Source organism: Dreissena polymorpha, chromosome 3, assembly GCF_020536995.1.
Source record: "Dreissena polymorpha isolate Duluth1 chromosome 3, UMN_Dpol_1.0, whole genome shotgun sequence".
NCBI lineage: Eukaryota > Metazoa > Mollusca > Bivalvia > Myida > Dreissenidae > Dreissena > Dreissena polymorpha.
In genome coordinates this window covers 36,066,134-36,130,035 of record NC_068357.1, presented here as the reverse complement: position 1 = coordinate 36,130,035, position 63,902 = coordinate 36,066,134, and the positions used below count along the sequence as shown (strand labels likewise).

Genomic DNA, 63,902 nt, shown 5'->3' with positions numbered 1-63,902 from the left:
CGCCAGTAACTGGGAACAAACAGACGCTAGATGGATTAACCACTCAACTACACAAATATACGCAAATGTATAATATTGTGTTTGTCATTATACACTTATTTCATGGATGCGCGGTGAACAGTCAAAACTCCCAAGGTATCAGGGATGACTTTGGTACTGTTGCCCGAGGCCGATAGGCCGAGGGCAACAGTTCCGAATGTCAGCCCTGATACCGAGGGACAACAGTTTTGACTGTTCACCAAACATCCATGAAATAAGTGTTTTATTACCTGATCAAATTTCCAACATAAAAATAACAGCAAACTAAATTTTTATTAACACACAACAGTAATCGATAAAATAAATAATTTTGACTGTTTAACTGTAAAATGACGTCATTTTTTCGACGAAATGACGTCATTATTCCAGCGGGCAACAGTTCAACCTGTTGACCGGTCAACAGTTCGATATTCACCAGTAACAGTTTAAAACATTGCAAGTTTCTTTTTCTACGAGGAAATAGCAAAAAATAATTAATGATCATTTATATAAGACATCAGGTAATAAAAATGACTGTTGTTATCACTAAAAAAATAATTTGTACCATTTTAACTTTGTGGTATTTTTAAAGTATCATTACTATTCAAAATCAACGAAAACTTCGTACAATTGTTCGTAAAATAAACAAATTAAAAATCAGTGTTCCTTATGACAATTGCCGAAATTTCAACGTCAGATATGGTCTCTACATCTACATCTACATTATACGTCGGCGCAATCACACTTCATTTTTACGCGACGGGTGGTGCTAGGTCAAGAGAAAGATATGAAATGATAGAATAGATAGAAGAGATTTGATAGTTAAAAGTATAGAGATAGTAAAAAGTTTTGCCGGCTTCGTTTTCTTCTCTTCAACCCAGACCTCTCCGGTTACGGTGGCCGCGGCCGGCACAGCAATGGGAATCACTAGGGGTTACTTGAAGCTGGGCACCTAACAGTGATAAGAAGGTGAGTGAGGAAAGCCCCTGCTTGAAGGATACCAAGTCAGGGGCCTCTGCGACTGACGCAGGGAGGTGGTTCCAAACGGATATGGTTCGTGGAAAGAATGAATTCTTGTGGTAAGATGTTGATGTAGACGGCTGGTGGTACTTCTTGTTATGGTCCTTAGGGCGACTTAGGGCTTGTACAATGTATTGGTTGGCTGGGATATCCACCAGGGCATTGATGATTTTGTACAGCATGGTGAGTTGCGCTTTGGTCCGTCGTGACTCGAGCGTCTCCCACCCCAAATACTCGATCATGGAGGATACGCTGCTGGTGTTGTGGTTCGGTTGGTCACATATCTAGCAGCCCTCCTCTGTACCATCTCAAGCTTGTAAACCAGGTCCTTTGTAAATGGGTTCCACACTGTGGAGCAATACTCAAGGCCTGGCCGGACAAGAGAGGTGTAAGCCGTGGTCTTGACCTTCTCATTGCTGACGCGTAGGTTGCGCTGGAGGAAGCCGAGTGTACTGTTTCCCTTTTTCGCCTTGATATCCATATGGTGGTTCCATGAAAGGTTTTGGGACAAGGTTACTCCCAGGTACTTGGTAGTCGAGTCAGTCTCGAGGATGTGGTCTTTCAGGGAGTAACGGAACATGATTGGGTTCCTCTTTCTGTGGACACGGAGAATGCTACACTTCTCTGGGTGAAAGCCCATACCCCATTGTTTCTCCCATTCGGCTAGCTTTATCAGGTCGTTTTGTAGGATCAGGCAGTCTTCTTCCGAGTTGATTTCCCGGTAAACCACACAGTCATCTGCGAATAGCCTTACTCTGGATGTGACATGTAGTGGCAAGTCGTTGATGAAGACAAGAAATAAGATGGGTCCGAGGACGCTTCCCTGAGGGACTCCGCTAACGACGGGTGCTGGCTCGGATGTTGCTCCATCAACGACTACCCTCTGCGTGCGATCTGTCAGAAAGGCTTCAATCCACTTCAAGGTGTTACCCCTGAAGCCATAGTGGTTGAGTTTGGTGAGCAGGCGACTGTGCGAGACCCGATCGAAGGCCTTGCTGAAATCAAGTACAGCAAGGTCATGTTGTTTATGGCGGGCTATGGAATGGACGAGCTCATTGGTCAGCGTCAGTAGCTGGGTTTCGCAGCTCCGTCTTCTCCTGAAACCGTGTTGACAGTCCGTGAGGATGGCATGTCTATCAAGGTGGCCCATTATGTTGCTCACAATAATGTGCTCCAGTATCCTACATGCTATGCATGTCAGTGAAACCGGCCTGTAGTTGCTGGCTTTGAACCTTTCCCCTTTCTTGAAAATTGCCGACACATTGGCTGTCTTCCACACGTCTGGTATACTGCCATTTGATAGGCACTTACTATATATAATGGTCAGGAAAGGAGTACACTGGTCTGCCATCTCTTCGTAGATGCGTGCAGGAATTAAGTCCGGACCGGCCGCTTTCTGTACATTAAGTTTTCTGAGAAGGGCACGTATACCGTCTGTGGTAATGTTTATGTCTGGCATGATAGGTGATGGTTCGCCCTCAGGTGTTGGGATAGTGGAACTGTCCTCCTTGGAGAATACCGAGTGGTACTGTCGGTTTAGGATGTTAGCCTTTTCAGTCGGATCGTTGTGTAATTTTCCTTTATCCTTCAGTGGAGCTACCCACAATTATCTTTCCTTAAGGATTTGATGTAATTCCATAAAAATTTCAAAGATGCCATGATATCACTAGTGCATAAGGTAGTTTCACGATTAGATCAGTTGCAAGATTTGTTATATAAGAAGTTACATGGCTGAGATACAAATGCTTACCAAAACACGGATGACGTCAAGTAAGATGTTTAGGTTTTTGAGAAATCTTTAAAAGTACGGTGCATATTCAAATATGAGGAACAATGTTTGTTTATTTTTTTCAAAGTGTACATAAAGCATGAAAAGTGTTTATTTATGAAATAATTGTTGATTTACCATTTGACTTACCATTTGAGCACTTAATTATAAAAATGGCTTACAATTACTTATCGTCTTCCAATTAAAGAAACAAAACAGTTGCATAGGATAGGATTTCGTTTGATTGCCTTACTTCATTTCTAAATCAGTTTTTATAAATACAACCAAAACAACAACAACTACTAAATGCGTTAAAGTCTCTATAACGCTCAAAATCAACGAATATTTCGTAAAGTATTTCGTAAAATAAAGTTAACACCTAAACAATCAGTGTTCCTTACATCAATAGCCACAATTTCAACGCTAGATGTGGCATGATTGCATAGATTTTTGTAGATACAAAATGCTCGTTTTTATTTATTTGTGAGCACAATAAATTCCATGTTAATTTCCTGCGAACATATCTATTGATATGACACACGAACACTAAAATGGTAGCATGTTAAAACCATAATGAAAACGAGCATGTTGTATCCACAAACATCTATTTTACCAGACCACATCTGGCGTTGAAATTTCGACAATGGCCATAAGGAACAGTGATTTTTAATTGTTTAGCTTTATTTTACGAAATATTGTACAAAAATTTCGTTGATTTCGAGTAGTAATGTTACTTTAAAAGAACGAACAGCTGACAAACAATGAGATTGATATCTACGTACAACCGCATAGAGGAAAACAACGAAAATATATGCTGCTGAATATTTATTCCAAGTCAAACAAATGAACGAATACTTAGTTTTCGGTTCAATATAAACATGCATACGTTTATAATGCTAAAGTAACAGGGCTCCTTAAAAAGACATTTTGCTATGTTGGTCAATATAGCGAATTTTAGTTGTAGACAACATGTCAAATTATCAAAAATATCTAAACGATAGGAAGGACACGTAGAGTAGCATACTTCTAAATGCATAATAGTTCAGTTAACGAAGTTACACATTTCAATAACAACTAATCCTAATTAACTAATCTAACTAACACATGAATATTTCACATGAATATTTCACAAATAATTTAAATAAGTTACATTTGTCGTATGCCCAACAGGCAAAAAGATAAATTGTACAAGCGAGTTTATATTGCATCAAGACATAAGTACAAGTTCATAAGCTTCCATCATCTCGTCATCAGAAAATGCTGATCTTGGTTACTTGAGGAATTTCAAGTCTGAAACATAGAAAAAAACCTGTAACTTATATGCACATGTATATAATTTGTGTATGAATCTGATTGCCATATCTATCATGGTCGTTTAGTTTAACCTCTTTGTAATGATTTCGTTGATAGTGTTCTAATGGCGTAAGGTAGTAATGGTGTTATGATAATTAAGATGTAGTGGTAGTGGTGCTAGTAATGGTGTTGATGGTCGTGATGATGGAAGTAGTGGTGTTGTGGAGATGGTGAAGTTGGTGTTATAATACTAATATGGTAGTGGTGGTGGTTCTTATAGTTAAGTTGTTTGATGGTGTTTTGGAGGTGACGTTATTGTTCTGAGGACATTTTAACTGCTTTTGGAGGACGTTGTTACTTCCGATGTATGGGCGGCATTATTCCAGAGCTAGATGTGCTTGCGCTTTTTATACTTGTTATAATTATGCTTACATTGATGTGATATGAATCAAGTCCTAGAAACACTGGGCTTAATGCATGTGCGTAAAGTGTCAGCACAAATTAGCCTGTGAAATTCGCACAGGCTAATCGGCGACGCCGCTTTCCGCTTTTATTTCGGCTCAAATGAAGCCTTCTCTAAAGGAAAATCCAGAGCCATCGGAAAGTCATCCTTGATTAATCTAATCTGTGATGACGCTTAACGCACATGAATTAAGCCCACTTTTCCAACAAGGTAGTTTATATTCTAACCCGCGTATGGGCACCACTTGCACATGTTGGGACAGTCATATGGTACGTTGGAGTACACCTCGCATTTTCCTGCATAAAAAGTCGCACAGTAGCTAGGATCTACGGCGCCCTCGCAGTTCACTGCAATATAGTCAGTACAATGTATCTAATGTCTGGACCCGTATTCACCATCCCATTCATAGACTTGAGAATAAATAATAGTTTAATACTCAAAAATACCCAAAATTGGCATTTAAAAAGGCTAAACAATGGTGCCTACACATCAACATATTGTTCTTAGCGATAAATACATATTTACATGTGTTAGCTTCAACAAGAGTTTTGACTTTCAAGCAGTTTTAGTATTTCAAAATTTTACAAATATTCTTAATTTTTAGACTTCAGTCTAAGAATCATTTAGTGAAAACGGTCCCTAATTCTTTTATATGAACATTGAATTTGATTTGAAAATCACCCATGTTATTTTCAACAAAGGGTCCCGCACTATTTGGACAGCGAGATTGCAATATAAAGATTCATAGTAATCATACAGTTTGGTATCAATTACGTGTTTGAATCCTGGCAGAATAGACAAAAGAGGTACGATATAAACTTAATCTTCCTCTCAAGCAAAAGAACAACAAAACTACTGACAAATGTAACTTGAACGAACATAAATAAGAAAAAACTAGTTAGTTATAAGAATTAAACGTATGTGATCGCCAAACTCATTTAACAGTAAATATAACACTGGTGGATATCAACAAATATCTACCAATAGTTAGTACAAGTAATATTTTCCCCCTCGTCTGTGTTATCGATACTCACGTGCACAATTCGGTTGAATGTGAAATGGTTGCTTGCAGGTACATTTGCACTCCTTCAAGTCCAGGGTCCCTCCGTTTAGACACACCAACCCGCCACAATCTTGACGAAAATAACATTAGCAGTAAATGTTTGTATTACATTACTCTTTGCAATCTCAACAAAATGCACGATTCATCCATGCGTGAAATACTTGTAATGAATGAAATGAGCCACTCGCTGTTTTCCGAGCATGCATACCTAACGAACCCAACGCCTCTTTGGTATTTATTCAATAAAGAGAAACTAAAACATTTTGTTCAATTCTCAAATTAAATGTATGCAGCACAATATACAAACAGGCAAGTTTTGAAAACAATATAAAAGCGTGTGTATGAATGCGATACAAGGAATTTAATGCTAGTCGATTGTTCCAATTGTTCCAACTGTGTGTAAAAGTCTCGATAGTTGATGTTTCAGATAAAAAGACAAGTCACTCGAGTGATATTTATTCTTGGAACAATTATCCAGATTAATAAACATTTCCTGCTGTATGTACACAAAATATCGAGAACATACATTGCGAATCATTAATCATAATCTGTTGAGTTACCATGCACATAATAAACACAGTAGTCTTCGTTACTTTTATAAACTTCATTATTTGAACATGTCTTTTTTACAGTAAAGATCTTGACAGAATGATGAAATGTTGAAAACGCTCCACTGTGCTCGTAAAATCGGGATTTAATCCATGTGCTTAAGTGTCGTCCCATATTAGCCTATGCAATACGTACAGACTAATCAGGGACGACACTTTCCGCCTAAACTGGATTCTCGATAAGATGATAACTCTTTTAACTAAAACTACAATAACAGTGGAAAGTGAAGTCCCTAATTTTCCGATGCGGAGTTTACAGGCTAGTCCGGGACGACACGTTTAGCACATGCATTAAACACCGTTTTCTTGAGCGCTGCCCATATAACGAATAGTAGTAAATTTTAACTGATCAAACTGATGAATAACAAAAAAGAGAATTTCGTCAATGTTTTTTAATGCATAAACGAGCACTATTTTTAATACAATTCTTCGTTTAAACAGGCAGTTTGATGACTAGCACTACGCCTATTTCGACAGGTTAAATAGGAAACATGCCCTTGGGTGTAATTACAAAATAATGCCAGAAATTCCATACACTGTACATTTTAAAGTGTTAAACAGTGTATAACTGTAATTAAATGAATTTGCGAATATCAAATCTTCGACCCGTTATTCTTCTTCTTAATACATCATCGGTTGATTAAAGAAACTGGTGTTAAATGCATATGCGTCAAGTGTCGTCCCAGATAAGCCTGTGGAATCTGGACAGATGAATCAGGGACGACACTTTCAGCCTATACTGGGTTTTTGTCCAGAGGAGTCTTTCTGTAAAGTTAACTGATACAACAAAGACGGAAAGAGTCGTCCGCACTGGGACGACACGTTACTGGAAAGAGTCGATCGCACTGGGACGACACGTTACTTCCATGCATTATAAACCGTTTCCACAAATCGAAAAGAAAATTGGATGAGCTCGTATATTCTGTCTCTATTAAATTCTCTGTGTATAGACAACACCGTATACGATTGTGATTATATTGATTTTAAGACATATCCGTTTTAATGTGCTTTTTTGCATGGCCATGAACTTACATGCCAAATGATGCCCAAATCTGAAGTTGAATTGTATTTCAAAGCAACTTCAGTTACGTTGTTTTAAATAGTATTAAACACATTTTTACCACAAAGTCCATTAGTACGGCGATCGGGACACTCAGCACACGTTTCCCCCTTTGCATACGGCAGTTGGTTGCCAACATTACCCCTGTAAGATACAAGAAGCGTTTTTGGAATCTGGTCATGATGCATGTGCGTAAAGTGTCGTCCCGGATTAGCCCGTGTAGTCAGCACATGATAATCAGGGACGACACTTTCCGTTTTTTATTGATTTTTTTGTTTAAATGAGGTTGTTTCTAAACGAACATCCAGTGTAACGGAAAGTGTCGTCCCTGATAAGCCTGTGCAAGGCTAATCTGGTAAGACACTTTACGCACATGCATTAAGCCCCGTTTTCCCAAAAAGCTGCTCATATTGGTGAACATGCATCATGTTACGTCTCGAACAATGTGTAATCACTGTGTGTAACGAGTGGCATTTGGTGTAACGGATAACCACTAGCTTATGGCGTAACCACTGATACAAGTTTAACGTTTTATTTATATCTTATAAAAACAACTATAACGAGTAACCACTGGGTATAACTTGCAACCAATCAGTATAACTTGCAACCACTGGTACAATGAATACAATTTTAGTGGGTTGAAATTAGTAGTCTTCGTCGTTCAATTTTAGACGACCTGGAAATTACTAATTAAAAAAAATATAAAACAGAACCAAACTTACGCTGGTCCATAGTTGCACACATAATGATTCCGATCGCCACATTTGGCATATCCACAGCCAACTTTTGATGTCTCTGCCCACACAATCTGGTAACAAGATAACGGTAATTTAAGTCGCAATAATAGGATGATCGGATTATTTACAAACAGAGGTGTATAACAAGCGTATAAATGTGCTTCATTAACCCACTTATGCCTAGCGGACTCTCACATCCTTCTAAATTGGATCAATTTATTCCCAAAATTAGGGATTTCTGGTATATTTATTTCTTTATTTAGAATATTTCTTACGGAAATTCTTATAAGCAAACAGCGCAGACCCTGATGAGACGCCGCATCATGCGGCGTCTCATCTGGGTCTACGCTGTTTGCCAAGGCCTTTTTTCTAGACGCTAGGCATAAATGGTTTAATATAATTCATAAGCCCAAAGTACCAATTGGGATATCAACCAATGATTTAGTTGGCAAATCACCGTTTTATATTTCATTTTTAAGTAAAAGTAAGTACAAATGTACTTCAACATTTTGAATCACCCAATTAATTTACGTTAATCTGTACAAAAACCGAGGGGCAGGGCAAATGACGTTTTACTATATGCTGCACTCGTTTGCCTATATCTGAGGGAAAAAAGTCAATGTGACGTGGCTTCATACTGCGAGTGTTAATGGGCGACTTATATCACAATGATAAGGTGGTTAATGTGAAATTCGGCATACGATGAACTAGTCATCAGAGAAATCTAAACAGCCGACATGTAGCCTTTTTTACCTTTACCAAACGACCCTTACCTGAGTATAGTGTCCCACAACCTTGCCCGTATTATCGCCATCGTACGTGTAGTCGTTTTTCTCTTTTGCCCAGTCTGAGATTGCCCAGTTCCAGTCCAAATCGCCACTATTTGCTGCCATGTTCTGACCCACTGAAAAGCGCCCTGAAGCAGACGAGTAATGATTTGGGTAGCAGATGAGAACTAATCGAGGTAGCAGACGATAAATGATAAAGGTAGCAGACGATATATGATCGGGGTAGCAGACGAAAAGTAATCGTGGAAGCAGACGATAAACGATCGAGTTAGCAGAAGATAAACGATCAAGGTAGCAGACAAGAAATGATAGAGGTAGCAGCCGAGAAATGATCGAAGTAGCAGACGAGAAATGATCGATGTAGATGACAATAAATAATTGGTGTAGCAGACGAAAAATACTGGGATAACAGACCAGACATGATCGGAGTAGCAGATGAGAAATGCTCGGTATAAAATGTCAGAGTGATCGAGGTGAGCAGACGAGAAATTATCGGGGTAGCAGACGAGAAATGAGCCTCGTTCTTAGAAAACTGGACATAATGCATGTGCTTAAAATGTCATGCCCGCACAGGTTAATAAGGGACGAAACTGTCCACCTAAGGTGGATTTTTGTTTAGAAGTGACTCCTTTAAAAAAAAATCCATACAAGTATAAAGTATCGTCCCTTACTTCAGAGGAAAATCTGACATGACACTTTACGAACATGCATTATGCCCAGATTTCAGAGAACGAGGCTCAAATGATCGGGATGTTGCTCTATGAAGTCTTTATGCCGGTCTTATGCATATGTACCTTCGTATCTAAGAATATGCACACGTAAACAAATCGAGACTTCTGCTGCATGACCTTGAAAGAAACCCTATCTTGCAGATGGTCATTTTTTTAAGCCAAGTAACCAATGGCCAATCAATGTGATACATCACAAAAGCACTAGTCGCACAGCACAAACGCACGGAATACATTACAAAATAAGAAAACTGCATTAGCTTGGTCAATATTTAGATTTTGGGGTGTTGCAGCCACCTTAAACTGACCTATAAGCCACGTGATACCCGAACAAATGCGATGCACAGAAAATGAAAACGGGTTTTAGGCGGATGAGTTTATATGTGGAAAACGCAGATTATTTTAATGCAAGGAGAAATTTACCAGCGGCATCCATAGAATTGGAAAACGCAACAGAAAACGAATTGTATCAGGGTGTTTCTCCCAAAACCAATTGTGAATCAGTTGATGGACGGATAGCCATACCAGCGAAACAAGTAAGTACTCGATGCAATGCGAATAATGACTACCGACTTACCGTTATCGGTTCTCTTAAAATTCGCATCATGGCCCCAGACACAATTTTCCGCCCATCTTTGTGCCAAACTTGCTATAGACTGGTCCCAACTCTGCAATTACAGAAGAAAATAATGTGTGGAAGAAAAAAAGGTGATAATAATTTAATAAGATAAGTGGGTGATGTGTATTGATATCTTGCTGAATATGAAAAGTTAGTATTGTCCTTCCAGCTTTATTCTTAACGCGGATTAAAAAGAAACAAGAGCACCGCCTTGCGGGTGCAGACCGCTCATCTATTTTCTTTTTAAAGGTGAAGTGACTCTCATTTTCAATCACAAAGGAGGAAGGGGTGGAGTGAAGAGGGGTGTATAGTGTGGGGGCGTGGACATTTATTACATTTTCTTCCAAATATGCAGAAAAAAAATGCAAAAAAAAATCGTGGGGGGGGGGTGGGGGGGTGGGTGGGTGGGGGGATTCTTGGGTGCAATGGTTGGACGGTATTTAAAAAAACATAAAATAAATATTTGTGTTTTTTAACCGTTTCAAAAAAAAATAATTTGGGGGGGATGGGTGGGGGGGGGGGGGTATAGTGTGAGGGTCTGGTGGTCATTTGTGGGATGATCTTAAAAATATTTTAAAAAAATAAAAAAAAAATAGGGGGGGGGGGAATTCGGGGGGAAGGGGGGGGTATTCTTGGGTGCGATGGTTGGACGGTATTTCAAACATAAAATAATAAAAATAAATATTTGTGTTTTTTAACCGTTTCAAAAAGAAATTGGGGGGGGGGGGGGGGGGGTGGTGGGGGTGGGTATAGTATAGTGTGAGGGTGTGGTGGTCATTTCTGAGATGATCTTAAAAAAAAAATAGGGGGGGGAATTCGGAGGGGGGGGGGAGGGAGGTGGGGGGGGTATTCTTGGGTGCGATTGTTGGACGGTATTTCAAACATAAAATAATAAAAATAAATATTTGTGTTTTTTAACCGTTTCAAACAAAAAAGAAATTGGGCGGGGGGTAGGGTGGGGGGGGGGGGGGGGGTTATAGTATAGTGTGAGGGTGTGGTGGTCATTTGTGAGATGATCTTTAAAAAAATAAAAATTAGGGGGGGGGGATTCGGGGGGGGATACGGGGAGGGGTATAGTATAGTGTGAGGGTGTGGTGGTCATTTGTGAGATGATCTTAAAAAAAATAGGGGGGCATTCGGGGTGGTGGGGTGGGGTGGGGGGGGGTATAGTATAGTGTGAGGGTGTGGTGGTCATTTGTGAGATGATCTACAACAACAAAAACTTAGGGGGGGGGGGTGATTCGGGGGGGGGGGGGGGGGAGGGCACGGGGGATGGTTTGGGTGGAGTCTATTGTGGTATGTCAGGTAAGAGTAGTTTTGTCAAAGTATCAATCAAATCTAATCATAAATATAGAAGTTATGTCATTTTTTAGCAATATTTAATAATTTGACCTTGAGAGACAAGGTTATTCAAAGGTCAAGGTAAAATTCAACTTGCCAGGTACAGTAACCTCATGATAGCATGAAAGTATTTGAAGTTTGAAAGCAATAGCCTTGATACTTTAGAAGTTAAGTGGATCGAAACATATATTCAAAGTTACTTAGTCAAAAAAGGGCCATAATTCCGTAAAAATTACAACCAGAGTTATGCAAATTGTCCTTTTACTGTACCCTTATGATAGTTTGCGAGTGTTCCAAGTATGAAAGCAATATCTATTAAATTTTAGGGGTAAAGTGGACCAAAACACAAAACTTAACAAAATTTTCAATTTTCTAAGTATAAAGGGCCCATAAGTCCGTCCAAATGCTTGTAAGAGTTACATAACTTTGCCTGCACAGTCCCCTTATGATAGTTAATAAGTGTTGCAAGTATGAAAACAATAGCTTGGATACTGTAGGAATAAAGTGGACCTAAATACAAAACATAACCAAATTTTCAATTTTCTAAGTATAAAAGGGGCACATAATTCTGTCAAAATGCCAGTCAGAGTTACATTACTTTGCCTGCATAGTCCCCTTATGATAGTTAGTAAGTGTTGCAAGTATGAAAGCAATAGCTTTGATACTTAAGGAATAAAATGGACCTAAACACAATACTTAACCAAAATTTTCAATTTTCTAAGTATAAAAAGGGCACATAATTATGTCAAAATGCATGCCAGAGTTATCTAACTTTGCCTGCCCAGTCCCCTCATGATAGTTAGTAAGTGTACCAAGTTTGAATGCAATAGCATTGATACTTTCTGAGAAAAGTGGACCTAAACGCAAAACTTAACCGGACGCCGACGCCGACGCCAAGGTGATGACAATAGCTCATTTTTTTTCAATAAATAGATGAGCTAAAAATGTAGAATCACGGTTGCTAATAAGCGCTAATGACAATTCCACAGAGTTTATAACAATATCACAGTGTTAATAGCAATATGAAAGTGCTGGTTACACTATCTCATCACTTACGAAATAAACACAGCACTAATGAAATTAAAAGAAAACGCTTATGAAAATATCACAGAGATAATTACAAAATCACAGCTCTGACGAAAACACCCCACGTTTCGTATTATTCTTGGTAAAATTATGTTAAGTATATACCATCGACTGCATGTTGGAGGCTGTGGGCGTGACGTCACGCCGGACCGTGTTGTGGGCCGCCAAAATCAACTCCTGTACGTCAGGCTTTAAACCTGCACAGACACATGTAACTGAGTCTCGTTCTGTAGAAAATGGGCTTAATGCATATGCGTAAAGTTTCCTTCCAGATTAGCCAAAACTGGATGTTAACTAAGAAGAGGCTTTCTTTAAACGAAAAATATCGAAAAGCGGAAAGCGTCGCCCCTGACTAGCCGGTGTTGACTTCAACTGATTTAAGAGGACGACATTTTGCGTGCATGCATTAAACCCAATTTTCACATAGAGATGCATGTAACTATATATGGAATCACGTTATCGTATTGAATTGCAAATTACATCAATTTTCATTTCTTATCATGAACAACAACACAGCATTAATTTTAACGTATTGTATTATATAAAAAAAAACTATTTGAGACGAACTGTTCAGTGAATACAAACATTTCTTTACCGGTTTATAGGTGAATCGATAAATTGCATATGCAATAAGCTTTATGATTTTAAGGACATTTAATAATTTGTCAAAATAAAACCACCAGTAAGACGTCGCGCCTGTAATAGGTTTCTATTATGTACGCATGTTGAAGGCACTTTTAGTAGAGTCGATAAAAGACATCGTAATTTGTTCAAAATCATCAACAAAATACGAATAATGTTTATAACAGTGTACACATATGCACGAAAATAAAAATAATTATTGTGTCTTTCTGCGGTGCAAATACATCCAATACACAAGAGAGACGAATGTTGAGAACAGATCGATAGTAAGCATTCAGTTTTCACATGACTCACAAGAATGTTCAGAACAGATCGATAGCAAGCATTCAGTTTTCACATGGCTCACTCGAATGTTCAGAACAGATCGATAGTAAGCATTCAGTTTTCACATGACTCACAAGAATGTCCAGAACAGATCGATAGCAAGCATTCAGTTTTCACAGGATTCACAAGAATGTTCAGAACAGATCGATAGCAAGCATTCAGTTTTCACATGACTCACAAGAATGTCCAGAACAGATCGATAGCGAGCATTCAGTTTTCACAGGATTCACAAGAATGTTCAGAACAGATCGATAGCAAGCATTCAGTTTTCACATAGCTCACTCGAATGTTCAGAACAGATTGATAGTAAGCATTCAGTTTTCACAAGACTCACTCGAATGTTCAGAACAGATCGATAGCAAGCATTCAGTTTTCACAGGATTCACAAGAATGTTCAGAACAGATCGATAGTAAGCATTCAGTTTTCACATGACTCACTCGAATGTTCAGAACAGATCGATAGTAAGCATTCAGTTTTCACAGGATTCACAAGAATGTCCAGAACATATCGATAGCAAGCATTCAGTTTTCACAGGATTCACAAGAATGATCAGAACAGATCGATAGTAAGCATTCAGTTTTCACATGACTCACAAGAATGTCCAGAACAGATCGATAGCGAGCATTCAGTTTTCACAGGATTCACAAGAATGTTCAGAACAGATCGATAGCAAGCATTCAGTTTTCACATGACTCACAAGAATGTCCAGAACAGATCGATAGCGAGCATTCAGTTTTCACAGGATTCACAAGAATGTTCAGAACAGATCGATAGCAAGCATTCAGTTTTCACATGGCTCACTCGAATGTTCAGAACAGATCGATAGTAAGCATTCAGTTTTCACAAGACTCACTCGAATGTTCAGAACAGATCGATAGTAAGCATTCAGTTTTCACATGACTCACTCAAATGTTCAGAACAGATCGATAGTAAGCATTCAGTTTTCACAGGATTCACAAGAATGTTCAGAACAGATCGATAGTAAGCATTCAGTTTTCACATGGCTCACTCGAATGTTCAGAACAGATCGATAGTAAGCATTCAGTTTTCACAGGATTCACAAGAATGTTCAGAACAGATCGATAGTAAGCATTCAGTTTTCACATGACTCACTCGAATGTTCAGAACAGATCGATAGTAAGCATTCAGTTTTCACAGGATTCACAAGAATTTTCAGAACAGATCGATAGCAAGCATTCAGTTTTCACATGACTCACAAGAATGTTCAGAACAGATCGATAGTAAGCATTCAGTTTTCACATGACTCACAAGAATGTTCAGAACAGATCGATAGTAAGCATTCAGTTTTCACAAGACTCACTCGAATGTTCAGAACAGATCGATAGCAAGCATTCAGTTTTCACAGGATTCACAATAATGTTCAGAACAGATCGATAGCAAGCATTCAGTTTTCACATGACTCACAAGAATGTTCAGAACAGATCGATAGCAAGCATTCAGTTTTCACATGACTCACTCGAATGTTCAGAACAGATCGATAGTAAGCATTCAGTTTTCACAGGATTCACAAGAATGTTCAGAACAGATCGATAGCGAGCATTCAGTTTTCACATGACTCACAAGAATGTTCAGAACAGATCGATAGTAAGCATTCAGTTTTCACAGGATTCACAAGAATGTTCAGAACAGATCGATAGTAAGCATTCAGTTTTCACATGGCTCACTCGAATGTTCAGAACAGATCGATAGCAAGCATTCAGTTTTCACAGGATTCACAAGAATGTTCAGAACAGATCGATAGTAAGCATTCAGTTTTCACATGACTCACAAGAATGTTCAGAACAGATCGATAGCAAGCATTCAGTTTTCACAAGACTCACTCGAATGTTCAGAACAGATCGATAGTAAGCATTCAGTTTTCACAGGATTCACAAGAATGTTCAGAACAGATCGATAGCAAGCATTCAGTTTTCACAGGATTCACAAGAATGTCCAGAACATATCGATAGTAAGCATTCAGTTTTCACAGGATTCACAAGAATGTTCAGAACAGATCGATAGCAAGCATTCAGTTTTCACAAGACTCACTCGAATGTTCAGAATAGATCGATAGCGAGCATTCAGTTTTCACAGGATTCACAAGAATGTTCAGAACAGATCGATAGTAAGCATTCAGTTTTCACATGGCTCACTCGAATGTTCAGAACAGATCGATAGTAAGCATTCAGTTTTCACATGACTCACAAGAATGTTCAGAACAGATCGATAGTAAGCATTAAGTTTTCACAAGACTCACTCGAATGTTCAGAACAGTTCGATAGCAAGCATTCAGTTTTCACATGACTCACTCGAATGTTCAGAACAGATCGATAGTAAGCATTCAGTTTTCACAGGATTCACAAGAATGTTCAGAACAGATCGAAAGCGAGCATTCAGTTTTCACAAGACTCACTCGAATGTTCAGAACAGATCGATAGTAAGCATTCAGTTTTCACATGACTCACTCGAATGTTCAGAACAGATCGATAGTAAGCATTCAGTTTTCACAAGACTCACTCGAATGTTCAGAACAGATCGATAGCAAGCATTCAGTTTTCACAGGATTCACAAGAATGTTCAGAACAGATCGATAGTAAGCATTCAGTTTTCACAGGATTCACAAGAATGTTCAGAACAGATCGATAGCAAGCATTCAGTTTTCACATGACTCACAAGAATGTTCAGAACAGATCGATAGCAAGAATTCAGTTTTCACATGACTCACAAGAATGTTCAGAACAGATCGATAGCAAGCATTCAGTTTTCACATGACTCACAAGAATGTTCAGAACAGATCGATAGCAAGCATTCAGTTTTCACATGACTCACAAGAATGTTCAGAACAGATCGATAGCAAGCATTCAGTTTTCACATGACTCACAAGAATGTCCAGAACAGATCGATAGCGAGCATTCAGTTTTCACAGGATTCACAAGAATGTTCAGAACAGATCGATAGCAAGCATTCAGTTTTCACAAGACTCACTCGAATGTCCAGAACAGATCGATAGTAAGCATTCAGTTTTCACAGGATTCACAAGAATGTTCAGAACAGATCGATAGTAAGCATTCAGTTTTCACATGGCTCACTCGAATGTTCAGAACAGATCGATAGTAAGCATTCAGTTTTCACAGGATTCACAAGAATGTTCAGAACAGATCGATAGTAAGCATTCAGTTTTCACATGACTCACTCGAATGTTCAGAACAGATTGATAGTAAGCATTCAGTTTTCACAGGATTCACAAGAATGTTCAGAACAGATAGATAGCAAGCATTCTGTTTTCACATGACTCACAAGAATGTTCAGAACAGATCGATAGTAAGCATTCAGTTTTCACATGACTCACAAGAATGTTCAGAACAGATCGATAGTAAGCATTCAGTTTTCACAAGACTCACTCGAATGTTCAGAACAGATCGATAGCAAGCATTCAGTTTTCACAGGATTCACAAGAATGTTCAGAACAGATCGATAGCAAGCATTCAGTTTTCACATGACTCACAAGAATGTTCAGAACAGATCGATAGAAAGCATTCAGTTTTCACATGACTCACTCGAATGTTCAGAACAGATCGATAGTAAGCATTCAGTTTTCACAGGATTCACAAGAATGTTCAGAACAGATCGATAGTAAGCATTCAGTTTTCACATGGCTCACTCGAATGTTCAGAACAGATCGATAGCAAGCATTCAGTTTTCACAGGATTCACAAGAATGTTCAGAACAGATCGATAGTAAGCATTCAGTTTTCACAGGATTCACAAGAATGTTCAGAACAGATCGATAGTAAGCATTCAGTTTTCACATGGCTCACTCGAATGTTCAGAACAGATCGATAGTAAGCATTCAGTTTTCACAGGATTCACAAGAATGTTCAGAACAGATCGATAGTAAGCATTCAGTTTTCACATGACTCACTCGAATGTTCAGAACAGATCGATAGTAAGCATTCAGTTTTCACATGACTCACAAGAATGTTCAGAACAGATCGATAGTAAGCATTCAGTTTTCACAGGATTCACAAGAATGTTCAGAACAGATCGATAGTAAGCATTCAGTTTTCACAGGATTCACAAGAATGTTCAGAACAGATCGATAGTAAGCATTCAGTTTTCACATGACTCACTCGAATGTTCAGAACAGATCGATAGTAAGCATTCAGTTTTCACATGGCTCACTCGAATGTTCAGAACAGATCGATAGTAAGCATTCAGTTTTCACAGGATTCACAAGAATGTTCAGAACAGATCGATAGTAAGCATTCAGTTTTCACATGACTCACTCGAATGTTCAGAACAGATCGATAGTAAGCATTCAGTTTTCACAAGACTCACTCGAATGTTCAGAACAGATCGATAGTAAGCATTCAGTTTTCACATGACTCACTCGAATGTTCAGAACAGATCGATAGCGAGCATTCAGTTTTCACATGACTCACTCGAATGTTCAGAACAGATCGATAGTAAGCATTCAGTTTTCACTAGACTCACAAGAATGTTAAGAACAGATCGATAGTAAGCATTCAGTTTTCACAGGATTCACAAGAATGTTCAGAACAGATCGATAGTAAGCATTCAGTTTTCACATGGCTCACTCGAATGTTCAGAACAGATCGATAGTAAGCATTCAGTTTTCACAGGATTCACAAGAATGTTCAGAACAGATCGATAGTAAGCATTCAGTTTTCACATGACTCACTCGAATGTTCAGAACAGATCGATAGTAAGCATTCAGTTTTCACAGGATTCACAAGAATGTTCAGAACAGATCGGTAGTAAGCATTCAGTTTTCACATGACTCACAAGAATGTCCACAACAGATCGATAGTAAGCATTCAGTTTTCACAGGATTCACAAGAATTTTCAGAACAGATCGATAGCGAGCATTCAGTTTTCACAAGACTCACTCGAATGTTCAGAACAGATCGATAGCGAGCATTCAGTTTTCACCTGACTCACGTGAATAATCAGACCAAATAGATAGCAAGCATTCAGTTTACATATGACTCACTCGAATGTTCAGAATAGATATATAGCAAGCATTTAGTTTACACATGACTCACTCATGGTATTTAAAATTCATGTCTTTATGTAAGTAAAAATTGAGCCTCTTTCTGGGGAAAACTGAGTTTAATGCATGCTCGTTAAGTGTCGTCCAATATAAGACTTTGCAGTCCTTAAAGTCTGATCAGAGACGACACGTTCCGCTTTAAGTGGTTTAAGTTTAGAAGAGTCTTTCTTAAAACGAAATCGGTTATAGAAGCGGACAATGTCGTCCGTGGTTGGCCTGTGCGGACTGCACAGGTTAATCTCTGACGCAACTTTCCGCAAATACATTTAACCAACTTTTCCCAGAACGAACTTAAATTGTCAAACAATTACCGCTGGTCATCGGCAGACAACCCGTGTGTCCAGAGGTAATCTTGGCGTACCTGTCTGGGCAAAAAACCTGTCAAATAATGTATTTTATAATTGATAATTTATGTATACATTTATTATTGAATAATTTAAATATTCAAAAAAGTGCGTTTATAGAATTTACAGTTATTCGGAAATAAAAATAATATTTACAGTTATTGTGCTGAGATATGGCAAACATGAGTGTTGAATTCTATGAAGCAACCGCACGGCCGTTAATCACGCGCCCGGAAATGTTTTGAAATTTCATGGATAATTTTACAGGGTGATTAGGTTTTTTATGTTTTTTCAACATATTTCGCTTTTTTTAATCGGGCAATGTTGTACGATTCAGCGAAGATTAGTTCATCCAAAAACGTACATAAACATACATTATTAACCCATTTAAAAACGTGAGAACCTTTATAAGTTGTGGCATGGTGGAGTTTTAAAAAGCATTGCGATGAGTTGTTCCTGTGCGAAGAGCAAATTTTCACCCAAACGATTGCGTACAACATACATTAGATGATGCATGCACACAAATATTCGCTTCTTGCCGACGTAGTAGATAATTTTGCATTTTCCAAAGAAATGGAGCCAATGCTATGGTGATAGCGCTAATGATAGGAGGTGACGCCAATGCAGGATGTATCAATTAACGGTCGTATCGAAATGACATTATCACATGACGTAAATTGATAGATAATGTTATTTGTTATATTTACTTTATTTTTTAATTTACATTCAAAGGCCCAAATCTTTACAGAACCTAAACACATTATATAATTAATATGATGTAGTTTTTAAATAAATAAGTGATCAACTCAATGAAGAGGTCACCAACATGAATAAAACATATTGTACGATATATATATATATATATATATATATATATATATATATATATATATATATATGTATATATATATATATATATATATATATATATATATATATATATATATAATGTTATACTCAATAAAACCAATAACTTAATATTCAACATTTTAAAAATAGTTAATCGACAGCAATATTTGTATACAGTATGATAATTCACGAAATGAATAAAAGATTATACTTCTACTTGAAAAGATGACTTGTGTCTTTTAATCCACATGCTTAATTTACTAAAAGGCCATTGTCAACGAATCTTAATTAGGCTCATATATGTGGTTTTTCCCACTTTCAACTCCAAAAAAATGAAGATAGCTCGGTCTTTTTCCGTTAACTTTTATATTATACACGTGAACTGATCTTATCTTACAAAGACGAACGTTTAAATAAATCAAGACGTTATTAGATGAACTTATAATCGCTGAATCGCACTAGATTAGCCGATTTTTAAAAATAATGCGAAATATATTAAAAAAACATCTAAAACCTAATCACCCTGTAAAATTATCCATTAAATTTCAAAACATTTGGGCCTGAGCACCACCTTGGAAGTAACATTGGCTCGTTATTAATGTATCTCAAAAAGAGGTTGCGCGCGTGATTAACGGCCGTGAACCGGTATATCAAGAAAATAAAGATAAACTATTGATATTCAAGTGTAACCTTGACATTGAGTCTGCCTGACTTACTCATACTTGCTGCATATATTCTCAATGATCTATAAATGAATATCAAGTTTTATGAAAATCTTTTAAAGGGTATATGAGATATTGAGCGGACATGACACGGGAGGCTCAATCTTTGAATGTAAAGTATGCCATCGACATTGAATTTGGCTTTCCAGACAAATTCCATCTGCATATCGTTTCATTTTGTAAACAGTTTACTCAAATGTTTATATTTGTTCATGTGATAAGAAGATTTGGAACGGGCAGGCAAATTAAGGCTCTAACTTTGTACCTTGAAGTTTGACGTTGCATTCGGGATAGCGTGATTGACACATGCTTCCCACTCGTTTAAGCAAGCCACCAAAACCCACTTAATGGCCAGTTGATTTTATCACAATCATTTTAACTAATCTTTAATTATTGTACCTGTTTTTATTTCAATTTTAGTTAAACATTGACCATGATTTACTTTACTGCATATTGATCTTAAATGATTGTATGTTTTAAATAATATGTAATGTCTTTAAAGTAGTTGGATTAAAGTGTGACTGACAAATCTGTGATGCAACATAAAATGTGATACTCATAAACATGTTATATATATATATATATATATATATATATATATATATATATATATATATATATATATATATATATATATATATATATATATATATATATATATATATAATGTGATCTCATTAAGAATTCCTACCTGAACAAGTATGTTTGTGCTTACACGGTAATTACGATTGATACAAGTTACACTACTTTCTGTGGCAGGCTGCCAATATCAGGGACCACAATGGAAATAAGTGAAATCATTTGTTTTGTGTTATCTCTGGTAATTGTAAGCATTTCATGGTAATATTTATTTATTTGAACTTACATTTGTTATATTATGCCATGTATTGCTTAACTAGTCATTCATCAGTATTTGTTAGAATGTATCTATTTTGTCTGTATCTTACCATGCTTTGTGTATCAGTGCCAAAATAAAACTACTAAAACTACTATAGAAAAAACTAATTGAGTCGCCTTCTGAGAAAACTGGGCATAATGCATGTGCGTAAAGTGTCGTCCCAGATTAGCCTGTGACACAAATTAGATTTTTGCGAAGAAGAGACTTCATTTAAACGAAAAATGTCATACAAGCGGAACGTGTTGTCCTTGATTACCCTGTGCGGGCTACACAGGCTAATCTGGGACGACATTTTACGCACATGCAATATGCCCAGTTTCTCAGAACAGGACATACTTTGGCATCATCATCTACAGAGATTATATGACAACATGAGCGGACATAAAAATGGAGGCTAAAACCTTTGACCTTGAATAAAAACTTCACCTTTGATCAACATTGAGTGACTCACATCCTTCTGCGCGAACTAAACATTTTGTTAAGTTTTATGAAAATCATCCAACGGAATTGGAGCGAACACGATAATTAAAGCGGGACTATACGATTTTGTCAAATATTCATGAATTTATATAAAATGTGTAAAAAAAACTTATTATACATATATTTCAATATAAGTTAAAATAAAAGTTAAGAAGAAAATGTGTCGAAAAATGCGAAATAAGCCAGATATTTAATTCTGAAACCGAAAACGGCTGTTCAGCCAAATTCGCCAGCATGTATATCATGCATGTACGATGTGAATCTAAATTTAGTTTTACGGTTCATTTTAAATTTCTGCAGCGATATCGATTCATACGACACACGAACACTAACTAAAAAGACGAATGCATCGGTTATTGTAGGAAAATATGTAGGAAATATTTTGTCACAATCGGCTCGGGCGGCAATTTGTATTTGCTGCATTTTATGAAATTCTTCTTTAATGTATCGTTTTTCTTGCCTATTATGTGTTTTTATAACATATATGTATCAATATATTAAAATGTAACACATATAAAAATCGTATAATCTCGCTTTAAAACCTAACTATTTGACCTTGAAAATAGACATTACCCTTGCGCCGGCAGGACTTCTTTATGTTTTATGCACATCATCTCAATTGCTCTTAACATTTCAGACAATGCTCATGAACATCTTTCAAAGGGAAAAGGAGATACAAATAAGACACGAAAAGGTTGGCTCAAACATTTGAACTTGAGCTAGCATAACTGTCTCATACCCATTAAGCTAGCATAACTGTATCATACCCATTAAGCTAGCATAACTGTCTCATACCCGTGTTACCAGAGCGCGGCTCTGATAACAACAAAAAAAGAAACAAAGTATAATTAAATACCTCTCTTGTGAGTCTTGAGAGAATCGCATATTGATCTTCTTCAGCACTGGCCTCGCACAAATCTGGAATCGGATGTACTGCCGTTATCTATTGCACTACCGTTCATATACATGTAATTCAATTTAAAGAGCATCGTTCTTTGAAAACGTGACCACATACATGTTCGTTAAGTGTAATCCCAGATTAGCACGTGCAGTCCGAAAGGGCTAATCATTGACGACACTGTCCGCCTAAACTGGATTATTTTATAAGACACTTTCTAAAAGAAACATTGCATAAAAGCGAAAAGTGTCAACCCTGATTAGCCTGTGCAGACTAATAATCATTTTCGCAAAACTTCTTCTTCACGGAAAATGTAACTGTAACAGTAATGAAATACAATCCCCTCCCGTAAAGTGTATTACTTTGTATTTGAAATTATTGAACATACAACTGCTTGTTCGTGACCGAATAGTTAATGAATATTGCTAAAATTAATGTTAATTGATCAGATGTTTACTGAAAGTTGGAAAATCTTTGACGATCCGTTGTATACATAGTATACGAACGAAAAAATTCTTAATAATGTTGTCTCATGTATGGAAATGACGCCAATGGCTCAATCACATGTTTCTATTCATTAAATATAAAACATCTTAAAACATTATTTTTCTTTTTTTTTTAAATAAGATGATTTTTCCAATGTCATTCGAAAGACAGGGTAATGGTCTTTCTATAAATTGGAATCATAACCCCTGCACTCTACAGGAAAAAATATTTATGTATTGTCCTCGGTGGTAATGAAAAGGTCATAGACCGGATGGACTCGTATGACTTGAAGGAATAATAGAACAGATTCTTTCCAGAAAGGCATAATGGGTGGTAAAAACACACATATACACATACACAACATTAAATTGTGAATAAACAAATGTGTTTAACACACAGGTAAAAACATACATAGTACGGGAGTCAAAATCTCATGGTACTAAAAGTACTAAATCATGAAAATAAATTATGTGGTGGATTCATGCTCAAAGAAGATAGCAGAGTATATACTTCAAATACTATGTACTGTATTCGTATAAGTATGTTAAAAATGAAAAATTCGGATACCATGTACCGACGCTCGTTTGGATTGTCGCACAAGACTGTGCTCATGCTATAGGTTGTCCGTTTATACATACATTAGTGTCAGGTTTTGTTCGACATAAAGTCATACACTCTTCCGACAATTATATAAAAACAATTCTTTTAAAACTATCGTGGGCGATAAAAAAACGTACCTTTTATATGACAATTGTGCTGCTTTTCACAGTAACAAATATAAAATGAAAATATAGAGCCCCGGAATCTATTTTGGTATAAATTAAAAGATACAATGTTAGAGTTAGGAACACTGATGAAACAGCTTGCCGAAAATGGGTCAGCTCAATTCGGCATGAGAAGTAGTTCACGTTTGATTTTGAAATCTTGTAATTGTGCCACTACTAACTGAACTTTATAAAATAGACAAGACGGCAGGATGCTCGAATGCTATATCATCAAAATCAAGAATTGATAGCCATTGTTGTAGTTGATGTTAAGCCTTTATTATCACATATTCAGTACCTTTGACAAAGAGATATTGACATGAAAAGGGCTGGCTTACACAACTTGCTAACTATTGAATATCGACTTTATTTGATTCTATTCTCAGTGCTCGTTTTCTCTGGGATCATTTAGAGACGGCACATAACGTATTTTCTTAACGTGGTTATTTGTATTGCCCGTGTTAATAACTTAATAATTTGGACCAGTTGCATTATACTATGAAATTAATTTACGGTTTGCATATATGAGACGGAAGGAATAATTTATCGGCAACAAAATGTCGCACTTAAAAGACCAGTGTAAATACTGAAATTTGATTTGTAAATAAAGAGTGGAATCACTAATGATTAGTATTTTACAGTCACGACAACCAATCCATGTGTGTAAAAGATATGATTACAATGCAGACAACTGAATAAGAGGGTGTATATGAGTCTCGCTCTTGTAAAAACCGGTTTAATGTATTTTCGTTAAGTGTGGTGCCTGATAAGCCTGTGACGTTCAATTTAATTGCAGTTTAAGACGATCTGTTAAACACAATAAACCAACAAAAAAACACAATAACATAATCTATAACAAAGGAAAAGATGTAAGAAAAGTTATATTTTCCCACAAATCAGTGATTGTCATTTAATAAAAAAAATGTTTTTATTTCAGTGTAAGATCCTAGCATATTATCATTCACTGCGTGGTCATATAACACACACATTTTCACAATGGTCTCCTTATATGATTTATATGACCGATTATGAAATGATAACATCTCCATGTTCTTACATTGAAATCCAAAAGTATTCTCAGTTTTATTTCCTGAGTGGACATACGAAATGCAAACTGATATTATTACGCAATCTTAAACAAAATTCGATGATTCATAATTTGTCTTGTTATTTCATGCCTTTGATTGATAAATAAGTAAAATGTACGAATTTGATTGAGCGTCATATAGTTTCGTGTTCTGTGTGTATACACTTAAAGTTTTTTCTAACGCAACACCTCTTAAACTTGAATATCTCAGTAATAAGTTGAGATTTTCATTTAAAATTGCACATCTAATCATCTTTTTATATTCTTTGCAATATAACGATAAAATCATTCCTCCTCAACAATCAGGCCCTTTTGCACGTGGGGTAGGTGTGGTTTCATATGTTTGCACATGGAAATGGTAAAACGCGATGTGAATACAATTTTATTTCAATTTTTAATTATTAATGGTGGGTTGATACACCAGGAAAACATAAAATTGATTTTAAAATCATAATGTCTCGTATACAAATTTAGGAGCTTAACTGCGCAATAGGCATGTTGCAGGCTACCTGCTACCCCCACATGCTAAAGCATCCGATCGTCACGGATGAATGAGTGTAGCCTTTGCTTGCACAAATATATACACACATACATACAGATAATGAAGTATAGCGATCACTTGACATTTTTAAATAAAAATATTTACTTATAAATGAAATATTTAAGTTTGAAAAATGTTGCGTTAGAAAAAAAAATTAGTGTAGTACAACGCTATATAATTCCAATTTAATTTCCATTTCTTCATTCTAGGTGGGCTTTTACACTAGGAAAACATAATATCAATTAAAAAACAATGACCCGTATGCATATTCAGGAGCGTTTGAATTTGTAATATTTGATATTTAATGTTGATCAATGTCAATTAAATTTACATGAAGTATCAGATATGTGTTGAGTTAGTCTAAGTCGAAATTTCAACACAATTTGTTTCAAAATAAGGGAGCTATATTGATTTGATTACGTGTTGCGTTAGAATAATCTCCAAGTGTATAATTAAACAAAAATGTCATCGAACGATAAAGCGGAAAAATACATAGCTGTTACGTTTTTTTGCATGGCCTCGCTTAAATATATTTCATTGTTATGCATCATGTGTAAAGTATTGTTAAATAACTTCGACTTTTACACTGACTATGTTGACTTCAAACAAGTAGTCCAGTATAACCATGAGGAAAACTGTGTGTAGCACTTCTATCTGATTTCATCAAATATCAAAGCTCTGGGACTTGTTGTTATAGAGGAGAAGAGTTGTTAAGTAGTTTGCGTATTAATAAACATAAATCATTCGACTCTGGAACAAAGCGAATTCGGACACCAGGGGAAATATTTGGAAACACTTTGTACAGGACAGCAATCTTAAATTGCATACCAAATATCTCCGGAATTTAATGAGAATTTTCAGAGAAGAGATTCAAGTTATTTACAATATAAGTCTATATTAATCAAGTGATGTCCGTGGCATGGCACATTTTTAACTTTCAAAATACATGTCATAACTAATGTAAAACTCTCATTTTAATCCCAGATACCGCGTTTAATATTAGGATAGTCACGTTTATATACAAACGGCAATGCTGGAAATAATTTTAACATATAAAGTATGAAAGGGTATTTACACACTCGAACTGCCGTTTTATCTGTAAAATGAATTTATTCGCTTTTGTTCACCGAACTTCATGTCACATTGCATGTGATATTTACTTTTGACCCGGTGATCTACAATATTGGTACCATTTCATCCCAAGTTAAACTCATACCATTTTGCATGGGTTTTATAGGGTATACTGTTATCTAAATATTATTCAGTGTTAGTTTAAACCTATTTATTTAAGCTCGATTGCGTCGAAAGCCTTAGGCTTATATAAACGCTCTCGAGTCCGTTTCCTGGGCCTAGAACCAGTACTTGGTGTCTTTGGGGGAGATCTAAAGAACGCTCCCACGGTGGGGATCGAACCCGTGACCTCAGTGTTAATAGACTCTATAATATAAACGTATGCGTACATCACACAACTAACCTAAAAACTATTCGCCTTAAACGGAGAGTCTCCACATGTCAACCATTATTATATTTTCATAAAAAAATACACAAATAACTTACGGGTCTGACAACAGGCTGCCACCAGGACCACGATAAAGGATGAACTTATACCGTAGACGAACATCTTGGAACTGAAACCAAACATCCAATTAACATTGGTTTTAATTATCTGTTGGATTTTTTATGCTGTAGTTTTACTAATATTTATATAATACAAATACATATATATTATTTTCTTTGCAAAAAGTATCTGACATTAATCCGTATATGGCATATAACATTATCATATGAACTATAAAAATAATAATAATAATAATAATAACAATAATAATAATAATAATAATAATAATAATAATAATAATAATAAAAATAATAATAATTATTATTATTATGATGATGATTATTATTATTATTATTATAATCATAATCATAATAATCATAATAATAAATACAAATACATAAATAAAAAAAATTATTATTATAATAATTAATTTAAGTGTTATTAATATTCTTAACGAGGATAATAATAATAATGATGATAATAATAATAATGATGATATATATTTATAGCATGATCGAAATATATTGTCTTTATCATACCATACAGTTAAACAAATGTGCGATAACAATTTAAAATGAACAGAGTAAACGTACGAAATAATATTAAACGACAATGTATTATTAGAAATACAACACACCTTAATTCTTCTGAAGTAGTTCACAGGATTACGCTCTAGTACTGAAGAAAGACAACTTATAAGCATTGTCATTTTGGCTGATTGCAATAGGGAGTTTCCGCGCATGCGCTCTGTCTGTGTGGAAAACAGATCTGAACATTTAAAGAAATATTCACTGACACTTTTCTTCATCCGCCAATAGTTCAACAAAACAGCGCGTTATTCGAGCTCATTCGACATTTAAAGCAATCGAAAATCCAGTATCAACGGTTTCATTCGAGTAATATATTCCAACAATTGTATTCACATTGTTTATACAAATCCATAAACACACACAGTCGTACCAAATGCAGATATTAGCGTCGTTGACTAGACCCTCCGGGTCGCTGGGCGTTGCAACTGGTTATCGCAGTGCCATCAGTTATCAAAGTATGGCCATACCCAGCGTGAGTGGGTTGGGCCAGATTACATGTATGTGAACATAGGAAGTTGCAAAATTACAACAACAGCTTGGGCAAAACAATTGTTTAAAGCGTGGCGCCAGCATGACATTAAAATAGATCAAAGATAATTTGATCAGATACTGTCATATCTGTTCAAAAGTTAACTACATTTAAATCGACAATTAATTGCATTCTAATGTTCACAGATTTTTACTGAGATACTGCAACATATGCTTAACAGATACACTCATTCTCATCAAATCTAGACAAATAGCGTCGTTGATACTCAAACTACATTAACTGTATTATTAATGCTCGGATATATACACATACGCTTGCTATCAAAGTGAAACAAATACTATGTACATATGTATACATATATGATCCGATATGTTCCCGTTAATAAAACTGGTGAATTGTGTGTTTTGATAGCACATGAACATGGAAAAGGCCATATGAAACTATTTAAGAAGCATCATAATGCATTGCAAAAATATGAATGACAACTTGTATGATTATTTTGAAGTTGGCCATTTATTGTACATACATTTTTTTCAATTTCTACCATATCCCTAAAACAGGGAAAATTGCATGCTGTTTTTTATAACTGAATTGAAGTGGCATCTCATAACACATAACAAAAACCACTCTGCATAAGCAATCAGGTTGTCATACAAATAATGATTTTAGGTTCCCAAAAACCTAGAGTAATAACGATATTCAAAGAAACACGCGACAATATACCAGCAAACAATGATATCGTTAAATAACGAGTTTAAGAGAAAAACAAAAAGGTAAGACAGATACAGAGTTAAGGAGAGAATGAAAGTCCTTGTGTGGATGGATCAATCAACAAAAGAGCTTGAAGGTCATGCAAACCGGGTGAGAGATCAGTATGTGTATCAACCCTGATACAAATGGAAAACTATTCGCGCCCAATTCTAGAAGAAATCCAGCATGTTTATTGCAATATAAACGAAGAAAACCGGCTTAAACACCGTAGTTAAGTGTATGTTTCAGAGAAATTAAGCAAGATCTGAACTATGGTCATTAACACAATAACAAAAGAGCAGAATCAACAATGGGCACTGAAATAATATGCAAAATAGTAAAGCGCATTGTTCAAAACGTAAGCCATTCACAATTATAGCCGGATTCACCTTGGTCTTATTATATTAACAAAACGATATTCGATTTAGTGAGCAGATTGAACAGCCGTTAGATTCGGCCGCAATGCTTTGAATGTGGTCATGACAACGACTCAGGCTATGCCGAGTTGGGAACCCCGAAACTCAATGCAGTTATGCATTGAAACAAGGAATTATTTTGATCCGAGACACGTATTATTTCTTTGTCTGGTGTGCCATGCTTCAACCCATGACCACCACCGGAAACCCGATCTGATGTGAAAAGTTGTGACATTATGTGTTTGTTTTCTACGTAAGAATATCATTTACTTCACAATTATTTAAAACAGTAACCAACGTAACCAAATAGTAAGTATGAAAAGTCTCAGTGCAAGGAACGCGCATGCAAAGCGCATAAATCAGCTGTAATAGTGAGCTTTTAAGTTTATACATAAACTGCACTCCTGTCATATCTTGACAACTTTGGCACTGCACCGGGTCATATCATTTTTTTCATCGCAATGTTGAATGTAAAGTCAAATTTCTCCACCAATACGATTTTTTTTAAGAAACCCTGGCGGATATGTAACTCAGGGGACATTGGTTGATATCAATTACGGTGCAAAAACTGGCATACCTTTAAATAAATTTGTAAATAAAGTGCTAAATAGGGGACAAATCACTGCATCATCGACTTCAAATAGCCATATTTCAATAAATCCTGAATAAAAAAAAACAGGATTTGTCTAACATACATGATTATATCTCCTTTGCATATACCTAAAGATATTTCAATTGAAAATTGCCTTTAAACAATTATAGAATTGGATTTACCTACCCTACCGAACTTCAGCCAAATTTATCGGAAACTTTTCCAAGTAGGTCGAACATTTCACATCAGATCGGGTTTCCGGGAGTGATGACAGTGCAATTTATTTCGAATTGATGACAGAAGGAGATGGTGAGACCAATAAAGACATAGTTGACAAAAGAATCCTGCGAAAAGTCCTATAAAGCTTAATGCTTCACATGGGACAGAATCTGATTACACAGAATGGGTGCGCAATACAATTTCTGCTTGTACAGACTGTTTTTAAGGAGGATATTTTAATGTCACATCAAACTGTACTTGGGAAAAACAATTTTGAAAAAGCAAACCGATCATTCCGATTATTTCACAATTGAAGCAGGAGAATAAAGTATTAATGTTGAGATAAGCAAAGATGGGCAAAATCAACAGAGACACATGTGGAATTAGAAAAAAGTCGGCTAGATAGGTCCATTACTGTTGGTAAGATCATTGTAGCTGAGCACGAATTAACATTACATATCGGCTTGTGAAATTGATGAAAATGGCAACATCTACCATACATGTCAACCTTATAACCAACAGTGGGGAATGTACTGATATGTCCTTCTGGCCAATACAGAAGAATACGATTTGGATATATATATCATAACAATAAGTGTTGTCCCATACCGACAGGGAGAAGCAACAGAGTTTCTCTTTTCCAAATGGCATGCTTGCCACGACAAATGACGGAATATCTTTTATAACATCATGATATAATCGGTCTTTCAAAATTGTTTTTACAGTATAGTTTCCGCTCAGCAAGCGCAGGTTATACATTCTGATCAGGCCCGACACAACGCATCAAGTGGGCTCCTGTCTAAATATTCACTTAATTATCATTGAACATTGGAGTCGAGAGGCATTTTTTGCTCTAATAAACATCTCCATTAAACGCCTTTTGATATGTCGATACTTGACATGTATTCGAAAATCTGTAATGATCATAATGGTGACTCATTTATTCTCAAGCTTTAACTGAGCATATTGATACGCATAAATTTGACAAAAGACGCTCATTGTAAAACCAATAAAGTCCCCGGGACGCACTTTTTGTGCATGGCTGCGTAAAAAATAACATTGCCTTGTATGGATTTGCTTTCATTTTAAATTTAAATTAATTTTGCCATTGGTTGTTATAATTAAATCTAAACTACGCCGCCACATAACTCATCATCATGCTACACCCACATACAATATCCTCATGCTAAACCTACAAACCTCACCCTCGTGCTCCATCCACAGACACTACCCTCATGCTCCACCCACAAACAATCTCCTTATGCTGCACAAACATATACTACCCTTATGCTCCGACCACAAAGCCCACCCTCATGCTCCACCCACATACCCCACTATCATGCTCAACCCATATGCCCCACGCAAATAATCCAACCTCATATTCCACCCATATACTTAACCTGTATACACTGCCCTTAACTCCACTTACATAACCAATCCTCATGCCCACCCACATACCTAACTTACATAGACTACCATAATGCTCAACCCACATAACCCATCCTCGATGTCCATCCACATACCTCACACTCATGATTCACCCACATAACCCACCCTCATGCTCCACCCACTTGGCGATTCTGGTTGACTTTGTAAGCCAGTCCTCTACGCTGGTCAAATATATTGGCACATATAATGCCACTGTAGAATTCAAATGCAATATATGGTTATCGATTGTCGTAGTCTTTCACTTTTCTGGCAGTGTAATTAATAGTGACACAGAAATAACAATCGTTATTATGTGCGGTACGTATATGATTTATAAGTACGAGATCGCTGAAAGGCAGTCAATTTTCCACATATTATATCGATATATATTCGCCAAGCTCGTGTAAGCGCTTCTTGATATATAAATATTACATATTTTTGCAGAGAGTCACCGCCAAGCCAACGGCGGCGGCTTTTGAGGATGGCAATAAGTTGTGCACCACGAACATATGATTAGCAATAAAGTTGTATAAACCCTATTATTTCCATGATCATCTTTTGTATTGTTATAAAATAATTTCGAGTGATGTGTCTTCACATACGTATTTACATGATTCTGAAGTTAAGTATACAGTATAAAGCTGATTTTCATTGACTAAATCAATATTAAATAATCTATGATGAGGGACTTCGTCCATGGTGTGCGCCACTCCCCGTCTGCCAGATCTTGTTGCAGATTGTATGTAAAGCACTGATCATCTCTATATCTATAATGGACAGGCCATTGACATGCGTGCCTATATAATAGTTCACTGTATCTTAATTAATTGTCTTATATATGAACAACTATATGTGTACTTTATATATCAATAAAATACTAGTCAATCGATATATAAGTCAGCTATTAAAGTAACAATCACGCTCAAAAATATCGAATATTTCGTTAAATAAAGCTAACCCATAAAAAAATCAATGTTTCTTTTAGCAAAATGCAAAATTTTAACGTTAGATGTTGTCTGGTAGAATTGATTTAACGAGATACAAAATGCTCGTTTTAATTTTTTTGTTGCCACAAATAATTCCATTTATATCTCCCGTGAAATATCCGAACATTTACGGGCGAACACGAGATTGGATACGGTTAGCGTCGGAAGCATGACGTAGCTCTCATGAATAATCATTCTATGAAATCGAAATGAATTCTGGGTAACTGGAACTTAGCGAATGCGAAAATGGCTTGTATAAATTATGCAAATGAATGCAACCCGAATGAATCCGATCCTGACTCGAAAGCGAAAGTAGATTACATCGTGGAACGATATTTAGATATTTAGATGCTTAAAACTTGCCGAATGCTTGTAATATAACGTTTTTACATCAATGTTACTTGTTTTTAGGGTCTTCCTATTGTAATTAACCATCGTATGGTACTACTTGTTGTCAAATGTTTTTATATAGCATAATACAGTAGCCGTATGTATTAGTGAGCGTGATATTGACTTTAAACGACTTTAGTATTAGACTTATAACCATATGCTGTAATGCATTTTCATTAAAAGCAAATGCCAATTACGTGTACAATACGTTGTAAATCATTACAGGCAGTCTTGATCAATGCCTTTATACAAATTGAGCAAATCGAACTCTTTATGCGTATGGGTTTTGTCCGTTGGAACGCAGCCTTAATTCACACTAAGTGCAACAATTGATTACAAAATGTAAATAAACTTTAATATAATATCTTTGAGGGGAATTTGCTGCGCTTACCATTCAAGACGCTGTCGACGCAGACATAGACACGTTGATCGACACCTTCAACACAGCGGTGACACCGCTGAGTCAAAAAGCCTTGGGTGACAGCCGATGTACTCAATCTTTGCGACAAACGGAGAGACCTGAAGAAGAAAAAGAACGACACAGAAGGCGCAAATCAGTACAAAGCAGTCAACCAAGAAATCAAAAAAAGCATGAAAAAGGCCAAGGAGAACTGGATTAAAGAACAATGTCAGGACATTAATGATAGCCTGGAGACAAACAACAGCAAAAAAGCCTACCACCTGGTGAAAGATCTGACCAGCACAAAGCAAGGGCGAACCACCACAATACCAGACAAAGACAAAAAGTGTCTGACGAAGGAACAAGACATCCTAAAGAGGTGGACAGAATACTGCTAAGAACTCTACAACTACAGAACCACGGGAGACCCAGAGGTACCGAATGTCCCTTCAGTAACTAACAACGACGACCACCCCATCCTTCGTGTAAAAGTAGAAGCAGCAATTAAATTGCTGAAGAAGGGGCAGTCAACAGAAATGGACAATATTCCAGGAGAGCTGGTACAGGCAGATGGGGAAGAGATGATCAGAGCTTTACATACAATATGCAACAAGATCTGGCAGACGGGGAGTGGCGCACACCATGGACGAAGTCCCTCATCATCACCCTCCCAAAGAAAGGCAACTTACGGCTATGCAAGTACTACAGAACTATCAGCCTCATCAGTCACCCGAGCAAAGTTCTGCTGAAGATCTAACTGAACAGATTGAAGTCACAAGCAGAGAAGATAATCGCAGAAGAACAGGCAGGCTTTAGACAAGGACGCAGTACAACGGAGCAGATCTTCAACCTCAAGATACTGTGCGAGAGGTACCTGCAACACCAACAGGACCTCTACCTCGTCTTCGTGGACTTTAAGAAGGCTTTCGACAGGGTATAGCATGCAGCACTGTGGGCTACCATGAGGCTGTAAAACATCAACGCCAACCTGATCAGAAACATAGAACACCTGTATGACAATGCCACAAGTGCCGTATACTTCAACAGCAGCATTGGGGACTGGTTCAGAACCACAGTTGGAGTGAGACAAGGCTGTTGCTCTCTCCCACCCTCTTCAACATCTTCCTGGATAGAATCGTGACTGAAGCCCTGGAAGACAGCGAGGGAACAGTCAGCACTGGCGGCAGAACAATCACAAACTTACGTTTTGCCGACGACATAGATGGCCTGGCCGGAAGTGAAAAGACTGGAGAACTTAGTGAAGCGCTTAGACACAACCTTCATAAATTTTGGCATGCAGATCAGTGCAGAGAAGACCAAACTGATGACCAACAACACTAACGGCAGCAGCACGGACATCAAGGTCTGTGGCGAGAAAGTGGAAACCGTCAAAAGCTTCAAATACCTAGGAGCAATTGTCATAGATGCTGGATCCAAATCTGAAATATTCACCAGAATTGCTCAGACCACAGCAGCACACACAAAACTGAAGACCATCTTGAAGGATAGGAACATAGCCCTCAGCTCAAAGATCAGACTGATGCGCGCCCTGGTCATGTTCAGATTTTTGTATGCCTGTAAGTCATGGACACTAACAGCTGACTTGGAGAGAAAGATACAGGCCATGGAAATGAGATGCTTTCGACGTCTCCTCTGCATCTTCTACAAGAACCGTATCACAAACGAGGAAGTCCGAAACAGAATCAGGAAAGCAATCGGGTCCCATGAAGAACTACTGACCACTGTGAAAAGACGCAAACTAAAGTGGTATGGGCCAATCTCATGATCGTCAGGGCTTGCCAAGGCCGTGTTACAAGGCACAGTTAAAGGAGGGAGGAGGAGAGGCAGAAAAAGGAAAAGATGGGAGGAGAACGTCTCAGAGTGGACAGGGATGAGGCTCAGCGAAGCCTTCAGACAGTCCGAGAGGCGAGATGAATGGAGAGAACTGGTTGCCAGATCATCTGTGGTGCCTAACCGGTCGTCCAGACTACGGGACAAGTGAAGCGAAGTGAAGATAATATCTTTGCAATTCAAATGGTAAGGTCAACTACGGAGATTATCCATTTTAAACAAATCAATAACTCAATGGTTTAATACTTAAAAGAGTCACAAAAAATGCCTCTTTCTACGGAATCCGGATAGTGCCATCTATAATCTCGCCCTTCTTTCATCCAGGGCGACCCTAGACATACGAAACGATACACGATATTTTTCGCGACAGTCGCGGCGACGTACGATATTTCTCGCAACAGTCGCGGCGACGCACGATATTTTGCGCGACAGCCGCGGCGACGCACGATATATTTAACACGATATATCGCCCTTGTGTAGGTAGCCCAAAAGGCGATATATCGTGTTAAACATATCGTGCGTCGCCGCGACTGACGCGCAAACTATCGTGCGTCGCCGCGACTGTCGCGAAAAATATCGTGCGTCGCCGCGACTGTCGCGAAAAATATCGTGCGTCGCCGCGACTGTCGCGAAAAATATCGTGTATCGCTTCGTGTGTCGTGTCTCGCGTTCAAAGGGCGACACTAGACACACGAAGCGATAAAGGATAATTTGCGTGTCAGTCGCGGCGAAGAACGATATTTTATTATTCAAATATCGCCCATATTATCCGAATCTCGTGTATCGCGGTCTAATTTCAGACCGCGACACTAGACACACGAAACGATGCTCGATATTTTGCGCGACACTCGCGGCGACGCACGATCATGGCACAGTTCAAATATCGCTGTGTGCGTGTGTGTTTGTTGGGGGGTGGTCGGGGGTGGGGCGGGGATGGGGTTGAGAGGGGTGTATAGTGTGGGGCTGTGGTCATTTATTAGATGATCTTTCAAAAATAAGATCGAAAAATGGGGAAAAATGGGGGGTGATTCTGGGGTGGAGCGTTGGGGATGGTTTGGGTGGAGTCCATTGTGGTATGTCAGGTAAGTGTTTTTTGTCAAAGTATATATCAACTCTGTTCATAAATAAATAAGTTATGTCAATTTTAGCAACATTTAATAATTTGACCTTGAGAGTCAAGGTTTTTCAAAGGTCAAGGTCAACGTGCCAGTTACAATACCCTCACGATAGTAAGAAAGTATTTGAAGTTTAAAAGCAATAGTCTTGATACTTAAAAAGTGAAGTGGATCAAAACAAAAAATTTAACCATATATTCAAAGTTACTAAGTCACAAAATGGCCATAATTCCGTCGAATGCAAACCAAAGTTATACAACTTGTCCTGTACAGTCCCCTTATGATAGTTAGCGAGTGTTTTAAGTCCGAAAGCAATCGCTATGATACTTTTGGAGTAAAGTAGACCACAACACAAAACCTAACCAAATTTTCAATTTTCTAAGTATAAAAGGGGCCTTATTTCTGTCAAAATGCCAGTCAGAGTTACATTACTTCGCCTGCATAGTCCCCTTATGATAGTTAGTAAGTGTTGCAAGTATGAAGGCAATAGCTTTGATACTTTAGGAATAAAGTGGACCTAAACTCAAAACTTAACCAAATGTTCATTTTTCTAAGTATAAAAGGGGCAATAATTCTGCCAAAATGCCAGCCAGAGTTTCATTACTTTGTCTGCCCAGTCCACTCATGATAGTTAGTAAGTGTAGCAAGTTTGAATGCGATAGCTTTGATACTTTAGGAATACAGTGGACCTAAACGCAAAACTTAATCAAATGTTCAATTTTCTAAGTATAAAAAGGGCACATAATTCTGTCAAAAAGCCAGCTAGAGTTATCTAACTTTGCCTGCCCAGTCCTCTCGTGATAGTTAGTACGTGTGCCATGTTTGAATGCAATAGCTTTGATACTTTATGAGAAAAGTGGACCTAAAATCAAAACTTAACCGGACGGAGACGCAGACGCCGACGCTCAGGTGATGACAATAGCTCATTTAAAAAAAAATGAGCTAAAATATATATATATCTGTTTTGAATCAACATACTCCTGTTGAAGAAGTTCGTATTAAACAGCGAACAGAACCATGGAAAAATGATATTTTACAAAGTGTTCATGCTACAGACAAAACATTAATTATTTTAAGATTAATAAATCTTCTGAAATTATGTTAAATGTCAGCAACTCAGAAATTGCACACAGTCTCTAATTCATAATGCTAAAAAATATCTTAAAGAAAGTACTGAAAATAACAAATCTGACTCCAAGTCTCTGTGGTAATGTTTGAAACAGCTTGGTCTTCCATCCAATAAAGGTGTTGGTTCTACTGGAAACATTGGGTTTAAAATTAATGATGAAGTCAGCTTTGAGACCTTTAAGAACACCAGATGATGTTTCACACCAAATATTAACATAAGTGTTAGCAAAGGTTCACTATAGCCATATACAAATACAAAAATCGTCCCGCCCCCTGGAGGCTAGTTTTTTCAACAGACTGGCCATTTTCTAAGCTGAGATATTATTAAAACAATTTTTTTACCAAGTTTACCAAAGATTGAACAATAAATGTGACTTCAAGAATATACACTGTAAACAAGGTTTTACTATGACCGTATAAGCACAACTGCTGCGCCCCTAGACACTATGTTTTGTAATAAACTGAAAACACTTCTAATTCATCCAAGATATCATTAAAAAAACTTTTTTACTGATGTTCATGACAATTGGACTATAAATCAGACTTCTAGAGTATAAACAAGGTTTCACAGTAACATTATAAAAATTGCCCAGAACCTCTGGGGCCCATGTTTATATTTACAGACCGCAATCACTTTCAAACTCGACTAAGATTTGATAAGAGCAAATGTTTTTACTAAATTTTAGACTGTACAATAATGTTACCTATAGAGTCTTCAAGTTTGTTTTACTATAGACATACAAGGGACATGAAAACTGCTTTGCCCATGGTGGTCATGTTGTTAAATGAACCGGAACCATTTTTGAACTCGGCCGTGATGTCATAAGAACAAATGTTCCGACCATATGTCAAGATGAGTGGACTATAAATGTGTATTCTATGGTGTAAAGATAAGCTGCCCTGCCCACTGTTGTCTATCCTTTTTTAACGAACAATACAATCATTTTCAGCTGAGACATCATTAAAACGTTTGTGTTTACCCAGTTTCATGAAGATTGGTTTATACATGAAACTTCAAGCTTATTCTATAATTTCACATAGTGCCCCAATTTGTGACCTATTGTTAAACAATTTCAAACTCAGCCATGGAAACAAATCTTGTGACCAAGGTTCATGAAGATCAGACAATAAATGTGGTTTCCGGAGTGTTAATCAGGACAATATTGAAAACGCACGACGGACAACGCACAGCGGACAAAAGCGATCACATAATCTTACCATGAGAAAGTGCCCAGGTTAGGTAAACAACAAAAGCATATTAAGTAATATACTGTAAAACTTTATATAAAAAAATACACTCAATTAAACAATTATATCGATTGTACAAATCATTTACTGTTTAAGTAGTTTGTACACTGGATAAGTTTTGAAATAATTTCAGCATTTGGCCTAAAACGTTTAGTGTATTGCCATTGCACCCTATACTTGTTTACTCATTCGAGAGAATGTTGTCAATAAATATAACAAGTGTTCCGCAGTCGGAGACATATGCCCCTCCAAACAGGACTTGGAACTAGTGACCTCAATTTCAATAGGGGTTATTTACTGTACAAGGCCAAATGGAAGTATCAAGCCAATGCGGTCGATTTGTTGACGACATTATTAATCGGAAACTATTTTCACACTAAGTGTGATAGTGACCTTGCCATTTGACCAAGTGATCCCAATTTCAATAGCGGTTGTCTACTGTCCAAGGCCAATGCACACGTGAAGTATCAAGCCACTTCGTCAATTCGTTGACGAGTAATTGATCGGAAACGAACTGGTCTACCGATATTCAGACTGGTCTACCGACAGGTCTACCGACATTCAGACTGGTCTACCGGCAGGCAGCCAGCAAAACAATATACCCCTTCTTCTTCGAAGAGGGGCATTAAAAGTGAAATGACAGTATTAAACTCTTAAATGTTCTCAAAAGGTAAATGAGTAAACATTAATGTTACATTTTCAGACAATGACGAAAATGTTTTGCTAAGTTTGAATTTTTGAGAACTAAATATTGTATTTCTTTACTTTATTGTAATGCCATGGTGCAATTCATACAATTCTCTTTTTTGCTGTCTGCAAGAAATTCGCTTGACCGTATAATATGTTCAAACTGATAAAATAACGTTTAAACAAATTATATCATTTAGCAAACATAATACACATGGTATTGAACACTTCCTATCCAATTGTATCAAAGTGGAAAACCAATGGAACATTCACAACATTTCAAATATTTCTAATTTGGAATAGAGATTGCAGATGTCTCTCAGCTCATATTTAACAAAAAATAATATATCTAATGATATGGCTTTCAAATGTGTCGACATATGTTGTTTGTCAGACTTAACGATGGTAATTACATTAACGATTCCTGAAATATCACAATCAGACAAATACATCTTTGTTACATATGTTCTTATTGTACCAGATTGCACAATTGGCTCAGTGGTTATTTTGCCTTAAATAAATTTTCAGTTTTCACATGTCAAATCCATCAAAAACCATAATTTACTACTCTTTCTATTGAATATCCAACAACAATAATTTTTTAAACATGCTAAGATACAAATTGATTCTACGTGGCCATTTGGCATGCCGTTATGTTTAAGTTTAATTTGTTAAGGCAACCTGCTGTTAATATTGATGTGGGTATGGGGTGGTCTTGCTATTAATAATGGGCACAACATTTTGCATTTGTCAAAAAGTATAAATGTGGCTTTATTGAGTCGCTACAAAATTGATATTTTTGCATAAAGTTAAACAGGTAGATAAGAAAGAGCACATGAAAGGACTTGGTGGTGAGTTAAAGAGATGATTTGCAAATGATCCAACCGTCCAATATATTTGTTTACAGAACACTATAATCACATTAAAAGAAAATAATACATCCGAGGAACACTGTTCCTTTGCCAGTTACATCTTTCTGTATCAAAGCATATTAATTATTAACCCTCGACGTTTTGTCATTTGGCGCAGTTGCAAAATTTAATCTGGTGAATGTACCTGGAAAAGTGTTGCATTTTATAAATAATAACACTTAGCATAAGCAAAGATCGAGCTTATTCAATGTTTGTCTTTTAAATCGACAGTTTATGCCAGTATCTGATTCTTTTATATGCAAATGATAAAGGTTAAAAACATATTATAGACTGTTTATCTAAATAACAACAAACCTTCGTTTGCACAGGAATTAGTTCATTTGACATCATGCGTAATTAAGCTCTGTTCTTTGTGAGATTTTATGTTTTGGAGCTTTGTGCTTATTTGTTTTTGGTTTAACAATGAACACAATGTTCATTTTAGCCTCGCTGTGGTAAAAAAAAACGACGTAATGTATCTGCCTACAGAGTCCACCAGGGGCAGTCTATATCGTTCCTTTATAAGGTCAATTCATACAGAAAAGGCGGAACATGACGTTTAGGCGGAACATGACTTCTCTGATCAGCCTGTGTGGACACTTTACAACACTTAACTCACATGCATTAAACTTCATTTTCCCAGAGCGAGGCTTATTTGTATTTACCAGATTGTAGTAAGCTATACATGAAGTTTCTTATTTTGAGTTTTACGATTTGATAAACACAATTTGGTGTTGTTTTTGAAAGCTGTTGGATTCATTTAAAATCGATTGAATACAATTTGAAATATATTGATCAGGTTGAAATGTTTCACAAAATATATAGTTTTGCAAAATGATGTTCCATCGATTACTAAGTAACACATGTTACAGTTCGTTCATTCGATAGTTTGTAATTATGGTTAATATTGAGCACATTTTTGTTTTGTGAACAGTTGCTTAATTACCACATCGACTAGTTTTGTTCTGAATCAGATACGTATAACACTTTGTATGCGCAACTATCTGAAAGTCTTGCCCAAGTGCATGCTAAAACAGCGTACGAGGACTACAGCAAAATGACTTGTGTTGGGCTTAGATAAGCATAATAAGCAGAGTCCTGACCACTCTAAGAGTGATAGTGGACCGTAACCTTTGACCTAGTGACACTAATTTCAATAGGGTTTACATGTATCTACTGACAAAGACCAATGCACATGGGAAGTGCTGATTAAGCCAATTGGTCATTCTGTTCACAAGTCATTGATCGGAAACAATCTGGTCTACCGACAGAGCGACCGACATCCATCAAAGCAATATACACCCTCTTCTTCCAAGGGGGCATAATTAAATCTTAAATATTTTGACCTGTTGAATCGAAGTTGTGATCAACACGATGAGTACGGGAACCATGGCCACAAGTCCATACCGGGGAACATGACATTCTAGTCAAAATTAAATGTTAAATATTCAGTGAATAAATGTTTTTGCAATGGTATAATGTTTTATGTGCTTTTTAGGTCGATTGGATGTCGAACAACGAAACTGCTTGGTGAAATCTCGATATGCACAATAGTAAAATTTAGCTTAGAAATAAGCATGCGAGATTTCTTGTTTGGTCTTGCAGGATTTCACCGGGTAGTCGTTGTCCGGCAATCGGTTGTCCTCCAATCTCCCAATAATATCTTTGCAATTCCAATGGTAATGGCAGCTAAGGACACTATCCATGTTTAACAAATTAATAAATCAATGTTTTAATACTTAAAAGAGTGACAGAAATGCAAATTTCTGACTAAAGATTGAACGAAATAATTTAAACTACAGGTATAACTCAAATCACGAATTGATCTTATGATTTTAATTCAACAATTAATCATTATGTTGTATTATATGGTGATGTGCGTTAAATTAATGACGTTGAACCGTAGACATGTCTGTTTTGTTACTCAGACTAATAACATACGAATTTGTTCGTAGTGTTAGTCAGTTTTTATTTGCAATGGCTGAACTGGTCTCGAAGCGGGGTAGCATTAAAATTACATTTTTGTTTCAACACTTGAGCTAACATGCAGTTGAGGAATAGGTTTGATCAATTTAGGTGTTATCAAATGACATATAAATAACGAGGACATTCCTAATGAACATTCCCATGTCTTCAATCTGAAACAAGCTGGAAAGTAAGCATCATATGACTTGTGGAAATCTTCGTGGTTTTGGTTTCTATTTTTATACGGCGTTACAAAATAATAACCAAACCAAACCAATAATGTACGCACGAGTTAATTATGGTATTACCTTGAATGCATTGAAGTTGTTATAAACTAATGATTTCATTGAATTACACTTTTGACAAATCCCAACATATCACAAAATACATGCGTTGTTTGAGCAAATAAAACGTATGAAAGTGTACATTCCAGCAGATTTTTAAAATGTAGACCATACAAAGCTGAATGTTATATGTCGATACATTCTTGCTACAAGGGCTACGTATTATTCAAAACATTAGCAAACAAATAACGACACTGTTTCTGAACACGCTCGATTTGTTCTACAATTCAGAATTCCAATGTAAGATCCGTGTATGAATAAAGGCTTCTCCAGCGAGTCAAGTGGTTAAATTATTTATTCCTCCTAAATAAGACGCAAACTAAGATTAAAGGGCTGATAGCCTTTATTGCCATTTTGGTAAAATTTAAATCTAGTTTATGACATGCGTTTGTAGATAAAACATGAAGAAATAAGAAAAATACACGTATTTATACATCGATGTAAAATTCAAAGCTCTGTTATTGTATAAGCAAGTTCATAATATTCAATGAAGAGGACCGCCATTTCTGAAAGTAGTATTTTTCATATCCGTACGATATATATTCACCCATATTCTTGCATAGAAGTATTATATGCTTCTTAATCGTAAATGGTGTACTCCTGATGGCTTAACACAACTCGCGTTATCGTCTTTATAAAAAGTACATACGCTTTCAGAAATACTTTTTGTTATAAAAATTTACCTAAAACCCACTGTTTGTCATAACGAGAAACAACTCTTTATCGAAAAAGGTCGCGCATGTGGCGCTATTCACGTCCCTTTGTTTTGTAAGGTAAAACTTCGTGTTCATTATAATGTATATTCAAACGTGCAAATCCGTTTGTGTACATAGCTTCATATACATGTTTGTTATCAAATAAGCCTGCCACACTTTTTATACCGATTTTAAAACCATCATAAGCCCATTAAATGCACGTGCATAGTCAATATATAGAACAGAAAATAAAAATAATGTGGTGAGGTTTAGGACTTATCACATCCCTTACTTGATAGTCCGGATGTCCTATTTATAGAATACATTAATTTGTTTGGCATATAGGTTTGAGTTTACAACTACTTATTTCATCGTCGGAACATAAACAAACATTTCAATACTATGGTATGCTACGTTGCTTGCATGTTCTGTTTATTTACATGTTTTCAGTCGCGTGATAAGACTGTGTAGAAAAATGAAGTCCACTTAATTGTTTGCTATCGGTGTATGATTGAATATCATTTCGGGACAAAAAAAATAACTATATTTTCACAGATGAATTAAACTTAAATATTTGCGCTCTCAAATTTCAATTTTGTACTTTGGCCAAAACAAATCACAAATGTATATATAATATGACTTTAATGAACATGGTGTCGTTTTTAATCGCACACAAACTTTCTCGTACTTTATCTTTTAACACGTAGCGTAAAATAATATATATAGGCAAGTTTTAGTTTTTGTTGACCCTAGTTTGTTATGATAAAAATAATGGCATTCAATGCTCGCGAAATTATGGTAAACAAGTGAGTATTGAAACAACAGGTTTGTGTGATATGCGCAGTGCAGTGCATCTATTGCAAACAGTATGTAAGGCTTTAATGTTTTTGAGCAGCATCTTTAATTGTATATAATGTTTATATGTCTACACAAATACAGGGAAAAACTGTTCTTCAACTTTGCAACACGCATATTGTACCTAGCTTAATATTAACACAACATTAAGTGAGATGATGTCAATTCACGTTTTGCGTTTTGTCTTGACTCAGAATGTTTCGTTTCCGGTGTATGGGTCTAAATATAATTGAGTAGTTAAATAGTAAATACATTGAAGTATTTTGTCTTGTATTGCTATTTAATTTGAACTATGATGTTATGGTGTAAATGTGTATGTACACTTACCTGTTTAATGAAAAATTCTGAGACAAATATAAGGTTCGGAGCTCATTGAAAACGGTTTAAGTCCCAATTTAATTTCCCATCGACCGTTCTTAGGCGTTGACAGCAGATTATTCATGTTTCATGTTTGTGTATGCTTTATGTTGTCCTTAGTCATTTGTCAGTTTTGTAAATGTTTCTTAGACGTTAGTAGTTCTTAGTATGAGGTTTGGAGCTCCAATCAATAAGTTTAACCCCCATTGCTTTGCATTCGTCATTTTAAGGTGGTGACGCAAGTGAGTTTAGATCATATTTATGCGTGTGTCATATACGTGTGTGTCTTGACAAGTACATTATTTTGTGTTTCTCTGTTTGGTAATTGGTTGATTGCCATTAAGGATTGCATTGTGTAATATGGGTTTTCTCTTATTTTTGAGAAGCTGAAGATTCACTGTTTGCATTGTGTTGTTAAAATAATACTATACTATGATATGTGAATTCGGTTCCTTAAAATTTAAGTGTAGTTGCTAAATTAATACTATCAAAAGCTGTATATATAGCATCAACATATCAAAATAATATCCAGGAAAGAAAAAATAATGCATTGGAATATAAACCGTACTTTCGTTCTGACAATTGACGAAATGACTCGATGTACGACGTGAATCTTAATTTACTTAAAGTGCAGATTCATTCATACGATACACAGACACAATTTTGTTAAACGGATAATTTCGGGACATTACGGGACAGTATATTGACAGGTTAATTCTTTTCTTTTCAGCTTCAACTCAATTCAACAGTGAAAAAAGCGCATAAAATCACTTTGAATGAATGTGCGAAAATCGGATGAAAGAAGTGTACCGTCCATTTGTTCACAAGTTGTTAATGATACACATTAAATATTCAAGCTGTGAATCTCAATTCGACAGTGAAAAACGCGCATAATATCACTTTAAAAGAAGGTGTGAAAAACGGATTAAAGGAGTGTACCGGTCGTTAGTTCACAAGTTGTTAATTCGTCTGTTTAATTAAATTTATTTCCAAACTGCTTTGTGCTGATTAAAGAAGTGTACCGGCAGTTTGTTAACAACTTGACAATGTTTAGATGGTCGTGTGAATTTTACTTGCATTCGTTAAACTGAGATTATAAGAGTTTTATATGTGTTAAATTGTACTATATAGATAAAAATATGTTACAATAACCCAAAATAGGCAATAATTTTTTTACATTGAAGACGAATTTAATAAAATGCAGCAACGACAAATAAGCGCCCCGCACCGATCGTGACGACGATATTACGTACATATTTTCCTACCATAACCGAAGCATTCGTCTTTTTATTAGGATCGGGGTTACTGTTCCTGTGTCGTAAGAATAGCTAGCGTATTTACAAAATATTTTACAAAAACGTGCATATTCTTTCTTTATGGAAGGGGGTTTGTTCCACTATGGAAGGGGGTTAATTCCGCATATGCAAAACTAGCGAGGGGGTTTATTCCGCATATGCAAAATATGAAAGGGAGTTTGTTCCGCTATACCGTTTTTCGGGAAGGGGGTTTCTTCCGAAGGGAGTTTCTTCTGTACACCGTTTTACGATACATGTTTCAAATAATTGTTACTTTTAGCAATTGAAAACGTAACAGGTAAAGAGAACTTAGCAATCATGACGATAAGTTCCATCCAAACGTAGGGAAATTGTTTTCAGAAATTCACTTTTATTTTTGCGCGATTTTCAGGAAATCCCCGAAAAGCACGTGTTTCGAAGGACGGAGTATGACGCAATAAAACATTGCTTTGTATCCTATTGTATTCAATCTAATTTAAACTCAATCGTCTATTGGTTGTTACAATAAAATCCGAACTTTACCATATGAAACCGCTGTCCCATAATGCACTGTTAATTTTACACTTCCGAAAATTATTGTACTTAAAGTGATCAAATATTTACATTACAAAACTCTTGAAACTTTATTGAAAACTGACCAAATAGTTGGCTAACACTAATTTTAACCAATAATCTTCGCACCTTCTCTTATTTGCGCCGATAAAGGTAAGATTGTTATTAGTTTGGCCATGATAATAAATTAATAAGACCAATTGGCAACTTGCTTCACTGTTTCAAACCCGGGTTTCAAACACTCGCTAACGGTTATTCGGTCCCACTATTACTGATCACCTGATAAAAAAATACTAGTATATTGACATGTGACCAACAGACCCCACCTCCTGCAAGTGACTCTCAAGTGTCCTCCCTCTTTACCCACTACGATTTTTCGCAACCGCGATATATTTCGGACAAACAAATCGGATATTGACTGCAGCATTTTTTTTTCAAAGTCAGGAATTGGCAAATTTAAGTGCTGACGAAAACGTCATTTTTATAAAAATGACTATATTTCGTGCTGGCGAAAATAAATGATTTCACAGTAATTATCAGTATTAATTTACTGTCATGATTTCAGTATCATTAAAATGATTTCAGTAAAGTCTATCATTCATATGCATCCATTTTGTAAATATCAATATAAGTATACTAAATGAAAACATTTTTGAAACAGGGGCTGTTTGTAAAACATGCATGCCCCCCAAATGGGCTGTCAGTTGAAGTGGCAGCCATTGTGTGAATACGTTTTTTGGCACTGAGACCTTGACCTTTGACCTAGTTACATGAAAATCAATAGGGGTCATCTGCGAGTCATGATCAATGAACCTATGAAGTTTCTTGATCATAGGCGTAAACATTCTTGAGTTATCATCCGGAAACCATTTTTCAAAATTGAGTCACTGTGCCCTTGACCTTTGACCTAGTGACCTGAAAGGCATTAGGGGTCATCTGCGAGTCATGATCAATGTACCTATGAAGTTTCATGATCCTAGGCATAAACGTTTTTGAAATCTCATCCGGAAACCATTTTACTATTTCGGGTCACCGTGACCTTGACCTTTGATCTAGTGACCTGAAATTCAATAGGGATCATCTGCGAGTCATGATCAATATATCTATGAAGTTTCATGATCCTAGGCATAAGCGTTCTTGAGTTATCATCCGGAAACCATTTAACTATTTCGGGTCACCGTGACCTTGACTTTGACCTAGTGACCACAAAAGGGGTCATCTGCGAATCATGATCAATGTATCTATGAAGTTTCATGATCCTAGGCATAAGCGTTCTTGAGTTATCATCCAGGAACCATTTTACTAATTCGGGTCACCGTGACCTTGATCTCTTACCTAGTGACCTGAAAATCAATAGGGTTCATCTTCGATTCATGATCAATGAACCTATCAAGTTTCATGATCCTAGGCATAAGCGTTCTTGAGTTATCATCCGGAAACCGTTTTACTCTTTTGGATCACCGTGACCTTGACCTTTGACCTAGTGACCTTAAAATCATTAGTGGTCATCTGCGAGTCATGATCAATGTACACATGAAGTTTCATGATCCTAGGCATAAGCGTTCTTGAGTTATCATCAGGAAACCATTTTACTATTTCGGGTCACCGTGACCTTTCTCATTTACCTAGTGACCTCAAAATCAATATGGGTCATCTGCGAGTCGTGATCAATGTACCTATGAAGTTTCATGATCCTAGGCATAAGCATTATTGAGTTATCATCCGGAAACCATCTGGTGGACGGACTTACGGACCGACATGTGCAAAACAATATACCCTCTCTTCTTCGAAGGGGGGCATAATAATATAGTAGCATGAACCAACAAGGGAGGCAACGTGTTATGTCACAATTTGGCAGTGTATAAAAAGTGGTACTTAATTTTCTCGCTAAACATGGGTCTAAATTACCTTTAAAAGCTATTTTCTGATTTGATGAAACAGTCTGAAATCATCCAATTAATAAAGTCGAGATATTTATCTTGCGGAACATGCAATGCCATGCCGCATGCAAGCTATTTATAAAGTAAGTATCGTAAATCAAAAAGTTTGTTATGTTTTTTTCGCGGTCATAGACAGTGTTCCTGGCTGAAAACGATGCATTATTACTTTTAAATCGTTCATGCATTAGTTTTTAGCAAGAAAGAGGTAGAATATTAGTGTAAAACATTTTTATTTTTTATTTAAACTTGTGTCTGCTACAATTTAACGAGTGGTTACTGAAATTACCGATTGTACAGATGTATCGACAGACATAAGCAAAACGAAAGAATAGCTTGTATATTTCAAGTTTATCGGCCTTGAAATTACCTATTAATCAAATGAGAATCGAAATTATTAAAATATAAACTAGTAATGTTCATAAACAACAAAATCTTTGGGCACGACCATCATATTTTTGGAAACCGTGACGTATTGTTTTTCGGAAACCGACGATCGGTAATTTCCATAACCATATGGTAAGTTTCATCACTGACAAGTTTCGTTTCTAATGCTTTACTCAAATATCCTACCACAAAATTATTGTATACCATTACACAAATGAATGACAAGTAATAATTCCTTGATTTTGGGGAGGGACACTGTCTATAAATGCTTATAAAAACGCATTAAGACTAAACTTAAAGGGATCTTTTCACGCTTTGGTAAATTGACAAAATTGAAAAAAGTTGTTTCAGATTCGCAAATTTTCGTTTTAGTTATGATAATTGTGAGGAAACAGTAATACTGAACATTTACCATGGTCTAATATAGCCATTATATGCATCTTTTGACGAATTTAAAACCTAAAAATTATAAAGCGTTGCAACGCGAAACGATTGAATAATTTGGAGAGTTCTGTTTTTGTCGTTAAATTTTGTGAAACTACGAAGATTGCTTATATAAGGTATAAAATACGTCAAGTACGTGTACTCGGCGGAATAGCTCAATAGGCTAGAGCGTATTTACTTCAGGACTCTGGCAGGACTCCAGGGGTCACTGGTTCGAAACCTGTTCCGGGCAATGTTCTTTTCCTTTTTTTAATTTTATTCTTGATTTTTAACTTGAGCTTTTACGATCCAATGTTTACATTTATCGATATAAAGCATTTAATGAATAAGTTAAAAAATGCCATATTCTGTGAAAAGGCACCTTTAAGTGCATAAAATATTTTTTTTTAAACCATAATTCAAGTGTAGACAAGTGTTCGTTTTACCCGATATATTCATTCATCCACATTGCTCAGACACTCAATTATATTGGAAATTATTACGAATATCTGATAAAACTTGCATTATCTATTTTTATCTTTAAACTTCCATTTCATTATTATTTATTTTGATAAACGTCGTCAATGATTAATTGTATATAGATTTCTCTATAGTTTGAAAAAAATTTAGGCAAATATTTCTCGTGTAAGATAAAATGCAAATAATTAATAAAATATTCCCTTTTAATCAGTATGTTGGTTTATCGATCAATAACAATGTCACTTTGAACATTGAATTATTTATAAGTTATAACAAACATTAAATGTTCTCCGAACAAATGATTCATAACACATATAACAGATTGATCGGAAGATATGAACAAATCAAGGTTGCTAGGTTGCCCGCCTAGAATGGTCCTGTTAGTATGGAAGTACTTGATATATAAATTTATTAGCCTGTCGGTGTTGTAAAGACATAAACTATTTTATGAATTTCTCAAAGTGTAGAATTATTTTTCATTTAGTAAAAGAAAGGCAACATATAACCCTTAGGTGGCTGACAAGAACTTGTGGCTGAATACAACTAAAAAGAGACATTATGCTTCTTGAAAATAAAAGTAAACTTCATTATATATGAATTTTCTGATCAAGTGTTATTTTTAGTGATAGGGGAAATACATTTTCAAGAATAAACAATATAATTATAAATGTTTTGGCGAAGTGCATCATAGTATTACTATAATACCAGTTTTGGTCTAAAAATCCAGTAACATTTTTTAAATTTCATAACCCCTTGTTGCAAAAGAAAATCATGAAAAATAGAATTTTCAGAGTAACCTATTAAAATAAAATTAAAAAAATGCTATATCAGACCCTAGATATTATTTTTGCAATCATTTTTCATCAATTACAAATGTTTAAAAAAATATTGTTTTTTGCTACTCATGGTACCAGGTTTTTGTCAGAAAATTAATTACATTTTTTTTAAATACGTTACCCCTTGTTGCCAAAAAATTCATAAAAAATATAATTTTCATATCCTTTAAAACAAAAAGAAAATGCCTTCTTAAACCTTAAATATTATTCCTTCAAGCATTTTACGTCAATTATTTATGTTTGAAAAAAATCATTGGTTCATGCTAAATACTGTTTGATATACTGTAAATAATGTAACTACACATCCAAGTGGTGAGTCCATCAAACTATTGCAACCGAAACACCTGGTGTGCCAAGGCACCAGCCGAAGTCAAATGCCTTCTGACTTAGTGCATTTTACTATTTATATTTGTATGCATTGGTATGCGTTTGAAAAAATGTATAATCTTAAATGACATCTTCTGACCATGCATGTCCTAGATTTCAAAATCCAGGCCCTGGTCTGACACATTGGTAACATTAACGTTAAACTGTTACCAGGCTTCTGAATTTAATTAGCCAGGGCCCGTATTCACCAACCGATTCTTAGACTTAAGAATAAAGAATAGACTTAGAACCAAGAAAAATGTGTTCAGTGATTGAATATATACAGGCCGCCACTGGTGATTATGTCATTAACAAAATGTTCTAAATGAAGAATAATATTGATAGAGATGTTTACTGCAGAGTTTGACTCAAAATTAAAGAAATTATTGAATATTCTAATTTAAAGAATTGTCTTTATTCTTAGACTTAAGTCTAAGAATTGATTGGTGAATACGGACCCAGGTCACAGGAAAAGGGCAGTCTAATCAGTATCCAATTAAACTATTTGTAATTGTCAGAAAACCGCTCTTAAGCAAACAGCTTTCAAGCAACTGCAGGCTGAACTGGATCTAAACTGGCCACAATCGCCTTAATGTCTCTTTTACTGGGATACAGTTTATTTAACTTTAAAGGGATCTTTTCAGGTTTTGGTAAATTGACAAAAATTGAAAAAAGTTGTATCGGATTCGCAAATTTTCGTTTTAATTATGTTATTTTTAGAAAACGGTATTACTGAACATTTACCATGGCCTAATATAGCCATTATATGCATCTTTTAACGATTTAAAAATTATAAAGCGTTGCAACGCGAAACGATTGAATAAATCGAAGAGTTATGTTGTTGTTGTTTAATTGTGTGAAACTACGAAGATTGCTTATATTAGGTATAAAATACGTCAACCATTTATACTTGGCAGAATAGTCGAGTAGGCTAATGCGTTTTTACTCCAGAACTAAGGGGGTCACTGGTTCGAGCCCTGCTGCGGACTACTTTTTTTATAGAATTTTATTCTGGATTTTTAACTGGAGCTTTTAAGATCCAATTTTTACATTCATCAATATAAAGCATTTAATGAATAACTTCAAAACATGTCAACATCTGTGAAAAGGCCCCTTTAACATAATATCTACTCCTATAAATATGAGGTCGATATACATGGACTAAACGGTTAATTACGTCTAATTATTTGGACTATAATGATATCAACTACTTAAATAGAAAGAAGAAAGTATTCATACAAACCAGTAATTTGAGTAAAGAGTTTGTAATCAATGTTGTATTTCAGGACAGCTTGGTGATATGCAAATCCCACATGACATGTTGATATCGGGTGTCATAGCCATTCAATAGGTCGCAAATGCTCGAACAAAATTTATAAAGCAAAATGTGACTTAAATTGATAACAAAAAATACCAGTATCATCAGTATGCCAGTTTTGCCTTGTCAAGCTGTCGAGATCCAGAAAGTGCTTCATATATTCTTCGAATTTCATTTATTGTTGCATTACTAAATAGCGAAACAAGCCGATTTAAGCTGTAAGAAAGTTTGACACGAGTGTTATCAAGTCTCTCATGGACGAAGCCATTGTTGTAGAAAGTGATCCATTCGCATCGAATATATCCTTCGAATTCCATCCATTGTTGTCATAAGCGGAGATTTAGTGAATAAATAATCCATATATCATAAATGACAGCTTCTAAATAGGGAAACAAGCCAATTTATGCAGTAAGAAAATTTTGACTCTAGACTCTCATGGGGGCGGCCATTGTTGAATGTTGAAACACGAACGACAACTCTGCTAGGAGTATGTTATCAATGAAATTCAACGAGGTCGATGTATTTCGATTAGAAAAATCGAGTTATCTCAATCGGACTGGCTCGGTCTTTTACATAGATCGCCATTGTGAAGAATTTTTGATGATTATCATACCTAAAAACGCTAAATCTAGGGGAGCTGCAGCTATAATACAAAAAGCGTCACACCTTTGGCGAGCCGATTACGTTAGTATAGAAGTAAAGCTGGGACCCACTCCAGGTCTTCAATAACGCAGCCTCAAGCACGGATGGATTAACTAAACTAAAATACCCACACACATTAACCGTCTTTTCGATGGTGGTAAATAGCAGATAATCAGTTTACAAGCGTGGTTGCAACAACGCTTACATTAATCTTACATAAGTGTCTCATCTTACATTAAGTAGTGACCACCATCGCAACGATGCGGTTTTAAGTTTGCGTTGTAAGGTGTTTTCATATGCGCCAATATTCTCCCATATTGCCATCGCCAGTATAAGACTTTGCTGGGTCACGGCAATTGCCAAAGACGTTCCGTTCCAGAGACGATCTTCGATTTTTTATGCCCAGTGTAAAAACATATTATGCACCGCATCTTGGGTGTAAGATTTATCAGATACTTGCTTTAGTAGGTTAGGGTTGAGCGGGTTAACGAGACTGTGATCCTTGGATTTTGGTGCCAGTATCTTACCACTAGAAAACGGATCAGTTTTGTCAATCATTTTCATTTTAATTTCGATTTCCGTACACACACATGTTGAAAATAAGTCAAGCATTATTATGTAAAACTATGGAATGATATTAAGGTAAAAATACCTCATTCATGGTGAATATTTAGATTAATACTGATATAAATTCTAATATGCTTCATGACAATTCTTACATTCTTGTTGTCTATTCGTTTATACTTGATGATTGTTGCAATATGTTTGGTGACTTTCCAATATTTGTGTTTTCATTATTCCTGATTCATGATCGAATATGCCATTAATGTGTTCTTTTAACACACTTATGCCTAGTGGACTTTCCCAACCTTCTTAATTGGAACAATTTATTTCCAAAAGGGATGTCTAGTATATGTATTTCTATATTTAGAATTTTTCTTATGGAAATTCCTTTAAGCAAACAGCGCAGACCCTGATGAGACGCCGCATCATGCGGCGTCTCATCTGGGTCTACGCTGTTTGCTAAGGCCTTTTTTCAAGACGCTAGGCATAAATGGGTTAATATGTTCTTTTAAAATAAAACAAACGTGTTGAAACTGCAACAGCCATGATGAAACCGTCAATATCGGTTCTGCCATTAAGCGTCATTAACAACGGCCGTTAGCAACAGGCAGTAACCAGAATACAACTTAACAGAATGCAAGTTTCCAAATTATGACAGCAGGTGGTGCACGTGTTTATTCTGTTCGTTGAATAAATTGCTTGTCGGAAAACGGAGAAAACATTTGAACGATTTTGACTACTGTCCTGAATTAACTGAATAAGTTACCGTTGATTTGTTAAACTAAACACCAAATACGTTTATTTTTGTCATTAAAGACAGTAAGCCTACTGGGTACACACGAAATTCACTGCCGTGAATGTTTTTTTATATATTGGTAAGCTGCATTATTTTGTTACTCCAGAAAATAAATGTATTTTATTCAGGACATAACGGATCTCATTTGTAGGAAGTGTGGCCCATCCTTTATCCGAATAATCGCAGTAGACATAATATTATACCGATGTACATTGTATATCGACCTAATATTCATAAAATAGCCCAACCCCAATTGACACAGAATCGCGCGTGGAACTTTCAGATTTCTCTAGACTCTTTGCATATAAACAGGTCTTGTAGGGGTTGTCTCGCGGGTCTCTTCGCGCGGGCCGGGCTACCGAGCTCGCGAGGCCTTAACGCTGAGCTGGTTCTCGCCGAGCGCGGGTGAATGGTTTCGCGGGCCTAGTCGGGCTACCGAGCTCGCGATGCGTGATCGCTGGGCTGTCTCGCTCCGGACTCATGGGACTTTTTGTCTCGTGTTGGGACCGCGGGCGCCCTGTCGAACACGGCGGGCCAAGCCAGCGTACGCGGCCGAAGGTTCTTGTCTCAGCGGTGGCTTTCGAAGGTCTGCTCTCGGCCGATAATCTATCGGTGGCTGCAACTTCCGTGTATCGGCGAGGGCGACACTCCCGATGAGTGGGTAGAATCCCGTTTGGGTGGACACGAAAACATTTATATATATATATACATCGGGCGCTTGTAAAGAGCGAGCCAGGCCAGGGCCATTCCAAACGGGGAGACCAGCGGAAAGAAACCTTTGGCAAAGGAAAGAAGCTCGGACGCCGAAGCGGCTCGCAGTGATCCCGTCCGAATACACGCCCGGCCAGTGTGATGAAACCACAGGCCTACCCTCGGCGGTGCAAACGGGACTAGCACTAGTCGGTCCCGAGATACTCAGTCGGACACGGCTTCCATGCCTACGATACTTCGATGCGGAGAGCATTGACTTGTCCTGCCTGCTCGGCGCGGCCTTTCAACCGAAGCCGGGCGTCGACCAGTCGAACATAAGAGGCAGCTCGCGCAGCGGTTGCGGAGAATCGGTCGCCTCTCGCAGTGATATATTGACATGTAGCTTAGTCATGATCAAAGTATATATCAAACAATATATATTGTATATTGCACAACGAATATTATTATTTGCGGGGGCTTGACCTTTATCTGGTGATAAAGTTCTTCACCGGTCGCATTGGTGAGAGACATGGTTAGAAAGACAATGACAATTCATGTTTGAAAGAACACCATTGCAATACAGGCTAGAAGTTGTTATACAAAATATAAAAACGTGACATAAATGGCCGGTTTTAGTGAATCAATAGGTAAATTGCATAAAGCTAGACACCACTACAACAAAGCACCGCAAAAAGGTTGCTTTTATTATAGCTGGCACAAATGCCATTAATTTAATACTAAAAATTATCGCTACAACTGCTTGTACTAAATTGCATGCATCGTTCACCCAGCAATAAGTTATTTTGATCAAATTGATGGCAAGACCAGCTAATACAATCAATTTATAGTAGAACTATTTTCTAAATACAACTAGTGTCCACTAGCTATAACGTATTTCACCAACCGCATGATGTATTAACGGATTATAAAGTATTTTCTTTTTTTATAGACACAGAAGTCTAAAAAGTGTGTCTTAAAAAACGCACATAATACAATCTGAATACACGTATATATAAAGACGACCAAAACAATTGTCATTTGTGTGCATATTTTCTGGCCTGTTTTCGTCTCTGATTTGTAGGCTCGTTAAAAAAGCACCAACACGACTATGCGCTATAATGACAATATACGAGGACTGAAAGTCGCCAAAGACGACAAGAACTCTCATTAGGCGTATTTGGTGAGCATATTTGTTGGACTGGTTTGTTGTCGTCTTCAAGCACTACAATTTACAAGAGCATGACATAACTACGCCGCTATAGTGAATTGATTGTGCTTTGAGGATGAATCGGGGTTTATTTGTTTGATTTAAAAACAAAGATGCAACACCAGAACTCTATAAAAGTAAAAAAATAAAATAATTTACGGACTTTGTACTGACATGCTTTTTAAAACTGAAATTTGTTATGCAAATATATGCACATGGAAGCAATTTTAAATTAATTTTTATCGTATGTTTTCGTCAATTTAAAAACTGAACTCCTGCAGCCGAAGATATTCTGTTATGAACTTGTGATTTCTCTGTAACAGCTGTTATATTGGTATTTCACATGATAGCAGATTAAGTATCATCACTCTAAACATACCGCCGACAGGCCTGCGCTGGTCGAGTGTTTTGCCGCCTTAATTATCCCAGCATCTACTAAAAGCAATATAAGGATTAGCAGATAACATAAATCATAAACACACACAGTCAATATAATGTCCACATAGAATTACAGCAATTATTAAGGAGCAACGAGATCAAAACAGGTCATTGTACACAGCATTGCCTGTGGTTATTCAAGGTTCGCCTTTATCAGGTCTTTGCTTTTATAGAACCCTGTAAACATACTTTTTAATAGGACGGTGCTTTCGTGAGAACAAGTATTTTTGGCATTGTTCCCGCAAAGCTGCAGACCAGTCTTTCTCTTGTCTTATACAACTCTATTTATTGGCTTCAATTTTGCAATCAATGAGTACTGATCAAATGGAATCGTCACGCAAAATAACTAGGCGCTGGTTTTCTGTATGAGTTTAGTGGTGCATTAGCCACACCGTTGACTGATTGATTCAGATATCGCCATAATCGATTGCGTTTTCATCAATGGCCCCCATTTTCAATGAAAATAACCCGTTATCATTATATGCACAAGAGAGCATAGAAATTGTGGAAATCGTTTCTTTGGTGATACATCATGTAAAACATCCGGCTTTGTTAGATGAACTTCAGAGAACATGTTATACCGTACTGAAATGTTAGCTGAAGCTAACGGCGTGTCAAAATTCTACCCGAGACGTGAAATATTTAGGTTATGCTTTAAATAAATACATTATAATTTTATGAAGGAAATCAATGACGTTAGAAGTACGTCAATATACATTCTAGACATGCAGCGGGTATAGCGAATCGAAATAATAAATGAATCGAACCGTACCTTGATATTTGTTTCTAATTGTCATACAATACACACAATGATGGTTTCCATTTGTTGTGAAATTCGTAAGCGTTCACATTGTTTAATTATTGATGATTATTCTAGTTTTCCTTGTCTATGAATAAAAACGCAGTGTGTTCATTAAACAAGCACCAGAGAGGTTAAGCTATCTAGAATTATGTTTCTTTCAAAACAGAAAGATTGAATATTTTGCTAATATGTTTAGATTAAAATTCACATAACCGTTAATAACCGCGATATCAGCATTTTGCAAATGAATTCGATTTGGCCTTTAAAGGGATCTTTTCACGGTTTGGTAAATTGACAAAATGGAAAAAAGTTGTTTCGAATTCGCAAATTTTCGTTTGAGTTATGATATTTGTGAGGAAACAGTATTACTTAACATTTACCATGGTCTAATATAGCCAATATATGCATCTTTTGACGATTTTAAACCTAAAAATTAAAAAGCGTTGCAACGCAAAACGATTGAATAATTTGGAGTTCTGTTGTTGTCGTTAAATTTTGTGAAACTACGAATATTTTTGATATAATGCATACAATACTTCAACCGAGTATTCTTGGCAGAATAGCCTAGCGGGCCAATTGCGTTTTTACTCCAGGTTACTCCAGGACTCCGGGGGGGGCACTGGTTCGAGTCCAGCTGCGGCTACTTTTTTTCTTTTTTAAATCTTATTCTTGATTTTTTTTACTGGAGCTTTTAAGATCCAATGTTTTCATTTATCAATATAAAGCATTTAATGATTTATTTCAAAACATGTCAAAAACTGTGAAAAGGCCCCTTTAACCGCTTTATTGTGAAATGAAACACTTATTTAGGCCGATTGGTCATTTTCGGATGAGGAACTATTTTTTAAGTACCCCGTGTACTCTGAAGTATATTACAATGTACCCGTGGCACGCACAATATACTCAAAATTACTCCGGGGTATTGTCGGATGCCTTAAAACGTATTTTCCGTGTCCGAGGTACATTGTAGTTTTTTTAGAGTAACTGGGGTACTTTTCAGTAGTACCCGAGCCGACAACGACCAATGGAGCGCTATTCAGATTTTTGTTTACACATTATTTTGTCAAATGTAATCTATGTAGGTGTGTAAGCTATGCATTCAAAAGTTCTGCTGGGGAGTTTTTATGGTGACCGTCGATCAACTATGGTGACCGTCGATCAACTGTCAAATTTTGGTAGCACTGGCAATGGGAGTTTTCCCACTTCTGTAATGTCGTGAAATGTTAGAATATATAAAACGCGCAATCTGAAGCGATGGTAACCAGAAAGCGCTGGCACAGATAAAATGTATTATGTATAATAATTAAATACAGGCATCGAAAACGATACTATTTCTTTGAATGTAATTCAAGATGAAGTTATATTGTATTGTATGGAAAGGCTTCACGTGGGAAAGACATACACATGTGAGTCGCGTTCTGGTCTTACGAGGCTCAATGCGTTAGCATAAATAGTCATACCCGATCAGCCCTTTCAGTTCGCAGGGACACCACTTTCTGCCTTCACTGCATGTCTGTTAAGAAGAGGCCTCTTTCAAACAAAGTTTCCGGACTGATAATCCTGTGCCGACTGTACGGGCTAATCTAGATGACACTTGGCGCACATGTATTAAGCTAAGTTTTCCGAGAACGAGGCTCACGTGTCGATTGGTGCCTCGTTCTGTTTTAATTGTGTATGTTAATCCTGTGTTATCTTATATCCCGCGCCAAACTTGATTCATGTCAATATAAAATTGTCTGAGTTGGATTGATTATCTTTTATTGAGATTTTATGAGAGTTGTGATGCTATGTGGTAAATTTGCGAGGGTTGGAGCTGAATACAAACGGCGTCACATTGACCGTTCAAAATAGGTGGCTATTTGTTGGACTGGTTTGTTGTCTTTTTCAAGAACTACAACTTACAAGAGCATGACTTAAATACGCCGCTATAGTAAGATTGTGTTTATACGATGATTTTGGGTTTATTTGTTTGATTTAAAAACTAAGATGAAGCAGAAGAACTCTTTAAAATATACGCATATGAAATCAATTTTATATTAATTTTTATCTTATGTTTTGTTCATTTTAAAAACTGATTTCCTGCAGCCGAAGAGATTCTGTTATGAAATTGTGATTTCTCAGAAACAGCTGTTATATTGTTTGATTAAGCATCGTAACTCTATACATTCCGGCGACAGGGTTGCGCTGGTCTAGTATTTTGCCGCTTTAATAATCCCAGCATCTACTAAAAGCAATATAAGGGCTATACAATAAATTTAATACAATTATCTGGATATCATAAACGCACAAAGTCAATAAAACATCCACCTATAATTACAGCAATCATTAGGGAGCAATGAGTCGATGACAGAATATTGTACTCAGCATTGCGTGTGGTTATTCAAGGTTCGCTTTCATAAAACTTTGCAAACATATTTTTTTCATGGTGCTTGCGTGAGAACTGGTATTTTTGGTGTTGTTCACGCAAAGCTCCAAACCAGTATTTCTCTTTTCTTATTTACTTCTGTAAATTGGCTTCCGTTTCGCAAACACTGAGTACTGATCAAATGAATTGTTAGCTGAAGCTAACCGCGTGTCGAAAGTCTACCTGAGACATGAACTATTTAGGTCATGCTTTAAATAAATACATTATAATTTAATGAATGACATTAATGTATATAAAAGTACGTCGATATATATTGTCGATGTGCAGCGCGTATAGTGAATCAAAGTAATCAAATGAATCGAACAATACCGTAACATTTTTTTTCTCATTGGCAATACACAACATGATAGCACACTAGGACAACCATTTTGTTTTCCATTTTTTTACGAAATACGTAAGACTGGAGAGCGTACACATTGTTTGAATATTGATGATTATTATAGGTTTCCATGCCTATGAATCAAAACACAGTATGTGCATTAAACATGCAACAAAGAGGTTAAACTATCCAGAATTATGTTTTCTTTCAAAACAAACATATTTGTCCACTACGGATGCAACGTATTTCTCCGTTTACCGCAATGTAACCTGTTACTACATGTACTGGTGGTATTAGTAATAAATGAACACCTCTACACTTGTATTTACTCATGTCATTTAAGAAAATACTAACGCAACATTTCGTCCACGTGTTTTTCGGCACGAATAGCGCTTTATAACTGGAACCGAAATCCCCCATGTTATTACGTATAAAAGTGATATAAATACTATTAAACGTTGCTTATGGGACATTTATCAATAATTATAATTGGAAGTGCAGAACAACAAAAAGGTGGCATCGAAACGTGTTTATTAAAATAGAAACACACAATAGTTTTCATTTGTTTCTGACATAAAATACAATTAATATCGCTGATTTCGTTAAGTTACGCAAGTACCAATATTCCCTATTAGTTTACATATACACGTGATACTCCAGTCATAAAGCGCTATTCGTGGACAAAATGTTACGTAAATATTTTCGTAAATAATGGGTTAATACCAGTGTGGATGTGTTAATTTATGACTAATACCACCATTACACGTAGTAACAGGTTAGATTTCGGTAAGCGCGCAAGCGTTTGGGAGTAATACAGTACAGCTCACGCAAAACCAACAAAATCCGCGGCTATGCCGCGGAAAAACTTTTTTGTTTTCGGAATCACTCCTCATCCACAACGAGTATTCCCTTGGCATCATGCCGAAAACAAATATAAATAATGTTGTCAATTTTAATAAAAACTTATATTCGTTTATATTTAAAAATGATTACATTCACTTCGTCCCGATTTTCAGAAATGGCCATGTGCATGTTGCTTCTTATTATAAATTTAATAAACGAAATTATTGGGCAATAATGAATATATTGAAACATTAAGTGCGGCATAAATGTGACTACCAAAATAATATTGTGACGCAAAACAGTATCATTATTGTGACAATTAAATACACTTGTAAATCTGCTGTTCTCTAAGAAATTGCGCGAAAATAAAGATGACTTGTGTAATATCACGTTATCCGCCTGGAAAGCGTGAGCATTTTCATTGTAATGTTACTAAATCTGTGCAAATAATACGAGGATATAACAAGTTATACAAGCGTATGCGAATGCAAAAGGAAATGCAGTGAGAACCCCGCCTTAAAATATCGAATTTTATACTGAAACATTAGACGGTTAAACTTTAGATTTGTCGGCATTTTATTTTATAATGAAACATAAGGCGGTTAATCTTTTGATTTGTCGGCATTTTGTTCCATTTCAGACTCCATGCAGTTTTCAGATCATAATCTCAGTGCTTTATTACCCGAACTCGTTAGTTGCTACTGAAAATAACCACCGGTTATGGCCCAAACAAGCAGTCTAGTCTCCCGTGTGTTTTATTCCTAAATGTTAGATAAGCACGTGCACTATTAATTATTATGTTGGTCAGTACCAAAGGCCGTCTGAAAACCGCCGACTGCGTCTTTGTTTTATTGCTCAATCAAGTACCGATAAGCACGTGTCGTCTGTAAAAACCATAATTGTATCAGTAAACATATCGAAGTAATTCTCATATATGATCTCGGAAACGGGACTTGCTTTAAACATTTACCATCACGATATTTTTTTTTCATAAGATTTGCTAAAAACAAATGAGAACCAATCAAACATACACAGACAAAACAAAATATAAATAATTATTACAAATTTAATGGAAACAAGAAATATCTTTAAAAAAAGATATACGGCGTTGATTGTGGTCGATGTTTATGAACGATCAAAAGTTATCTCTATGAGATAAAAAGTAGCGGATGCCTTTTTTCTGCGCAGTTCTTAGCTACATCATAAGCAAATCATTTACGGGGTGCTGCGCCAGATTTCGTGGCTTATTTTGCTTTATGTGATATTATTACTCAGATATCTATATTTACAGAATAGAAAAACACAAGAAACATGAAAATAAACGAGTGCATATAGGTCAGCCGGCAATACTCGAATCTTATTTAATTGCATAATTATAGTATAGTGAATTATTGTGCTCATAAATAAACTGGTCTAAATGGATAAATATTTCTAATTAATTTTATCAAAATTGGTCCTTATCATGCAAATGTTGAAACCATATTAAAAATCGATGATTGACATACCACAATAATATCGCCGAATATCTTTATTTAGTATCTTTCTGATCAAAACAAACTTCAAGTGCACAAAGTTTACGAGACGGCGTTTGTATAAAGATTTCTGCAACTGACCGCAAACTGACCTTGATACCTTGCGGATTGGAATGCAATGCATTACGTTATTGTCAGTAAGACCGGTGTAACACTTCGCAACCCCTTCTGCGAACTCCGGTGATGAACTGTATATAAACTCTGACTTTCACAAATGGCCGCGAATTGACCCGAAACCTCGCGAGTTGAAATGCAATGCAAGTAAGTACTAAATATGACAACATAGCCTTTAGTATAAACGCTTTTGCGCTGGTAATTCTCTGAAAATAAAAGGTGAACGCACAAACTGTATTTATGTCGAAAATTGATTGTAAAACTGTTCTATCTATTGAGCCTTTTCATTAGAGATAAAATTGTTTCATGCAGTAAAACAGTGTTACAAAGACGCGGATATGTTTCCAATGTTCTGGTGTTATACTCAAATCAGCCAATGGAATAAATGAAGTGTATTCATTCGTACCTAGCCGCGGGAAATTTTATTTGAGTATTATTGGACACTTACAAAGGTCAAGTCAGGGTGAAAAGCTGGCTTAATACAGCTTACGCCGAAAAAAACGTTGGTTTATTATCGAAAAATCGCTTTTCCTTTCTCCCAATTTCCAGAAAATGACTTATACATGTTGCATAAAATCTAAATATAGATGACGCTGTTTATTGGTCGTTGTAAAAAGAATATGAACTTTACACGGCACTTTGTGTGCAATCAGATAAATACAATAATTGTTGTTATATTGAACAAACTAAAATATGAAAATGATACAGCGTGTTTTGACTTTTATTTTATTCAGGAAAATGTCAAAATCATTTGCGAGATACCCCGATACTCAAATGGAAATTCACTACGACGCTTTTACAATGTTGTCTGCGCTACGTAGTGTTTGTGTATAAAATCAAAGTACTGAAAGTACTGGTGTGACAATGCTTTTGAAGAGGATTGATATAAAAGCATCTATTTAATTTTATCTACATCACCACAATTGTATATGTGGGTACGAACATTTTGGGTCGGAAAAAAATGGTTACGAACATTTTGGGTACACAAATCATGCAAATAAATGGGTGCGAAAAAAGATTAGGTTACGAAAAAAAAAATTGGGTAGGAAAAAAAATGGGTACGACAAAAATTGGGTACGAGCAAAAATTAGGTACGAAAAAAATGGGTACGAAAAATGTAGGGTACGAAAAAAAATGGGGGTACGGGGAAGTAGTATCCGTGGGGAATTTGATCTATTCAGCGAAACTGGGAGGCGGGTTACATTCTCGATCAAATATAACAAGAAATATCTTTCAGATATTCGATGTGTATTTTCTGTA

The 63,902-nt window shown here is 36.3% G+C and overlaps 2 protein-coding genes across 2 annotated transcripts; one reads left to right on the top strand and one right to left on the bottom strand.

Moving 5' to 3' along the window:
* Nucleotides 1-3,926: 3,926 nt before the first annotated feature.
* Nucleotides 3,927-27,322, bottom strand: LOC127872154 (allurin-like). The gene is made up of 9 exons (XM_052415484.1): nucleotides 27,259-27,322; nucleotides 12,698-12,789; nucleotides 10,124-10,214; nucleotides 8,804-8,946; nucleotides 8,016-8,101; nucleotides 7,355-7,437; nucleotides 5,597-5,695; nucleotides 4,790-4,909; nucleotides 3,927-4,096 (listed from the first exon to the last, which is right to left on the bottom strand). The coding sequence occupies exons 1-9, from the start codon at nucleotides 27,320-27,322 to the stop codon at nucleotides 4,077-4,079; spliced, it is 798 nt and encodes a 265-aa protein (XP_052271444.1). The 3' UTR covers nucleotides 3,927-4,076.
* A 3,475-nt stretch (nucleotides 27,323-30,797) lies between these two features.
* LOC127872153 (uncharacterized) lies at nucleotides 30,798-35,522 on the top strand. Its single transcript, XM_052415482.1, has 6 exons — nucleotides 30,798-30,846; nucleotides 33,605-33,899; nucleotides 34,286-34,454; nucleotides 34,550-34,690; nucleotides 34,821-35,097; nucleotides 35,314-35,522. The coding sequence occupies exons 1-6, from the start codon at nucleotides 30,798-30,800 to the stop codon at nucleotides 35,520-35,522; spliced, it is 1,140 nt and encodes a 379-aa protein (XP_052271442.1).
* The last annotated feature ends 28,380 nt before the right edge of the window (nucleotides 35,523-63,902 follow it).

Bases quoted from the DNA above. Each gene is read 5' to 3' on its own strand.
- LOC127872154 (XM_052415484.1), bottom strand. From the start codon at position 27,322: ATGTTCGTCTACGGTATAAGTTCATCCTTTATCGTGGTCCTGGTGGCA. The intron at 8,947-10,123 runs GTAAGTCGGTAG...CGTCTGCTTCAG, and splicing joins TTTTAAGAGAACCGATAACG to GGCGCTTTTCAGTGGGTCAG. The intron at 7,438-8,015 runs GTAAGTTTGGTT...TGTATCTTACAG, and splicing joins GTGTGCAACTATGGACCAGC to GGGTAATGTTGGCAACCAAC.
- LOC127872153 (XM_052415482.1), top strand. From the start codon at position 30,798: ATGGCAACATCTACCATACATGTCAACCTTATAACCAACAGTGGGGAA. The intron at 34,691-34,820 runs GTCAGCACTGGC...TTTGGCATGCAG, and splicing joins TGGAAGACAGCGAGGGAACA to ATCAGTGCAGAGAAGACCAA. The intron at 35,098-35,313 runs GTAAGTCATGGA...CATGATCGTCAG, and splicing joins GTTCAGATTTTTGTATGCCT to GGCTTGCCAAGGCCGTGTTA.